The sequence below is a fragment of the Nansenia antarctica genome (genome assembly GCF_963989245.1).
Source record: "Nansenia antarctica genome assembly, chromosome: 7".
NCBI classification, from domain to species: Eukaryota; Metazoa; Chordata; class Actinopteri; order Argentiniformes; family Microstomatidae; genus Nansenia; species Nansenia antarctica.
Genome location: NC_137677.1, coordinates 64572484 through 64644572, shown reverse-complemented (window position 1 = coordinate 64644572; position 72089 = coordinate 64572484).

The following is a 72089-nucleotide window of genomic DNA, read 5'->3' as shown; positions in this document are numbered from 1 at the left end:
ACTCGCTTATTCTCCAAACAGACATTAAAAACAGTTGTTAATGTCTGACAAGACTGTGTGGATTTCAGTGCCTCGTATGTCACCCCATCTGAGCCACTGGCCTTGTTGTTGGGAAGGCTGTGCAAAACACACTCCACCTCCTGGGCAAAACACACACACACACACACACACACACAGGTACACACACAGGTACACACAATGAATGCTTTCTTGGTTTGGACCATGGATCTTGATGTCCTGATGTCTTTGTGTTCTCCAGAACCTCCTCCCTGGTGCTGTTGGAGGAACCTCCTGATCCCTCAGAGTGGTTGTGACCGGACCATGGCCCGTTCTGGCCGGTTCTGGCCGGTTCTGGCCGGTTCCTGACCACACACTCCCTGTCCAACATGATCTTATCCAACTGTTATTTCACTTCTTCTTTTTTTCCTATATTTTTTTTCTCTTCATTGCTTCCCCTGTACACAACTTCCAATCGACCTTTGTAATGTACTGTATATCTGTGTTGACAGTTGATTTTAGTAAAGATGTTTGTCTGTGTTAATTTTTGTGTGTTTTATATAGAGGGGGGGGCATGCCAGACATCACCAATGAGTGCTGAATAAAATAAGCGCAATAAAAAATAAAATTTCTATATTTGACCAGCTCAGTGGCCTTGTGGTTAGAGTGTCCACCCTGAGATTGGGAGGTCGTGAGTTCGATCCCCAGCCGAGTCATACCAAAGACGTGTGTCTTGAGGTGACCTAAGCGTTGTCCGCCAGCTAATCACTACATCAGGTTCACTCTGCCCAAAACCGGATCCTGTGGGTTCCATTCAATTTCCACCACTGGTACACAGACACAACTCAGTGAATATCCACATCCAACCCGTTCATTCAGCTTTGTCACCCATGGTAACAAGTCAACATCATAGCATCCATACTGAATAAGATTACATAGAGACAGTAGAGACAGCAGAGACAGTAGAGACAATAGAGACGCTAACCAGCCTGATCAAGTGAATTTGGTTGCAGCCAGGTATTAAAAACATAATCAATCCATCATAAATAAAACATGAAAGACAACAGGACTTCTATATATTCTACCTGAAGGTAGAAGCTCAAACTCCCTCTCCAGGGGGGTATTCCATCAACGTCGCTAAAGGACAATACAGGCTTATTTTGATAAATGCTGCAAAATTCATTTTTAATGAATGATTAAAAATCCAGCCTTTTTCCGTGAGATTTACCAAAATAAGCCTGGATTTTCCTTTAGCGATTTTGATGGATTACCCCCCAGGGGTTGGTCAGTAGAGTTCAACATGGCATGGGCCTTCCTTACAACCTGCCCATCGCAAAGGTCAGAAAGCTTGACTGGCCAATAACTGTCCTGGCCACTCTGACAAGCCGACCAAGCCTATTCTTATTGGCCGATACAACAACAGTCATCATTTTGGTGCACACATAAAAATAATTCTGAATTCAACAGCTCAATAAGTAAAGACGTTGTCTTACCTTCTTAGAAATGGCATCTGCATTAGCCTGAAAACACAACATATTATCAGACACAGTACCCAAATCAATCTCAGTTCCCTCAATTGATGGTCATGTGACTAGAAATTATTGTATATAAGGAGCAGCTGAGTAGAGAGGGGTATTGTCTTGCCTCTTGAAGGAGTCTGTTTGCTGTATGTTGAGAAGAGCAACACTGGAGAACCAGGAGCTTGTAAGTAAGTAAAGCTTTATTTATATAGCGCCTTTCGTACATGAAATGCAACTCAAAGCACTTTACAATAGAACATATACAACCAAAAATTACAAGAAGGGGGGGGGGGAACGAGAGTAATGTATTGTCAAATTGACATTTATCCAATGGTTTTAGCAAATGTGTGTTTGAAGTGCATGGAAGGCAGCACTGTTGAACTGATCTCATTTTTACAGAGGAGATTGAAAACAGGTGATTCAATGATGCCACAACAAGTCATGCAATGGGGTCTATTTCTCTACGCTTTAGCAGGTGAGTGTCTCTAGTAACTGCACCACTGTGCATTTGAGGCTAATGCTTCGCATCAGCTAATGGGGATCCTAATAAAATAAAATGTTGCTGTACCTCATGTCTTTCATCTATCGCCCCTCCACCGCCACGACTGCTGCACCAGTCAGTCCCCCACCACCTTGCTTATGTTCTATATGCTTTCATTGCCTCTGGAAAATCTACTACTGTCAGATTGTACTGAATATAATGATCTAGTAGGACCAAATAATTCTAACTAATCTCCTGAATGTATGTTTCTTGCCTTAAATATGTAATTTGATCACTAATTTTGTACTTATATTTTGATATTATATTCTGTCTTGTATGCACCCTAAATGGAGACCCACTGCCCCCCCCCCCCCCCTTTGTGGCAGTATCTCTCAGTTGTACTTGTATAACCGGGCTGAAACATCTTGTAATGCATCATAATGTTATGGACATTTCCACAGGAGTTGTGCTACCACAAGCCATTGCCCCACAGCCACCGGGTAAGAATAAAACATTGAAGACTGTTACTGTCATGTTCAGTTAGATTTTACATTACATAAAGCATGTCTTGACTAACCTTCTTGTTAATGTCTTGTAACCTTCTGAGGTCCTTTTTTTGAGTTGTCAACTGACTCAAGAACATTGTGAATGATATCATGCTAGAGCCCCTCTAGGACTTAACGTGGACTCTCAGTGCACATAGGATCACAATTCATGATTTCTCTTCTGTGTTTCACTCCAGTAAACGTGGCTTTGAGAGGATTTGCTGTTCAGTCATCAGCTCATTATTATGGTCCTGCTCACAATGCCATTGATGGGAACACAAACTCAGACTTTCACAAAGGATCCTGCGCCCACACTCTGGAGGAGACCAACCCCTGGTGGAGAGTGGACCTGATGCATGTGTATAGTGTCGATACTGTGTCCATCATCAATAGAGCAGACTGCTGTGCTGAGAGGCTTGACGGTGCTGAGATTCGTATTGGTGGTTCACTGGAGAACAACGGCACCAACAATCCCAAGTGTGTCATGCAGCATTTCCTCCTGCTAAGTGCAGAAGACTTCACCTATTTGAATACATATTTTGTTCTTATCCATGCCAGTGCGTTTTTATGGTTACGTTGTTGAACTGAAACAGATTTTTCTCTCAGATGTGCCGTCATTGACATCACAGCAGGAAACACCTCCACCTACACCTTCAACTGTGGCAACATGGTTGGTCGCTATGTCAGTGTGATCATCCCTGGCAGGAAAGAAGTCCTTGCTCTGTGTGAAGTGGAGGTATTTGGGACTTTGGAAATTCTTCCTCCAGGTAACATTAACTAGATGTTAAGCCATACTCTACTTACAAAAGAAAGCGCAGCAATTATTTCTTAAAGAAATGTAATTCCTAAACCCTTCCTTCAATTTGGATGTGAATACCCTTACCCTAAAGCTGAGAGTCTGCACTTTAAACCCATATTCATTATATAACTGTAACTGGAAGATGTTTTGGTAAACAGCTAAAATAAAAAAAAATCTGTCTGTGTCCAAATATATATGGACCTAACTGTACACATATGTTTAACTCGGTTACACCAGTACATACATTCTGTGGCCCCCACCACCATCCAAGTTGCCCATCCGTATGTGTGTGTGTGTGTGTGTGTGTGTGTGTGTGTGTGTGTGTGTGTGTGTGTGTGTGTGTGTGTGTGTGTGTGAGCACCCGCCGTGGTGATGTTTTGCTAGTTGTATTCTCGACAGCTTTTTCAACTGGAGAGATGAGCTGTTTGCACGGTTATGCTATATTTAATGTGCTTTGTGTATAACGTGTTCAATGATGAGGATCTGGCTGATCCTATTTGCTGTAGATGGGTGGGTTTAATGTGATGATCACACGATCGGTCGGTCATACTGTATCCCTTTTGGAAGTGCACTGATTGCGTGCCAGTCTCCTAATTTTAGTTATGTAGGCTATCCCTGGCATTTATTTAATTCTTGTTCTTGTAAGTGTGCCGGGTTGGTGCCAATTATTGACCTGTGCGCAACTTGTAATGCACAACTTGGCCTCTCCACGCTATAAAGTAACTTGCATTCAAATAATTTTAGCTTAGGCCTACTCGGGTCGACAAGGCCTTGTAATAAACCAGCTTCGCCTGTGTTTATTGTTATGTTATTTGCTGCATTCTGATAATTGTAGGTCTAGTCTTCATCGGTAGGCTACGTGTCCAATTTAGCCTCTGCAACCTACTATGCATGTCAGTGTTGCATGACGAATACCATAGCATATCGGATTATAAAAATAGTTAATAATAATTGTGCCCCCCCACGCAGTTCATTGGCCCACCCTAAGGCTGGGCCCTGGTGACGGGTCTGTGTTAGACCATAGACCGTTACCGTGGTAACCGGGTGTCAAGCTTGTTAGCTAGCCAACAAACAAACGTCAAACGGCCAGAACAGAAAAAAAAACTATTAATGTTATGGCTTAGATATTCAGATGTGGAGTGACAGTGTGAAGAGATGAACATGTTGATGTAAGATATCTGTGTATTGTTAAATCTGTAGAAACAGGCAAACATGTCTTGTGTTTTTCACGTTTTCCACGTGGTCTCGTCTTGTCCGAGAAAGGGCTGCCAGTTCCCGTGTCTCAGTGGTGCTCTTAGACCTGTCGGACACGTGTATATAGTCCTGGTTGACTTTGCCTACAGCAAGCACACTAATTACTGACTTTTGTAATGAAATCTCACATAAAATTGGAAATGAAGTCTCACATACATTTTTTTTGCACGTTTTTTATTGAAAATTTAGAAATTCTGGCAAGTGTGTGTGTGTCATTCAAACACTTTTAGTTTTTTTCAAACACCATATATGCCAAGTAACCCAAAAATATGGTAACGAATTAAACGTGCTAACCCAAACCCTAAGCCTAAACATTTAAAGAAGGGAACTTTGGACCTCTTCTTCTTCTCCTCTCTCTTTTCTTTTCTTTCTCTAACCCTAACCCAATAAACGTTTTAACCCAAAGCCTAACACTAACCCAAAGCCTAACCCTACCCCTACACATTTAAGAGAGGGAACTTTGGACTTCTTCTCCTCCTCTCTCTTTTTTTCCCACACGGCGTCCAACTCGTCGCCAACCAACGTCAGGTCGTCCAGCTCCTCCTTCCTCTTTGTTAGAGCCTGGTCCTCTACCTGCTGCAGCTTGGCCTGGTCCTCTACCTGCTGCAGCTTGGTCTGGGAAAGCGAGAGCTGCTGACGAGAGGTGACCAGGTCCGTCTTCAGCGCGTCCACCTCCGCCCTGCTCCTCTCCTCAGCCTCAGCGGTGAGCAGGTTGGCGGCTATGAGGGAGGCCTTCTCCTTCTCCCACTGGCCTCTGTCCTCCTTGAGCTTCGTGCAGGCCTCATCCCTGCTCTTCTCCAGGTCCAGCAGGGCAGCCTCAGCTAGCTCACTGTCTTTGGCCCTGGCGTCTCCGGTCTCGGCCCTGATCTTGACCAGCCTCCTATCCATTTCTCGCTCTGCAGCGAGGGCCTGGCTCCTCTTCTCCTCCTCCATAACGTGGAGCTTTTGGTGGAGGTCTCTCTCCCTCTGTTTGCCTTCCTCCACCTCCCTGTCATGCACCATCTTGTCCACCCGGCTCCTCTCAGTCTCTCGCTGGGCAGCGAGGGCCTGACACCTCTCCTTCTCCAGCTCCATATCGTGGAGCTTTTGTTGGAGGTCGCTCTCTCTAAGTCTGCCTTCTTTCACCTTCAGGAGGGCCTGACGCCTCTCCTTCTCCTCAGCCTCAGCGGTGAGCAGGTTGGCGGCTATGAGGGAGGCCTTCTCCTTCTCCCACTGGCCTCTGTCCTCCTGGAGCTTCGTGCAGGCCTCATCCCTGCTCTTCTCCAGGTCCAGCAGGGCAGCCTCAGCTAGCTCACTGTCTTTGGCCCTGGCGTCTCCGGTCTCGGCCCTGATCTTGACCAGCCTCCTATCCATTTCTCGCTCTGCAGCGAGGGCCTGGCTCCTCTTCTCCTCCTCCATAACGTGGAGCTTTTGGTGGAGGTCTCTCTCCCTCTGTTTGCCTTCCTCCACCTCCCTGTCATGCACCATCTTGTCCACCCGGCTCCTCTCAGTCTCTCGCTGGGCAGCGAGGGCCTGACACCTCTCCTTCTCCAGCTCCATATCGTGGAGCTTTTGTTGGAGGTCGCTCTCTCTAAGTCTGCCTTCTTTCACCTTCAGGAGGGCCTGACGCCTCTCCTTCTCCTCAGCCTCAGCGGTGAGCAGGTTGGCGGCTATGAGGGAGGCCTTCTCCTTCTCCCACTGGCCTCTGTCCTCCTGGAGCTTCGTGCAGGCCTCATCCCTGCTCTTCTCCAGGTCCAGCAGGGCAGCCTCAGCTAGCTCACTGTCTTTGGCCCTGGCGTCTCCGGTCTCGGCCCTGATCTTGACCAGCCTCCTATCCATTTCTCGCTCTGCAGCGAGGGCCTGGCTCCTCTTCTCCTCCTCCATAACGTGGAGCTTTTGGTGGAGGTCTCTCTCCCTCTGTTTGCCTTCCTCCACCTCCCTGTCATGCACCATCTTGTCCACCCGGCTCCTCTCAGTCTCTCGCTGGGCAGCGAGGGCCTGACACCTCTCCTTCTCCAGCTCCATATCGTGGAGCTTTTGTTGGAGGTCGCTCTCTCTAAGTCTGCCTTCTTTCACCTTCAGGAGGGCCTGACGCCTCTCCTTCTCCAGGTCATTGATGATATCGTGGAGGTTTTGGTAGAGGTCTTTCTCTCTCTGTCGGCCCTCCTCCCTCGCCCTCTCCAACTCCGCCTTTGCCAGAGCGCTGCTGGCCTTCTCCGCCTCCAGCAGGGCCCTCCACTTCTCCTTCTCCTCCGCCTTCACACGCTCACACGCCTGGGCCACACAAGACATTTCGGGGGTCTGATCTCCCTCAGGCTCCTCACCCTGGTGGGCTGCTTTGACCAGCTGGGGAGCTGCTTTGACCTCCTGGACGCCTGCCATTTCTTTCTGAGGTGCTGCCTTCTCAGAACAGAACAGAGGAGGTGTGGCATCATTCATGGCTGCATGGTTACACAACACTGGTATAACTGCAGGGACGTGTGTGCTAATAGTGATTGTTACACTTACAGTAACAGGTCTGTCCTCCGTCAGCCCAGCAGCCACCTCTCTCCGCTTAGCAGCCTGCCGAAGCTTCCTCTGATTCTTCTTATTGCTGATGACTACAATATAAAAAACGTAAGGAAGAGAATGTGAAATTAGGCGTCTGGTAATTTACACACAAGACCCACGTTGATCTCTACTCAGCACACACACACACACACACACACAAACACACCTCCGGGTTGGTCCTCGGGCTGGTTGTCCCTGGGGGCGGCCATGATGGGGGTAACCGTGGACACAGAGGCACTGGTGGCCTTGGGTCCAGCCTGGACCTCCAGGGGGGCTTCTTCCTGAAATACAGCAAGAGAACTTACCTGCGGTGGGTCTCCCAAGTTGGCCTTGGTTCCAGCCACCGATGGTCCAGCTGGTTCTTTCTGGGGCGCTGCCTTCTCCTTCTGAGGAGCTGCCTTGACCTCCTGAGGGGCTGCCTTCTCCTCCTGAGTCTTGGTCTTGTCACCCAAACAGACCTGCACGTAGGCCTGTACATGAAAGAATTGTAGGCCAAAGTAATGTAAGTCAACTTCCAAGGACGTCTGGGCGACGCTCACCTACCCGCTCGGCCCACAGCCCACAGGAATTCTCCCGGTAGGCCAGCAATTTAATGTCAAATATTCCCCCTTATTTAAACCTGAAGTAAAGCAAGAAAACTTACCGGCATTGGGTCCGACACCGATGGTCCAGCCTGGACCTCCGGGCTGGCTGCTCTCTGGGCCTGGTTGTCCCTGGGGGCGGCCATGATGGGGGCGGCCAAGATGGGGGCAACCGTGGCCACAGAGGCATTGGTGGCCTCGTCACCCGAACAGACCTGCAGGAGCAGAACAGAGGAGGTGTGGCATCATTCATGGCTGCATGGTTACACAACACTGGTATAACTGCAGGGACGTGTGTGCTAATAGTGATGGTTACACTTACAGTAACAGGTCTGTCCTCCGTCAGCCCAGCAGCCTGCTGAAGGAGTCTCTCCTGCCTCCTCCGAGCCTTGCTGTTCATTGCTACAATATAAAAAACATTTATATATTATTATTATTATTATAGAATGACTTGTCCCCTATGAGTTCATGGATGACTGTGAGGCTGTTTGAACTTCAAAAGTGACTGACGTTGATATTGCGCGACATTGTGATTGAAGCATCAGTTCATGAAATCAATCATGTAACCTATAAAGTTAATCCTGTAACCTATACAGTTTATCCTATAACCTATAAAGTTAATCATGTAACCTATAAATCAATCATGTAACCTATAAAGTTAATCATGTAACCTATAAATCAATCATGTAAAGCCCATAGACTTTTACTTGTCAAGGCAAATATTTAAAGCGCAAATCTGTAATTCAAGACTCTCTGGTAATTTACACACAAGGCCCACGTTGATCTCTACTCAGCACACACACACACACACACACACACACACACACACCTCTGGGTTGGTCCTCCAGGCTGGCTGCTCCCTGGGCCTGGGGGGCTGCTCCCTGGGGGGCTCCGCCATGGGCCTGAGGGGCTGCCTTCTCTCCCTGAGGGGCAGCTATGACCTCCAGAGGGGCTGGTCTCTGCGCTCCTCGCTCGGCCTGGGGCGCTCCTCGCTGGTTCTGGGGAGCTCCTCCCTGGGCCAGGGGCGCTCCACTCTGGTTCTGGGGTCCTGCCGTCTTGGCTTGGGCGCCTGGCCATTTGAACTGCAGGAGCAGAACGGAGGAGGTGGCATGCATGGTTACACAACACTGGCATAACAGGGACGTGTGTGCTAATAGTGATGGTTACTCCTGAGACATCTACTGCCCCCCAGCACTGCGTCTCATGTTCCTGAAGACACCCGCTTTTCCCCTCTACTGTGTCCCCTAAAAACTTCTATTGACCTCCTTGTACCGTTTCTCTGTCTCTCCAGCATATATATATATATATATATATATATATATTTTAAAAAAACACAACAACCTAACCCTAACGAATTACTAAACAGAGGGAACAGATTACTAAACCAAGGGAACGGATTCACACATCAAATATTTTTTTCTACCATGTGACCCCAGGGGGGCTCCGTACTGTCTCTCCAGTATATATATATATATATATATATTTTTTTTTTTTTAAATACCCACACCAACCTAGAAGAAGGTTTTTCCTTCTATCAATGGCCCCCCGGGCCTGAGCTGGATTACTCTTCCTGCTACGACTGCTGGATTGATGACTCACTTGCTTAGTCAAATGTACTGATTGTAAGTCGCTTTGGAATAAGGCATCTGCTAAATGCCAAAATTATAAAAATGTAAAGTGGTTACACTCACAGGAACAGGGTTGTCCTCCGCCGTGGCCTCCCAGTCTTCCTTCTCTTGCTTCCCCCAGGTCTGCCTCTGGTCGTAGCTCCAGTCGGCGATTGTGTCGCTGGGGGCAGCCGGGATGGGGGGGGCCGTGCCCACAGAGGAGACCTGCAGGACAAAACAGAGGAGGTGTGGCATCATTCATGGCTGCATGGTGACACAACACTGGTATAACTGCAGGGACGTGTGTGCTAATAGTGATGGTTACACTTACAGTAGGGCTGTCCTCCGTCAGCTGCTTAGCAGCCTGTAACCGGTCAGATGTCTGCATAAGGCCGGCCATCTTCTTATGTTTACTCCGAGTAGATTTTCCACAGCGATTATAAACGTGATCATCCATGTCTACAATATGAAACACAAGGAAGAGAATGTGAAATTATTTATTATATATTTATATATTATTATTATATAATTACTATGAGTTCACGGATGACTGTGAGGCTGTTTCGGCTGCACAAGTGACTGGTGTTGACATCACATTGTGATTGAAGCATCAGTTATCATGACGACAGGTGCAACGTGCCAAAAAGCTGTATCCTATTAATACAGGCGGGCCCGTCAAGCCCATAGACTTTCACAGGGGTCAAGCCCATAGACTTTCACAGGGGTCAAGGCAAATTTCTAATGCACAAATCTCTAACTCAAGAGTCTCCGGTAATTTACACACAAGACCCACGTTGATCCCTACTCAGTGTACTGTACACACACACACACACACACACACACACACACACACACACACACACACACACACACACGCTGTATACAATACACACACAAACACACACACACACACACACACACTATATAAAATACATAAATACACACACACACACACACACACACACACACTGTATACAATACATAAATGGGTCAATGACGGATAAGGTTTTCAGAAATGCAAAAAGTTAAAAAGTTAAATGATGCATAACACATTTTCCATTAATATTATATTTTGCACCCAAAGATGTGTTAAATAGGACATATTTAGCATAGATTGTTATCATTAATAAAAAAAATATATATTTCACGCCTATGCCATCAGGATAAACCGTCGACTTGGTACTTGGGACATGCTAGCAGTTAGCATGTACCATAACATATATATCATATATTAATTGTTAATTTTAGAAAATATTACATTCGGACACACAATTTACACTTCACGTCATTGACCCAAAATACACACAAACACACACATGCTACATCTCCAACGGTAACGAGCTTCAGTTCGGCCACGAGCGCTTACCTCGTCGTAGCTCTGAAGTCATCCGAGTGGCCAGACTGAAGCCGCGCGCTCTTTTTATAGCTGCGCTGTGTCAAGTGTCACTTGTGACGTCATCCGTCTGATTGACTGCCTCTTGTCCAATCAAATGACTTGGTTCCTTCCATTATGACGTTGAACCCAGTGTGCGCTCAGGCGAATTTACGAACGCGGAGTAACCTACTGTTTCATATCTCCTGGATAACTTTATTATGTCTCTTATTATATCAATACACCAGCTCAACCCCTCTGTCATTTCATTGCTATAATACACTTAGTCCAAAAACATTCATGATGAAGTTGATTTCAAGTAGGCCTTCATATACATACCTGTCAACGCTCCCGTTTATAGTAGCCGACAGATATAGAAACACATTGGCCACTGATGTATGGAGCCACTACACGTGGTTAACGAGATGATGCATCTCCAGGGGTTATTATCCTAATAAAGACATTTACAACACGTCTGACTGTCTGTCGCAGGGGTCGGCAGTTTAAAGCACACAGAACGACACAGACGCCATTAAAAAGGTTTATTTTGAAAGTCACTATTTCACTATTCTCGTTTGCGGGAGGCTACTGCTGAGGGAGACATTTACTTGTAAACATACCTTCGTTTTGGGACGTGTTCAAAAGCAAAGGACCGTTTGATCGTCTAATTATGTGTAGTTATGTTGTAATCGAACGGTTTCCATGTATTAACCCTACAAGAAAACTATAGTTTTTTTACAGCATCAATATTCTTGCAGCATCCTTAGTTATCGTTTAGTTTCTAACAGTTTGAGTGGCAATATCTGTAAGTTAAATGATTATCCATCATTGTTATAATGTTTATCTTTAAGTGTTTCGGCATATTTACTACCGTTTGCACAGTTTGGTGGCATGCACGATAGCACATTGTAATTATATAGCATTCAGGCTATTCTTTTTGATACAGGATGCACTGATTAGCATTCGGGCTCTAATTGTTTAATACGAGATGCACTGATTAGCATAAATGCGATGTTCTATGTAATACCTATCTGATTAGTTACGGGGTTACTGTGATACATGTTGGTGCTGGAGGCTGGCTGTAAACATTTACAATATAAAATCCTCTTGTTTAAGCAGTTTACGTTTGAGTCACTAGAGGGCGCCAGTACACCAGATTATCAGTCTTCCCTGTATGGAAGAGAGAGCGGGCCGTTGTTGAAAAATGCGCAGATCCTAATTCACATGAATGTAATTACCCCAGTAGCTGTGCGGGGAGTCTTTATGGTTGGGCTGATATTGGTAGTGTTATTATCCCCGCGGTGCCTGAATATTGTGTTTTATCCTTTACATAAATAATGACATTTCCACCATGAATTGATGCAGAAAAGGCACAAATTGGTGCATATAAATTCACCAGAAAGCAAGAAATGAAGTGTTTGATGCTCATTAAGGACCCCCAGACAGCCTGGCTTCATGGGTCCCCCCCGATGTCAAACGCCTCTGGCACCACCTCCGCCGCCTCATTTTGAGCCAGGAAAACCTTTTTCCATATAAATGTAACTTTCCAAAACCCATAGTAAAGAAAACATTTTATTTTGTTAACGTACACACAGAGCAAGAGAAATCTTTTTTTTAAAACTTAGAATACAAAGTACATTAGCTCTGGTCTCAACAGATAAGCGCTAAGCCACTGAACTCCTATCTCAGAGGTCACACACTATACACAATATATTATACTATACACATTATATTAATGAGCCGTCAGGGTTGAACCTATCCAATCCTTTAGTCAACATGCCATTTCTTTTACATGTACAGATGTCATGTCCATCGTTAACTATGTATGGGTAGCTGTTAGGGTTATCAAAGTCTTAACTTCATTCATGACCTTCACCAGCACAGGTGGACCAGTCTACGAGACGTCTCTTAGACGTGTCACAGGAGACCAGGTGGACAGGGACTTCAGAGCGGACTTCCCTGTGTGAATCGTGGCGGCTCTGGGTCTTTGTCTATCCTCTCTACTCCATTCTGAGGGGGGGAGATGATAGACTGTGCTGTTTGGGTGGGTGAGAGGGGCTGCGGCGTCCCTGTTCTGTCACTAGCTGCACCCTCCTCTGCCTCCTCCTCTCTCTGCTGTACAGAGGAGAGGTATTGCTCCAGCAGACTGCAGTCCTGACTGTCCACCCCGCCACCGCCACCACTGGCCGTAGCCACAGCGCCCTCTATGGTCAGCGCCCGCACCGTCTCCAGAGAGTCGCTCGTCCCACAGCTCAGGAAAGTGTCCTCTTGCACAGTTCCCTGTTGTTGTTCGCTTGTGGACTGGAAGCCTGAATCGGGGAAGGAGAGATCTGTGCAGGTCGGGTCTGCAGTGCTGGAGGCTACAGGCAGGGGGAGCCGGAGAACAGGGTCAAAAAGAGGCCCAGAGGCCACGGCTTGAGGATGCTGCAGCCCAGCCTGAGTAACCTTGGCCAGATGCACCTCGACTGACTGCTGCCACTGCTGCATGGACTGGAGCTGCAGAGAGAGGGGAAATACAGTGAGAAAGTGTGTGTGTGTATTGTGTGTGTATTGTGTGAGAGTGTGTGTGTGTGTGTGTGTGTGTGTGTGTGTGTGTGTGTGTGTGTGTGTGTGTGTGCGCGCGCGCGCTGAGACTAATTCTAGGCCTGAATGAGGCATACAGTTAGGTCCATATATATTTGGACACAGACAGAATTTTTGTTATTTTAGCTGTTTACCAAAACATCTTCAAGTTACAGTTATATAATGAATATGGGCTTAAATGCAGAATCTCAGCTTTGGGGTAAGGGTATTCACATCCAAATTGAAGGAAGGGTTTAGGAATTACAGCTCTTTAATACGTAGCTCCCTCTTTTTCAAGGGACCAAAAGTAATTGGACAATGGACCTATCGCTAAGCCACGCCCCCTTTGAAAACTCGGACAAACAAACAACGCTTCACTGACAGTGACTGAATGACATTCAATGACTTACAATGGCGGGAGCTGGGAAATTTCAGATTTCTGATTTACCACAGCAAGTAATAGCTTTTTTTTTTTTTTAAAGATTACAATAATATTTAGTCTAGAAGCTTTTCACCATCAGATATTAGCGAGTGTGTCCGAGTGTTTGTCTGAGTTTTCTGCCAGTAGTGACTTTTGCTGTGATATGATTGGACAATTTCTATTTCGGGGCGTGGCTTAGCGATAGGTCCATTGACTCAAAAGCTGCTTCATGGGCCAGTGTGGGCTATTCCTTCATTATTTCTTTATCAATTAAGCAGGTAAAAGGTCTGAGTTGATTCCAAGTGTGGCATTTGCATTTGGAAGCTGTTGCTGTGCACGCACAACCATTGTGAATTCCCTGCTCTCTCCTCCCAGCTCAATCTGTAAGTATCACACACTCGACAACAACAGACATTAAATGTAACCTTTGACCTGTGTTTCAATACAGGCTGCTAGAAACTGAGAGTGTGTGTCCCATGTGCTCTGAGAATCTGAGTGTGAGCCAGGTGAAGAAAATCTCAGACTGTTCTAGCTACCTGCAGCCCAACGAGCTGGAGCAGTAACACAGGTACACACACACACACACACACACACACACACACACACGGGTACACACACACACACACACACACACACACATTTTAATCATTTATTTCTGTCCACATAGAAACAAGTATACAGGGACACAAATACTGAAGGCACAGATGGGATGCATTCACAAACAGACATGGACAATGTCTTTCACATACAACAGGACAAGACTCACGGGTACAAGTAACACCGTCTCCGCCATATTTGGCGGCTGCCAATAATCGCAGAGACAGAGCAATACTTGCTGAGCCTTTTTGCTTGTCCCTTGGACATTCCCAGTAGACGTAGTCCTCTGACAACCAATCTGTGCACATGTCCTAGACTGCCAAATATAAAGACTAATAGCGTACACCTATAGCCTAGCTCTGAGATGGTGTCTACAAGCTGCTGGTATTTCATGACCTTAGTCATGAAGGCTTCCTCTAGGCTTATATCAAAGGTGCATGCTACCTCTAATACAGACACCTCTCTGGACTCTTCATTAACAACAACAACATCTGGTGTGTTAGCAGACAACTGTGAAAAGTGACATTGGTCATTACAGAAATTGAACATGGATGCATTGACACAAGCATGTGTATACATTTTCACTGTAACTGGGAAGTGGAGTGATATGTCCTTTACTATTAGGCTCACAATTCTGTCATGACGTGCTATATACATTCCTTTGTAAACATAACAGCCATTCAAGATATGCGATAGTGTTTCTGTAACCTGTTCTGTGGTGTGGTGCAAGCAATGAGGAACCTGAGTGGAGGGAAACCAAATAGAGAGGTTGAGTCTGGTAGGAAGGACTTGTAATCTGGCCTTGGTTGTGAATATGACAATGTCCTCATCGAGTGCAGTGTTTTTTAGAAAAGAATGGGAAACAGAGTGATCAGCTGTGGGAAGACATGCCAGTTTTCCCTGGAGTTTCAGACCAGTCCAGTGTTGTTGTTGTTGTTGATGTTGATGAAGGTCTATGAGAGTCCGTCTGGCCCCTCTAGATGTTAGCTGGTGGCTCTGTCCAGCAAAGGAGGCTGTTGCCCTGACCTGTGTGAGAGGGTCAGATATACAGTTCTCTGAGACCCGAACAGTCTCAGAGTCAGACCGCACCCACTCCAGGGACACCCCGGCTCGGACACAGAGGTCATTCAGGTCTGGCCAATCAGACCAGACTCCAAAACCAGCGGAATGAGTGTCCAATTTTCCGCTGGGTTTCCTCTTGAACCCAAGGAAGTGGGGCTCCGCCCCCCTGGCAACTGGGACCTTCCTTCTCCTCAGGTCCAGGAACATGGAGGAGCGGGCCAGCTCCCTGACGTCCTTGTCGTCGTTGTTAAGCATCCTGAGAAGATGGGAAATTCTCATGCTGGTGTAGATCCATTCTACATTGGGGACCCCTAGCCCTCCCTCCCATTGGGGATGAAAGATGATGTCACGGGTGCTGTGTGAATTGAGTCCAAGCCACCTGCGCACTACGCTCACAGTCTTGTTGTTCATTTCACACAGCACTTTCTGGGGGATGTGGACATTGGAGAAGAGGTGCTGAACTTTGGACAGGGCCACCTGCCTGATGGCTTCTAACTTCATAGTTAGTGGCAGAGGACAACTGTCTATCAAGTCCAGCCTGGAAGTGAACTCAGTCAGGATGTTATTGACTTGCTCCTTCCACTCTCCTGCGATGTTAATTTTATGTCCAAGATATGGGTATGTCTCATGAAGAGAATTTACACGAATGGGCTGTGTTGCTAAAGAGAACACAGGGGGTGTGTCTGTTTTTGAGTGGTACCACCTGTTCCCCCCACTCCGCCTCTCATACAGGACAGCACATTTGCTGGCTTTGACCTCCAGGCCAGACCATTCCAGAAAACGATCCGTCCTGCAGAGCATGTTCTTGATGACGCTCTCTTCCCTGGAGGCCAGGACAACATCATCTGCGTAGCCCTGCACTGGGTTGGGGGAGATGACACCCTCAGGGGCACACTGACACAGCCACTTAATCCACTGGTTGATGGCAATTATGAAATTAACCGCGCTCCATGGACAGCCAGTTTTAATGCCTGTCTGAAGTGGTGTTGGGCGAGTGAGCTGCTTCCCACAGATTACTTGGATGGTGGAGCTTCGGTACACATCTCTCACAATGTCAATGAATAGCTGGGGTAGCTGTATCTCTTCCAGTGATCTAATCATTATATTGTGAGGTAATGTCCCAAAAGCATCTCTAAAATCAAGAAAGACTGTAAAGAGTTTACATGACTGATGTTTAAAGTCATCTATCCCTGTCTTAAGGCAGAACACATGCTCATCCATACCCATCCTGCTGATGTAAGCCTTCTGTTTGGTGGACAAGATGTTAGCATCCTCCAACCAGGGCAGGACTCGGGCCAGTATGCACTTCATGAACACCTTATAGATGGTAGGGAGAAGAGAGATGTCCCTCCATGTTGTTGGACCTTCAGGGATATTGCCTTTCTTTGGGATGCGATGTATCAATGCTCCTTTCCATGAATCTGGAACTCGCTTATTCTCCAAACAGACATTAAAAACAGTTGTTAATGTCTGACAAGACTGTGTGGATTTCAGTGCCTCGTATGTCACCCCATCTGAGCCACTGGCCTTGTTGTTGGGAAGGCTGTGCAAAACACACTCCACCTCCTGGGCAAAACACACACACACACACACACACAGGTACACACACAGGTACACACAATGAATGCTTTCTTGGTTTGGACCATGGATCTTGATGTCCTGATGTCTTTGTGTTCTCCAGAACCTCCTCCCTGGTGCTGTTGGAGGAACCTCCTGATCCCTCAGAGTGGTTGTGACCGGACCATGGCCCGTTCTGGCCGGTTCTGGCCGGTTCTGGCCGGTTCCTGGCCACACACTCCCTGTCCAACATGATCTTATCCAACTGTTATTTCACTTCTTCTTTTTTTCCTATCTTTTTTTTCTCTTCATTGCTTCCCCTGTACACAACTTCCAATCGACCTTTGTAATGTACTGTATATCTGTGTTGACAGTTGATTTTAGTAAAGATGTTTGTCTGTGTTAATTTTTGTGTGTTTTATATAGAGGGGGGGGCATGCCAGACATCACCAATGAGTGCTGAATAAAATAAGCGCAATAAAAAATAAAATGTCTATATTTGACCAGCTCAGTGGCCTTGTGGTTAGAGTGTCCACCCTGAGATTGGGAGGTCGTGAGTTCGATCCCCAGCCGAGTCATACCAAAGACGTGTGTCTTGAGGTGACCTAAGCGATGTCCGCCAGCTAATCACTACATCAGGTTCACTCTGCCCAAAACCGGATCCTGTGGGTTCCATTCAATTTCCACCACTGGTACACTGACACAACTCAGTGAATATCCACATCCAACCCGTTCATTCAGCTTTGTCACCCATGGTAACAAGTCAACATCATAGCATCCATACTGAATAAGATACGCTAACCAGCCTGATCAAGTGAATTTGGTTGCAGCCAGGTATTAAAAACATAATCAATCCATCATAAATAAAACATGAAAGACAACAGGACTTCTATATATTCTACCTGAAGGTAGAAGCTCAAACTCCCTCTCCAGGGGGGTATTCCATCAACGTCGCTAAAGGACAATACAGGCTTATTTTGATAAATGCTGCAAAATTCATTTTTAATGAATGATTAAAAATCCAGCCTTTTTCCGTGAGATTTACCAAAATAAGCCTGGATTTTCCTTTAGCGATTTTGATGGATTACCCCCCAGGGGTTGGTCAGTAGAGTTCAACATGGCATGGGCCTTCCTTACAACCTGCCGATCGCAAAGGTCAGAAAGCTTTACTGGCCAATAACTGTCCTGGCCACTCTGACAAGCCGACCAAGCCTATTCTTATTGGCCGATACAACAACAGTCATCATTTTGGTGCACACATAAAAATAATTCTGAATTCAACAGCTCAATAAGTAACGACGTTGTCTTACCTTCTTAGAAATGGCATCTGCATTAGCCTGAAAACACAACCTATTATCAGACACATACCCAAATCAATCTCAGTTCCCTCAATTGATGGTCATGTGACTAGAAATGATTGTATATAAGGAGCAGCAGGGGTATTGTCTTGCCTCTTGAAGGAGTCTGTTTGCTGTATGTTGAGAAGAGCAACACTGGAGAACCAGGAGCTTGTAAGTAAGTAAAGCTTTATTTATATAGCGCCTTTCGTACATGAAATGCAACTCAAAGCACTTTACAATAGAACATATACAACCAAAAATTACAAGAAGGGGGGGGGGGGGGGGAGTGGGGAAACGAGAGTAATGTATTGTCAAATTGACATTTATCCAATGGTTTTAGCAAATGTGTGTTTGAAGTGCATGGAAGGCAGCACTGTTGAACTGATCTCATTTTTACAGAGGAGATTGAAAACAGGTGATTCAATGATGCCACAACAAGTCATGCAATGGGGTCTATTTCTCTACGCTTTAGCAGGTGAGAGTCTCTAGTAACTGCACCACTGTGCATTTGAGGCTAATGCTTCGCATCAGCTAATGGGGATCCTAATAAAATAAAATGTTGCTGTACCTCATGTCTTTCATCTATCGCCCCTCCACCGCCACGACTGCTGCACCAGTCAGTCCCCCACCACCTTGCTTATGTTCTATATGCTTTCATTGCCTCTGCAAAATCTACTACTGTCAGATTGTACTGAATATAATGATCTAGTAGGACCAAAGAATTCTAACTAATCTCCTGAATGTATGTTTCTTGCCTTAAATATGTAATTTGATCACTAATTTTTTACTTATATTTTGATATTATATTCTGTCTTGTATGCACCCTAAATGGAGACCCACCGTCCCCCCCTTTGTGGCAGTATCTCTCAGTTGTACTTGTATAACCGGGCTGAAACATCTTGTAATGCATCATAATGTTATGGACATTTCCACAGGAGTTGTGCTACCACAAGCCATTGCCCCACAGCCACCGGGTAAGAATAAAACATTGAAGACTGTTACTGTCATGTTCAGTTAGATTTTACATTACATAAAGCATGTCTTGACTAACCTTCTTGTTAATGTCTTGTAACCTTCTGAGGTCCTTTTTTTGAGTTGTCAACTGACTCAAGAACATTGTGAATGATATCATGCTAGAGCCCCTCTAGGACTTAACGTGGACTCTCAGTGCACATAGGATCACAATTCATGACTTCTCTTCTGTGTTTCACTCCAGTAAACGTGGCTTTGAGAGGATTTGCTGTTCAGTCATCAGCTCATTATTATGGTCCTGCTCACAATGCCGTTGATGGGAACACAAACTCAGACTTTCACAAAGGATCCTGCGCCCACACTCTGGAGGAGGCCAACCCCTGGTGGAGAGTGGACCTGATGCATGTGTATAGTGTCGATACTGTGTCCATCACCAATAGAGCAGACTGCTGTGCTGAGAGGCTTGACGGTGCTGAGATTCATATTGGTGGTTCACTGGAGAACAACGGCACCAACAATCCCAAGTGTGTCATGCAGCATTTCCTCCTGCTAAGTGCAGAAGACTTTTGTTCTTATCCATGCCAGTGCATTTTTATGGGTTTGTTACGTTGTTGAACTGAAACTGATTTTTCTCTCTCAGATGTGCTGTCATTGACATCACAGCAGGAAACACCTCCACCTACACCTTCAACTGTGGCAACATGGTTGGTCGCTATGTCAGTGTGATCATCCCTGACAGGAAAAAAGTCCTTACTCTGTGTGAAGTGGAGGTATTTGGGACTTTGGAAATTCTTCCAGGTAACATTAACTAGATGTTAAGCCATACTCTACTTACAAAAGAAAGCGCAGCAATTATTTCTATAAGGTCTTCATACAAAACACTTTTTAAAACCAAATATTTTCAGAACAATGGGAATATATTTCTCTTATCTGACAATTGACTCAAGCATGTTATGAATTATATCATGCTAGAGCCCCTCTAGGACTTAACGTGGACTCTCAGTGCACATAGGATCACAAATCATGATTTCTCTTCTGTGTTTCACTCCAGTAAACGTGGCTTTGAGAGGATTTGCTAATCAGTCATCAACTAATGGAACTGGTCCTGCTCACAATGCCATTGATGGGAACTCAGACTTTCACAAAGGATCCTGCGCCCACACTCTGGAGGAGGCCAACCCCTGGTGGAGAGTGGACCTGATGCATGTGTACAGAGTCGATACTGTGTCCATCACCAATGGAGCAGACTGCTGTGCTGAGAGGCTTGACGGTGCTGAGATTCATATTGGTGGTTCACTGGAGAACAACGGCACCAACAATCCCATGTGTGTCATGCAGCATTTCCTCCTGCTAAGTGCAGAAGACTTCACCTATTTGAATACATCTTTTGTTCTTATCCATGCCAGTGCGTTTTTATGGGTTTGTTACGTTGTTGAACTGAAACAGATTTTTCTCTCAGATGTGCCGTCATTGACATCACAGCAGGAAACACCTCCACCTACACCTTCAACTGTGGCAACATGGTTGGTCGCTATGTCAGTGTGATCATCCCTGGCAGGAAAGAAGTCCTTGCTCTGTGTGAAGTGGAGGTATTTGGGACTTTGGAAATTCTTCCTCCAGGTAACATTAACTAGATGTTAAGCCATACTCTACTTACAAAAGAAAGCGCAGTAATTCCTAAACCCTTCCTTCAATTTGGATGTGAATACCCTTACCCTAAAGCTGAGAGTCTGCACTTTAAACCCATATTCATTATATAACTGTAACTGGAAGATGTTTTGGTAAACAGCTAAAATAAAAAAAAATCTGTCTGTGTCCAAATATATATGGACCTAACTGTACACATATGTTTAACTCGGTTACACCAGTACATACATTCTGTGGCCCCCACCACCATCCAAGTTGCCCATCCGTATGTGTGTGTGTGTGTGTGTGTGTGTGTGTGTGTGTGTGTGTGTGTGTGAGCACCCGCCGTGGTGATGTTTTGCTAGTTGTATTCTCGACAGCTTTTTCAACTGGAGAGATGAGCTGTTTGCACGGTTATGCTATATTTAATGTGCTTTGTGTATAACGTGTTCAATGATGAGGATCTGGCTGATCCTATTTGCTGTAGATGGGTGGGTTTAATGTGATGATCACACGATCGGTCGGTCATACTGTATCCCTTTTGGAAGTGCACTGATTGCGTGCCAGTCTCCTAATTTTAGTTATGTAGGCTATCCCTGGCATTTATTTAATTCTTGTTCTTGTAAGTGTGCCGGGTTGGTGCCAATTATTGACCTGTGCGCAACTTGTAATGCACAACTTGGCCTCTCCACGCTATAAAGTAACTTGCATTCAAATAATTTTAGCTTAGGCCTACTCGGGTCGACAAGGCCTTGTAATAAACCAGCTTCGCCTGTGTTTATTGTTATGTTATTTGCTGCATTCTGATAATTGTAGGTCTAGTCTTCATCGGTAGGCTACGTGTCCAATTTAGCCTCTGCAACCTACTATGCATGTCAGTGTTGCATGACGAATACCATAGCATATCGGATTATAAAAATAGTTAATAATAATTGTGCCCCCCCACGCAGTTCATTGGCCCACCCTAAGACTGGGCCCTGGTGACGGGTCTGTGTTAGACCATAGACCGTTACCGTGGTAACCGGGTGTCAAGCTTGTTAGCTAGCCAACAAACAAACGTCAAACGGCCAGAACAGAAAAAAAAACTATTAATGTTATGGCTTAGATATTCAGATGTGGAGTGACAGTGTGAAGAGATGAACATGTTGATGTAAGATATCTGTGTATTGTTAAATCTGTAGAAACAGGCAAACATGTCTTGTGTTTTTCACGTTTTCCACGTGGTCTCGTCTTGTCCGAGAAAGGGCTGCCAGTTCCCGTGTCTCAGTGGTGCTCTTAGACCTGTCGGACACGTGTATATAGTCCTGGTTGACTTTGCCTACAGCAAGCACACTAATTACTGACTTTTGTAATGAAATCTCACATAAAATTGGAAATGAAGTCTCACATACATTTTTTTTGCACGTTTTTTATTGAAAATGTAGAAATTCTGGCAAGTGTGTGTGTGTCATTCAAACACTTTTAGTTTTTTTCAAACACCATATATGCCAAGTAACCCAAAAATATGGTAACGAATTAAACGTGCTAACCCAAACCCTAAGCCTAAACATTTAAAGAAGGGAACTTTGGACCTCTTCTTCTTCTCCTCTCTCTTTTCTTTTCTTTCTCTAACCCTAACCCAATAAACGTTTTAATCCAAAGCCTAACACTAACCCAAAGCCTAACCCTACCCCTACACATTTAAGAGAGGGAACTTTGGACTTCTTCTCCTCCTCTCTCTTTTTTTCCCACACGGCGTCCAACTCGTCGCCAACCAACGTCAGGTCGTCCAGCTCCTCCTTCCTCTTTGTTAGAGCCTGGTCCTCTACCTGCTGCAGCTTGGCCTGGTCCTCTACCTGCTGCAGCTTGGTCTGGGAAAGCGAGAGCTGCTGACGAGAGGTGACCAGGTCCGTCTTCAGCGCGTCCACCTCCGCCCTGCTCCTCTCCTCAGCCTCAGCGGTGAGCAGGTTGGCGGCTATGAGGGAGGCCTTCTCCTTCTCCCACTGGCCTCTGTCCTCCTGGAGCTTCGTGCAGGCCTCATCCCTGCTCTTCTCCAGGTCCAGCAGGGCAGCCTCAGCTAGCTCACTGTCTTTGGCCCTGGCGTCTCCGGTCTCGGCCCTGATCTTGACCAGCCTCCTATCCATTTCTCGCTCTGCAGCGAGGGCCTGGCTCCTCTTCTCCTCCTCCATAACGTGGAGCTTTTGGTGGAGGTCTCTCTCCCTCTGTTTGCCTTCCTCCACCTCCCTGTCATGCACCATCTTGTCCACCCGGCTCCTCTCAGTCTCTCGCTGGGCAGCGAGGGCCTGACACCTCTCCTTCTCCAGCTCCATATCGTGGAGCTTTTGTTGGAGGTCGCTCTCTCTAAGTCTGCCTTCTTTCACCTTCAGGAGGGCCTGACGCCTCTCCTTCTCCTCAGCCTCAGCGGTGAGCAGGTTGGCGGCTATGAGGGAGGCCTTCTCCTTCTCCCACTGGCCTCTGTCCTCCTGGAGCTTCGTGCAGGCCTCATCCCTGCTCTTCTCCAGGTCCAGCAGGGCAGCCTCAGCTAGCTCACTGTCTTTGGCCCTGGCGTCTCCGGTCTCGGCCCTGATCTTGACCAGCCTCCTATCCATTTCTCGCTCTGCAGCGAGGGCCTGGCTCCTCTTCTCCTCCTCCATAACGTGGAGCTTTTGGTGGAGGTCTCTCTCCCTCTGTTTGCCTTCCTCCACCTCCCTGTCATGCACCATCTTGTCCACCCGGCTCCTCTCAGTCTCTCGCTGGGCAGCGAGGGCCTGACACCTCTCCTTCTCCAGCTCCATATCGTGGAGCTTTTGTTGGAGGTCGCTCTCTCTAAGTCTGCCTTCTTTCACCTTCAGGAGGGCCTGACACCTCTCCTTCTCCAGGTCAGTGATGATATCGTGGAGGTTTTGGTAGAGGTCTTTCTCTCTCTGTCGGCCCTCCTCCCTCGCCCTCTCCAACTCCGCCTTTGCCAGAGCGCTGCTGGCCTTCTCCGCCTCCAGCAGGGCCCTCCACTTCTCCTTCTCCTCCGCCTTCACACGCTCACACGCCTGGGCCACACAAGACATTTCGGGGGTCTGATCTCCCTCAGGCTCCTCACCCTGGTGGGCTGCTTTGACCAGCTGGGGAGCTGCTTTGACCTCCTGGACGCCTGCCATTTCTTTCTGAGGTGCTGCCTTCTCAGAACAGAACAGAGGAGGTGTGGCATCATTCATGGCTGCATGGTTACACAACACTGGTATAACTGCAGGGACGTGTGTGCTAATAGTGATTGTTACACTTACAGTAACAGGTCTGTCCTCCGTCAGCCCAGCAGCCACCTCTCTCCGCTTAGCAGCCTGCCGAAGCTTCCTCTGATTCTTCTTATTGCTGATGACTACAATATAAAAAACGTAAGGAAGAGAATGTGAAATTAGGCGTCTGGTAATTTACACACAAGACCCACGTTGATCTCTACTCAGCACACACACACACACACACACAAACACACCTCCGGGTTGGTCCTGGGGCTGGTTGTCCCTGGGGGCGGCCATGATGGGGGTAACCGTGGACACAGAGGCACTGGTGGCCTTGGGTCCAGCCTGGACCTCCAGGGGGGCTTCTTCCTGAAATACAGCAAGAGAACTTACCTGCGGTGGGTCTCCCAAGTTGGCCTTGGTTCCAGCCACCGATGGTCCAGCTGGTTCTTTCTGGGGCGCTGCCTTCTCCTTCTGAGGAGCTGCCTTGACCTCCTGAGGGGCTGCCTTCTCCTCCTGAGTCTTGGTCTTGTCACCCAAACAGACCTGCACGTAGGCCTGTACATGAAAGAATTGTAGGCCAAAGTAATGTAAGTCAACTTCCAAGGATGTCTGGGCGACGCTCACCTACCCGCTCGGCCCACAGCCCACAGGAATTCTCCCGGTAGGCCAGCAATTTAATGTCAAATATTCCCCCTTATTTAAACCTGAAGTAAAGCAAGAAAACTTACCGGCATTGGGTCCCACACCGATGGTCCAGCCTGGACCTCCGGGCTGGCTGCTCTCTGGGCCTGGTTGTCCCTGGGGGCGGCCATGATGGGGGCGGCCAAGATGGGGGCAACCGTGGCCACAGAGGCATTGGTGGCCTCGTCACCCGAACAGACCTGCAGGAGCAGAACAGAGGAGGTGTGGCATCATTCATGGCTGCATGGTTACACAACACTGGTATAACTGCAGGGACGTGTGTGCTAATAGTGATGGTTACACTTACAGTAACAGGTCTGTCCTCCGTCAGCCCAGCAGCCTGCTGAAGGAGTCTCTCCTGCCTCCTCCGAGCCTTGCTGTTCATTGCTACAATATAAAAAACATTTATATATTATTATTATTATAGAATGACTTGTCCCCTATGAGTTCATGGATGACTGTGAGGCTGTTTGAACTTCAAAAGTGACTGACGTTGATATTGCGCGACATTGTGATTGAAGCATCAGTTCATGAAATCAATCATGTAACCTATAAAGTTAATCCTGTAACCTATACAGTTTATCCTATAACCTATAAAGTTAATCATGTAACCTATAAATCAATCATGTAACCTATAAAGTTAATCATGTAACCTATAAATCAATCATGTAAAGCCCATAGACTTTTACTTGTCAAGGCAAATATTTAAAGCGCAAATCTGTAATTCAAGACTCTCTGGTAATTTACACACAAGGCCCACGTTGATCTCTACTCAGCACACACACACACACACACACACACACACCTCTGGGTTGGTCCTCCAGGCTGGCTGCTCCCTGGGCCTGGGGGGCTGCTCCCTGGGGGGCTCCGCCATGGGCCTGAGGGGCTGCCTTCTCTCCCTGAGGGGCAGCTATGACCTCCAGAGGGGCTGGTCTCTGCGCTCCTCGCTCGGCCTGGGGCGCTCCTCGCTGGTTCTGGGGAGCTCCTCCCTGGGCCAGGGGCGCTCCACTCTGGTTCTGGGGTCCTGCCGTCTTGGCTTGGGCGCCTGGCCATTTGAACTGCAGGAGCAGAACGGAGGAGGTGGCATGCATGGTTACACAACACTGGCATAACAGGGACGTGTGTGCTAATAGTGATGGTTACTCCTGAGACATCTACTGCCCCCCAGCACTGCGTCTCATGTTCCTGAAGACACCCGCTTTTCCCCTCTACTGTGTCCCCTAAAAACTTCTATTGACCTCCTTGTACCGTTTCTCTGTCTCTCCAGTATATATATATATATATATATATATATATATATATTTTAAAAAAACACAACAACCTAACCCTAACGAATTACTAAACAGAGGGAACAGATTACTAAACCAAGGGAACGGATTCACACATCAAATATTTTTTTCTACCATGTGACCCCAGGGGGGCTCCGTACTGTCTCTCCAGTATATATATATATATATATATATATATATATTTTTTTTTTAAATACCCACACCAACCTAGAAGAAGGTTTTTCCTTCTATCAATGGCCCCCCGGGCCTGAGCTGGATTACTCTTCCTGCTACGACTGCTGGATTGATGACTCACTTGCTTAGTCAAATGTACTGATTGTAAGTCGCTTTGGAATAAGGCATCTGCTAAATGCCAAAATTATAAAAATGTAAAGTGGTTACACTCACAGGAACAGGGTTGTCCTCCGCCGTGGCCTCCCAGTCTTCCTTCTCTTGCTTCCCCCAGGTCTGCCTCTGGTCGTAGCTCCAGTCGGCGATTGTGTCGCTGGGGGCAGCCGGGATGGGGGGGGCCGTGCCCACAGAGGAGACCTGCAGGACAAAACAGAGGAGGTGTGGCATCATTCATGGCTGCATGGTGACACAACACTGGTATAACTGCAGGGACGTGTGTGCTAATAGTGATGGTTACACTTACAGTAGGGCTGTCCTCCGTCAGCTGCTTAGCAGCCTGTAACCGGTCAGATGTCTGCATAAGGCCGGCCATCTTCTTATGTTTACTCCGAGTAGATTTTCCACAGCGATTATAAACGTGATCATCCATGTCTACAATATGAAACACAAGGAAGAGAATGTGAAATTATTTATTATATATTTATATATTATTATTATATAATTACTATGAGTTCACGGATGACTGTGAGGCTGTTTCGGCTGCACAAGTGACTGGTGTTGACATCACATTGTGATTGAAGCATCAGTTATCATGACGACAGGTGCAACGTGCCAAAAAGCTGTATCCTATTAATACAGGCGGGCCCGTCAAGCCCATAGACTTTCACAGGGGTCAAGCCCATAGACTTTCACAGGGGTCAAGGCAAATTTCTAATGCACAAATCTCTAACTCAAGAGTCTCCGGTAATTTACACACAAGACCCACGTTGATCCCTACTCAGTGTACTGTACACACACACACACACACACACACACACACACACACACACACACACACACACACACACGCTGTATACAATATACACACAAACACACACACACACACACACACACTATATAAAATACATAAATACACACACACACACACACACACTGTATACAATACATAAATGGGTCAATGACGGATAAGGTTTTCAGAAATGCAAAAAGTTAAAAAGTTAAATGATGCATAACACATTTTCCATTAATATTATATTTTGCACCCAAAGATGTGTTAAATAGGACATATTTAGCATAGATTGTTATCATTAATAAAAAAAAATATATATTTCACGCCTATGCCATCAGGATAAACCGTCGACTTGGTACTTGGGACATGCTAGCAGTTAGCATGTACCATAACATATATATCATATATTAATTGTTAATTTTAGAAAATATTACATTCGGACACACAATTTACACTTCACGTCATTGACCCAAAATACACACAAACACACACATGCTACATCTCCAACGGTAACGAGCTTCAGTTCGGCCACGAGCGCTTACCTCGTCGTAGCTCTGAAGTCATCCGAGTGGCCAGACTGAAGCCGCGCGCTCTTTTTATAGCTGCGCTGTGTCAAGTGTCCCTTGTGACGTCATCCGTCTGATTGACTGCCTCTTGTCCAATCAAATGACTTGGTTCCTTCCATTATTACGTTGAACCCAGTGTGCGCTCAGGCGAATTTACGAACGCGGAGTAACCTACTGTTTCATATCTCCTGGATAACTTTATTATGTCTCTTATTATATCAATACACCAGATCAACCCCTCTGTCATTTCATTGCTATAATACACTTAGTCCAAAAACATTCATGATGAAGTTGATTTCAAGTAGGCCTTCATATACATACCTGTCAACGCTCCCGTTTATAGTAGCCGACAGATATAGAAACACATTGGCCACTGATGTATGGAGCCACTACACGTGGTTAACGAGATGATGCATCTCCAGGGGTTATTATCCTAATAAAGACATTTACAACACGTCTGACTGTCTGTCGCAGGGGTCGGCAGTTTAAAGCACACAGAACGACACAGACGCCATTAAAAAGGTTTATTTTGAAAGTCACTATTTCACTATTCTCGTTTGCCGGAGGCTACTGCTGAGGGAGACATTTACTTGTAAACATACCTTCGTTTTGGGACGTGTTCAAAAGCAAAGGACCGTTTGATCGTCTAATTATGTGTAGTTATGTTGTAATCGAACGGTTTCCATGTATTAACCCTACAAGAAAACTATAGTTTTTTTTACAGCATCAATATTCTTGCAGCATCCTTAGTTATCGTTTAGTTTCTAACAGTTTGAGTGGCAATATCTGTAAGTTAAATGATTATCCATCATTGTTATAATGTTTATCTTTAAGTGTTTCGGCATATTTACTACCGTTTGCACAGTTTGGTGGCATGCACGATAGCACATTGTAATTATATAGCATTCAGGCTATTCTTTTTGATACAGGATGCACTGATTAGCATTCGGGCTCTAATTGTTTAATACGAGATGCACTGATTAGCATAAATGCGATGTTCTATGTAATACCTATCTGATTAGTTACGGGGTTACTGTGATACATGTTGGTGCTGGAGGCTGGCTGTAAACATTTACAATATAAAATCCTCTTGTTTAAGCAGTTTACGTTTGAGTCACTAGAGGGCGCCAGTACACCAGATTATCAGTCTTCCCTGTATGGAAGAGAGAGCGGGCCGTTGTTGAAAAATGCGCAGATCCTAATTCACATGAATGTAATTACCCCAGTAGCTGTGCGGGGAGTCTTTATGGTTGGGCTGATATTGGTAGTGTTATTATCCCCGCGGTGCCTGAATATTGTGTTTTATCCTTTACATAAATAATGACATTTCCACCATGAATTGATGCAGAAAAGGCACAAATTGGTGCATATAAATTCACCAGAAAGCAAGAAATGAAGTGTTTGATGCTCGTTAAGGACCCCCAGACAGCCTGGCTTCATGGGTCCCCCCGATGTCAAACGCCTCTGGCACCACCTCCGCCGCCTCATTTTGAGCCAGGAAAACCTTTTTCCATATAAATGTAACTTTCCAAAACCCATAGTAAAGAATTTTTTTTATTTTGTTAACGTACACACAGAGCAAGAGAAATCATTTTTTTTTACTTAGAATACAAAGTACATTAGCTCTGGTCTCAACAGATAAGCGCTAAGCCACTGAACTCCTATCTCAGAGGTCACACACTATACACAATATATTATACTATACACATTATATTAATGAGCCGTCAGGGTTGAACCTATTCAATCCTTTAGTCAACATGCCATTTCTTTTACATGTACAGATGTCATGTCCATCGTTAACTATGTATGGGTAGCTGTTAGGGTTATCAAAGTCTTAACTTCATTCATGACCTTCACCAGCACAGGTGGACCAGTCTACGAGACGTCTCTTAGACGTGTCACAGGAGACCAGGTGGACAGGGACTTCAGAGCGGACTTCCCTGTGTGAATCGTGGCGGCTCTGGGTCTTTGTCTATCCTCTCTACTCCATTCTGAGGGGGGGAGATAGACTGTGCTGTTTGGGTGGGTGAGAGGGGCTGCGGCGTCCCTGTTCTGTCACTAGCTGCACCCTCCTCTGCCTCCTCCTCTCTCTGCTGTACAGAGGAGAGGTATTGCTCCAGCAGACTGCAGTCCTGACTGTCCACCCCGCCACCGCCACCACTGGCCGTAGCCACAGCGCCCTCTATGGTCAGCGCCCGCACCGTCTCCAGAGAGTCGCTCGTCCCACAGCTCAGGAAAGTGTCCTCTTGCACTCCCTGTTGTTGTTCGCTTGTGGACTGGAAGCCTGAATCGGGGAAGGAGAGATCTGTGCAGGTCGGGTCTGCAGTGCTGGAGGCTACAGGCAGGGGGAGCCGGAGAACAGGGTCAAAAAGAGGCCCAGAGGCCACGGCTTGAGGATGCTGCAGCCCAGCCTGAGTAACCTTGGCCAGATGCACCTCGACTGACTGCTGCCACTGCTGCATGGACTGGAGCTGCAGAGAGAGGGGAAATACAGTGAGAAAGTGTGTGTGTGTATTGTGTGAGAGTGTGTGTGTGTGTGTGTGTGTGTGTGTGTGCGCGCGCTGAGACTAATTCTAGGCCTGAATGAGGCATACAGTTAGGTCCATATATATTTGGACACAGACAGAATTTGTGTTATTTTAGCTGTTTACCAAAACATCTTCAAGTTACAGTTATATAATGAATATGGGCTTAAATGCAGAATCTCAGCTTTGGGGTAAGGGTATTCACATCCAAATTGAAGGAAGGGTTTAGGAATTACAGCTCTTTAATACGTAGCTCCCTCTTTTTCAAGGGACCAAAAGTAATTGGACAATGGACCTATCGCTAAGCCACGCCCCCTTTGAAAACTCGGACAAACAAACAACGCTTCACTGACAGTGACTGAATGACATTCAATGACTTACAATGGCGGGAGCTGGGAAATTTCAGATTTCTGATTTACCACAGCAAGTAATAGTTTTTTTTTTTTTAAAGATTACAATAATATTTAGTCTAGAAGCTTTTCACCATCAGATATTAGCGAGTGTGTCCGAGTGTTTGTCTGAGTTTTCTGCCAGTAGTGACTTTTGCTGTGATATGATTGGACAATTTATATTTCGGGGCGTGGCTTAGCGATAGGTCCATTGACTCAAAAGCTGCTTCATGGGCCAGTGTGGGCTATTCCTTCATTATTTCTTTATCAATTAAGCAGGTAAAAGGTCTGAGTTGATTCCAAGTGTGGCATTTGCATTTGGAAGCTGTTGCTGTGCACTCACAACCATTGTGAATTCCCTGCTCTCTCCTCCCAGCTCAATCTGTAAGTATCACACACTCGACAACAACAGACATTAAATGTAACCTTTGACCTGTGTTTCAATACAGGCTGCTAGAAACTGAGAGTGTGTGTCCCATGTGCTCTGAGAATCTGAGTGTGAGCCAGGTGAAGAAAATCTCAGACTGTTCTAGCTACCTGCAGCCCAACGAGCTGGAGCAGTAACACAGGTACACACACACACACACACACACACACACACACACACACACACACACACAGGTACACACACAGGTACACACAATGAATGCTTTCTTGGTTTGGACCATGGATCTTGATGTCCTGATGTCTTTGTGTTCTCCAGAACCTCCTCCCTGGTGCTGTTGGAGGAACCTCCTGATCCCTCAGAGTGGTTGTGACCGGACCATGGCCCGTTCTGGCCGGTTCTGGCCGGTTCCTGACCACACACTCCCTGTCCAACATGATCTTATCCAACTGTTATTTCACTTCTTCTTTTTTTCCTATCTTTTTTTTCTCTTCATTGCTTCCCCTGTACACAACTTCCAATCGACCTTTGTAATGTACTGTATATCTGTGTTGACAGTTGATTTTAGTAAAGATGTTTGTCTGTGTTAATTTTTGTGTGTTTTATATAGAGGGGGGGGGGGCATGCCAGACATCACCAATGAGTGCTGAATAAAATAAGCGCAATAAAAAATAAAATGTCTATATTTGACCAGCTCAGTGGCCTTGTGGTTAGAGTGTCCACCCTGAGATTGGGAGGTCGTGAGTTCGATCCCCAGCCGAGTCATACCAAAGACGTGTGTCTTGAGGTGACCTAAGCGTTGTCCGCCAGCTAATCACTACATCAGGTTCACTCTGCCCAAAACCGGATCCTGTGGGTTCCATTCAATTTCCACCACTGGTACACTGACACAACTCAGTGAATATCCACATCCAACCCGTTCATTCAGCTTTGTCACCCATGGTAACAAGTCAACATCATAGCATCCATACTGAATAAGATTACATAGAGACAGTAGAGACAATAGAGACGCTAACCAGCCTGATCAAGTGAATTTGGTTGCAGCCAGGTATTAAAAACATAATCAATCCATCATAAATAAAACATGAAAGACAACAGGACTTCTATATATTCTACCTGAAGGTAGAAGCTCAAACTCCCTCTCCAGGGGGGTATTCCATCAACGTCGCTAAAGGACAATACAGGCTTATTTTGATAAATGCTGCAAAATTCATTTTTAATGAATGATTAAAAATCCAGCCTTTTTCCGTGAGATTTACCAAAATAAGCCTGGATTTTCCTTTAGCGATTTTGATGGATTACCCCCCAGGGGTTGGTCAGTAGAGTTCAACATGGCATGGGCCTTCCTTACAACCTGCCGATCGCAAAGGTCAGAAAGCTTTACTGGCCAATAACTGTCCTGGCCACTCTGACAAGCCGACCAAGCCTATTCTTATTGGCCGATACAACAACAGTCATCATTTTGGTGCACACATAAAAATAATTCTGAATTCAACAGCTCAATAAGTAACGACGTTGTCTTACCTTCTTAGAAATGGCATCTGCATTAGCCTGAAAACACAACCTATTATCAGACACATACCCAAATCAATCTCAGTTCCCTCAATTGATGGTCATGTGACTAGAAATGATTGTATATAAGGAGCAGCAGGGGTATTGTCTTGCCACTTGAAGGAGTCTGTTTGCTGTATGTTGAGAAGAGCAACACTGGAGAACCAGGAGCTTGTAAGTAAGTAAAGCTTTATTTTTATAGCGCCTTTCGTACATGAAATGCAACTCAAAGCACTTTACAATAGAACATATACAACCAAAAATTACAAGAAGGGGGGGGGGGGGGAGTGGGGAAACGAGAGTAATGTATTGTCAAATTGACATTTATCCAATGGTTTTAGCAAATGTGTGTTTGAAGTGCATGGAAGGCAGCACTGTTGAACTGATCTCATTTTTACAGAGGAGATTGAAAACAGGTGATTCAATGATGCCACAACAAGTCATGCAATGGGGTCTATTTCTCTACGCTTTAGCAGGTGAGAGTCTCTAGTAACTGCACCACTGTGCATTTGAGGCTAATGCTTCGCATCAGCTAATGGGGATCCTAATAAAATAAAATGTTGCTGTACCTCATGTCTTTCATCTATCGCCCCTCCACCGCCACGACTGCTGCACCAGTCAGTCCCCCACCACCTTGCTTATGTTCTATATGCTTTCATTGCCTCTGCAAAATCTACTACTGTCAGATTGTACTGAATATAATGATCTAGTAGGACCAAAGAATTCTAACTAATCTCCTGAATGTATGTTTCTTGCCTTAAATATGTAATTTGATCACTAATTTTTTACTTATATTTTGATATTATATTCTGTCTTGTATGCACCCTAAATGGAGACCCACCGTCCCCCCCTTTGTGGCAGTATCTCTCAGTTGTACTTGTATAACCGGGCTGAAACATCTTGTAATGCATCATAATGTTATGGACATTTCCACAGGAGTTGTGCTACCACAAGCCATTGCCCCACAGCCACCGGGTAAGAATAAAACATTGAAGACTGTTACTGTCATGTTCAGTTAGATTTTACATTACATAAAGCATGTCTTGACTAACCTTCTTGTTAATGTCTTGTAACCTTCTGAGGTCCTTTTTTTGAGTTGTCAACTGACTCAAGAACATTGTGAATGATATCATGCTAGAGCCCCTCTAGGACTTAACGTGGACTCTCAGTGCACATAGGATCACAATTCATGACTTCTCTTCTGTGTTTCACTCCAGTAAACGTGGCTTTGAGAGGATTTGCTGTTCAGTCATCAGCTCATTATTATGGTCCTGCTCACAATGCCATTGATGGGAACACAAACTCAGACTTTCACAAAGGATCCTGCGCCCACACTCTGGAGGAGACCAACCCCTGGTGGAGAGTGGACCTGATGCATGTGTATAGTGTCGATACTGTGTCCATCACCAATAGAGCAGACTGCTGTGCTGAGAGGCTTGACGGTGCTGAGATTCATATTGGTGGTTCACTGGAGAACAACGGCACCAACAATCCCAAGTGTGTCATGCAGCATTTCCTCCTGCTAAGTGCAGAAGACTTTTGTTCTTATCCATGCCAGTGCATTTTTATGGGTTTGTTACGTTGTTGAACTGAAACTGATTTTTCTCTCTCAGATGTGCTGTCATTGACATCACAGCAGGAAACACCTCCACCTACACCTTCAACTGTGGCAACATGGTTGGTCGCTATGTCAGTGTGATCATCCCTGACAGGAAAAAAGTCCTTACTCTGTGTGAAGTGGAGGTATTTGGGACTTTGGAAATTCTTCCTCCAGGTAACATTAACTAGATGTTAAGCCATACTCTACTTACAAAAGAAAGCGCAGCAATTATTTCTTAAAGAAATGTAATTCCTAAACCCTTCCTTCAATTTGGATGTGAATACCCTTACCCTAAAGCTGAGCGTCTGCACTTTAAACCCATATTCATTATATAACTGTAACTGGAAGATGTTTTGGTAAACAGCTAAAATAAAAAAAAATCTGTCTGTGTCCAAATATATATGGACCTAACTGTACACATATGTTTAACTCGGTTACACCAGTACATACATTCTGTGGCCCCCACCACCATCCAAGTTGCCCATCCGTATGTGTGTGTGTGTGTGTGTGTGTGTGTGTGTGTGTGTGTGTGTGTGTGAGCACCCGCCGTGGTGATGTTTTGCTAGTTGTATTCTCGACAGCTTTTTCAACTGGAGAGATGAGCTGTTTGCATGGTTATGCTATATTGAATGTGCTTTGTGTATAATGTGTTCAATGATGAGGATCTGGCTGATCCTATTTGCTGTAGATGGGTGGGTTTAATGTGATGATCACACGATCGGTCGGTCATACTGTATCCCTTTTGGAAGTGCACTGATTGCGTGCCAGTCTCCTAATTTTAGTTATGTAGGCTATCCCTGGCATTTATTTAATTCTTGTTCTTGTAAGTGTGCCGGGTTGGTGCCAATTATTGACCTGTGCGCAACTTGTAATGCACAACTTGGCCTCTCCACGCTATAAAGTAACTTGCATTCAAATAATTTTAGCTTAGGCCTACTCGGGTCGACAAGGCCTTGTAATAAACCAGCTTCGCCTGTGTTTATTGTTATGTTATTTGCTGCATTCTGATAATTTTAGGTCTAGTCTTCATCGGTAGGCTACGTGTCCAATTTAGCCTCTGCAACCTACTATGCATGTCAGTGTTGCATGACGAATACCATAGCATATCGGATTATAAAAATAGTTAATAATAATTGTGCCCCCCCACGCAGTTCATTGGCCCACCCTAAGACTGGGCCCTGGTGACGGGTCTGTGTTAGACCATAGACCGTTACCGTGGTAACCGGGTGTCAAGCTTGTTAGCTAGCCAACAAACAAACGGCAAACGGCCAGAACAGAAAAAAAAACTATTAATGTTATGGCTTAGATATTCAGATGTGGAGTGACAGTGTGAAGAGATGAACATGTTGATGTAAGATATCTGTGTATTGTTAAATCTGTAGAAACAGGCAAACATGTCTTGTGTTTTTCACGTTTTCCACGTGGTCTCGTCTTGTCCGAGAAAGGGCTGCCAGTTCCCGTGTCTCAGTGGTGCTCTTAGACCTGTCGGACACGTGTATATAGTCCTGGTTGACTTTGCCTACAGCAAGCACACTAATTACTGACTTTTGTAATGAAATCTCACATAAAATTGGAAATGAAGTCTCACATACTTTTTTTTTGCACGTTTTTTATTGAAAATTTAGAAATTCTGGCAAGTGTGTGTGTGTCATTCAAACACTTTTAGTTTTTTTCAAACACCATATATGCCAAGTAACCCAAAAATATGGTAACGAATTAAACGTGCTAACCCAAACCCTAAGCCTAAACATTTAAAGAAGGGAACTTTGGACCTCTTCTTCTTCTCCTCTCTCTTTTCTTTTCTTTCTCTAACCCTAACCCAATAAACGTTTTAACCCAAAGCCTAACACTAACCCAAAGCCTAACCCTACCCCTACACATTTAAGAGAGGGAACTTTGGACTTCTTCTCCTCCTCTCTCTTTTTTTCCCACACGGCGTCCAACTCGTCGCCAACCAACGTCAGGTCGTCCAGCTCCTCCTTCCTCTTTGTTAGAGCCTGGTCCTCTACCTGCTGCAGCTTGGCCTGGTCCTCTACCTGCTGCAGCTTGGTCTGGGAAAGCGAGAGCTGCTGACGAGAGGTGACCAGGTCCGTCTTCAGCGCGTCCACCTCCGCCCTGCTCCTCTCCTCAGCCTCAGCGGTGAGCAGGTTGGCGGCTATGAGGGAGGCCTTCTCCTTCTCCCACTGGCCTCTGTCCTCCTGGAGCTTCATGCAGGCCTCATCCCTGCTCTTCTCCAGGTCCAGCAGGGCAGCCTCAGCTAGCTCACTGTCTTTGGCCCTGGCGTCTCCGGTCTCGGCCCTGATCTTGACCAGCCTCCTATCCATTTCTCGCTCTGCAGCGAGGGCCTGGCTCCTCTTCTCCTCCTCCATAACGTGGAGCTTTTGGTGGAGGTCTCTCTCCCTCTGTTTGCCTTCCTCCACCTCCCTGTCATGCACCATCTTGTCCACCCGGCTCCTCTCAGTCTCTCGCTGGGCAGCGAGGGCCTGACACCTCTCCTTCTCCAGCTCCATATCGTGGAGCTTTTGTTGGAGGTCGCTCTCTCTAAGTCTGCCTTCTTTCACCTTCAGGAGGGCCTGACGCCTCTCCTTCTCCTCAGCCTCAGCGGTGAGCAGGTTGGCGGCTATGAGGGAGGCCTTCTCCTTCTCCCACTGGCCTCTGTCCTCCTGGAGCTTCGTGCAGGCCTCATCCCTGCTCTTCTCCAGGTCCAGCAGGGCAGCCTCAGCTAGCTCACTGTCTTTGGCCCTGGCGTCTCCGGTCTCGGCCCTGATCTTGACCAGCCTCCTATCCATTTCTCGCTCTGCAGCGAGGGCCTGGCTCCTCTTCTCCTCCTCCATAACGTGGAGCTTTTGGTGGAGGTCTCTCTCCCTCTGTTTGCCTTCCTCCACCTCCCTGTCATGCACCATCTTGTCCACCCGGCTCCTCTCAGTCTCTCGCTGGGCAGCGAGGGCCTGACACCTCTCCTTCTCCAGCTCCATATCGTGGAGCTTTTGTTGGAGGTCACTCTCTCTAAGTCTGCCTTCTTTCACCTTCAGGAGGGCCTGACGCCTCTCCTTCTCCAGGTCATTGATGATATCGTGGAGGTTTTGGTAGAGGTCTTTCTCTCTCTGTCGGCCCTCCTCCCTCGCCCTCTCCAACTCCGCCTTTGCCAGAGCGCTGCTGGCCTTCTCCGCCTCCAGCAGGGCCCTCCACTTCTCCTTCTCCTCCGCCTTCACACGCTCACACGCCTGGGCCACACAAGACATTTCGGGGGTCTGATCTCCCTCAGGCTCCTCACCCTGGTGGGCTGCTTTGACCAGCTGGGGAGCTGCTTTGACCTCCTGGACGCGTGCCATTTCTTTCTGAGGTGCTGCCTTCTCAGAACAGAACAGAGGAGGTGTGGCATCATTCATGGCTGCATGGTTACACAACACTGGTATAACTGCAGGGACGTGTGTGCTAATAGTGATTGTTACACTTACAGTAACAGGTCTGTCCTCCGTCAGCCCAGCAGCCACCTCTCTCCGCTTAGCAGCCTGCCGAAGCTTCCTCTGATTCTTCTTATTGCTGATGACTACAATATAAAAAACGGAAGGAAGAGAATGTGAAATTAGGCGTCTGGTAATTTACACACAAGACCCACGTTGATCTCTACTCAGCACACACACACACACACACACACACAAACACACCTCCGGGTTGGTCCTGGGGCTGGTTGTCCCTGGGAGCGGCCATGATGGGGGTAACCGTGGACACAGAGGCACTGGTGGCCTTGGGTCCAGCCTGGACCTCCAGGGGGGCTTCTTCCTGAAATACAGCAAGAGAACTTACCTGCGGTGGGTCTCCCAAGTTGGCCTTGGTTCCAGCCACCGATGGTCCAGCTGGTTCTTTCTGGGGCGCCTTCTCCTTCTGAGGAGCTGCCTTGACCTCCTGAGGGGCTGCCTTCTCCTCCTGAGTCTTGGTCTTGTCACCCAAACAGACCTGCACGTAGGCCTGTACATGAAAGAATTGTAACCCTAACACTGGTATAACTGCAGGGACGTGTGTGCTAATAGTGATGGTTACACTTACAGTAACAGGTCTGTCCTCCGTCAGCCCAGCAGCCTGCTGAAGGAGTCTCTCCTGCCTCCTCCGAGCCTTGCTGTTCATTGCTACAATATAAAAAACATTTATATATTATTATTATTATAGAATGACTTGTCCCCTATGAGTTCATGGATGACTGTGAGGCTGTTTGAACTTCAAAAGTGACTGACGTTGATATTGCGCGACATTGTGATTGAAGCATCAGTTCATGAAATCAATCATGTAACCTATAAAGTTAATCCTGTAACCTATACAGTTTATCCTATAACCTATAAAGTTAATCATGTAACCTATAAATCAATCATGTAACCTATAAAGTTAATCATGTAACCTATAAATCAATCATGTAAAGCCCATAGACTTTTACTTGTCAAGGCAAATATTTAAAGCGCAAATCTGTAATTCAAGACTCTCTGGTAATTTACACACAAGGCCCACGTTGATCTCTACTCAGCACACACACACACACACACACACACACACACACACCTCTGGGTTGGTCCTCCAGGCTGGCTGCTCCCTGGGCCTGGGGGGCTGCTCCCTGGGGGGCTCCGCCATGGGCCTGAGGGGCTGCCTTCTCTCCCTGAGGGGCAGCTATGACCTCCAGAGGGGCTGGTCTCTGCGCTCCTCGCTCGGCCTGGGGCGCTCCTCGCTGGTTCTGGGGAGCTCCTCCCTGGGCCAGGGGCGCTCCACTCTGGTTCTGGGGTCCTGCCGTCTTGGCTTGGGCGCCTGGCCATTTGAACTGCAGGAGCAGAACGGAGGAGGTGGCATGCATGGTTACACAACACTGGCATAACAGGGACGTGTGTGCTAATAGTGATGGTTACTCCTGAGACATCTACTGCCCCCCAGCACTGCGTCTCATGTTCCTGAAGACACCCGCTTTTCCCCTCTACTGTGTCCCCTAAAAACTTCTATTGACCTCCTTGTACCGTTTCTCTGTCTCTCCAGTATATATATATATATATATATATATATATATATATATATATTTTTTTTTTTTTAAAAAACACAACAACCTAACCCTAACGAATTACTAAACAGAGGGAACAGATTACTAAACCAAGGGAACGGATTCACACATCAAATATTTTTTTCTACCATGTGACCCCAGGGGGGCTCCGTACTGTCTCTCCAGTATATATATATATATATATATATATATATTTTTTTTTTTTAAATACCCACACCAACCTAGAAGAAGGTTTTTCCTTCTATCAATGGCCCCCCGGGCCTGAGCTGGATTACTCTTCCTGCTACGACTGCTGGATTGATGACTCACTTGCTTAGTCAAATGTACTGATTGTAAGTCGCTTTGGAATAAGGCATCTGCTAAATGCCAAAATTATAAAAATGTAAAGTGGTTACACTCACAGGAACAGGGTTGTCCTCCGCCGTGGCCTCCCAGTCTTCCTTCTCTTGCTTCCCCCAGGTCTGCCTCTGGTCGTAGCTCCAGTCGGCGATTGTGTCGCTGGGGGCAGCCGGGATGGGGGGGGCCGTGCCCACAGAGGAGACCTGCAGGACAAAACAGAGGAGGTGTGGCATCATTCATGGCTGCATGGTGACACAACACTGGTATAACTGCAGGGACGTGTGTGCTAATAGTGATGGTTACACTTACAGTAGGGCTGTCCTCCGTCAGCTGCTTAGCAGCCTGTAACCGGTCAGATGTCTGCATAAGGCCGGCCATCTTCTTATGTTTACTCCGAGTAGATTTTCCACAGCGATTATAAACGTGATCATCCATGTCTACAATATGAAACACAAGGAAGAGAATGTGAAATTATTTATTATATATTTATATATTATTATTATATAATTACTATGAGTTCACGGATGACTGTGAGGCTGTTTCGGCTGCACAAGTGACTGGTGTTGACATCACATTGTGATTGAAGCATCAGTTATCATGACGACAGGTGCAACGTGCCAAAAAGCTGTATCCTATTAATACAGGCGGGCCCGTCAAGCCCATAGACTTTCACAGGGGTCAAGCCCATAGACTTTCACAGGGGTCAAGGCAAATTTCTAATGCACAAATCTCTAACTCAAGAGTCTCCGGTAATTTACACACAAGACCCACGTTGATCCCTACTCAGTGTACTGTACACACACACACACACAAACACACACACACACACACACACACACACACACACGCTGTATACAATACACACACAAACACACACACACACACACACTATATAAAATACATAAATACACACACACACACACACACACACACTGTATACAATACATAAATGGGTCAATGACGGATAAGGTTTTCAGAAATGCAAAAAGTTAAAAAGTTAAATGATGCATAACACATTTTCCATTAATATTATATTTTGCACCCAAAGATGTGTTAAATAGGACATATTTAGCATAGATTGTTATCATTAATAAAAAATATATATATTTCACGCCTATGCCATCAGGATAAACCGTCGACTTGGTACTTGGGACATGCTAGCAGTTAGCATGTACCATAACATATATATCATATATTAATTGTTAATTTTAGAAAATATTACATTCGGACACACAATTTACACTTCACGTCATTGACCCAAAATACACACAAACACACACATGCTACATCTCCAACGGTAACGAGCTTCAGTTCGGCCACGAGCGCTTACCTCGTCGTAGCTCTGAAGTCATCCGAGTGGCCAGACTGAAGCCGCGCGCTCTTTTTATAGCTGCGCTGTGTCAAGTGTCACTTGTGACGTCATCCGTCTGATTGACTGCCTCTTGTCCAATCAAATGACTTGGTTCCTTCCATTATGACGTTGAACCCAGTGTGCGCTCAGGCGAATTTACGAACGCGGAGTAACCTACTGTTTCATATCTCCTGTCCTGGATAACTTTATTATGTCTCTTATTATATCAATACACCAGCTCAACCCCTCTGTCATTTCATTGCTATAATACACTTAGTCCAAAAACATTCATGATGAAGTTGATTTCAAGTAGGCCTTCATATACATACCTGTCAACGCTCCCGTTTATAGTAGCCGACAGATATAGAAACACATTGGCCACTGATGTATGGAGCCACTACACGTGGTTAACGAGATGATGCATCTCCAGGGGTTATTATCCTAATAAAGACATTTACAACACGTCTGACTGTCTGTCGCAGGGGTCGGCAGTTTAAAGCACACAGAACGACACAGACGCCATTAAAAAGGTTTATTTTGAAAGTCACTATTTCACTATTCTCGTTTGCCGGAGGCTACTGCTGAGGGAGACATTTACTTGTAAACATACCTTCGTTTTGGGACGTGTTCAAAAGCAAAGGACCGTTTGATCGTCTAATTATGTGTAGTTATGTTGTAATCGAACGGTTTCCATGTATTAACCCTACAAGAAAACTATAGTTTTTTTACAGCATCAATATTCTTGCAGCATCCTTAGTTATCGTTTAGCTACAAAATCAGAGCCAGTTTGTCCGGCAAGGGGGAGAAAGTCAGGGCAGCAGCACGAAGCAGTGGTCCCTCCTGTCTCCTGGAGGAGAGTGGAACATGAGAGCTGACCTCGATCGACAGCTGAAGTTCCCACACGAGATCACATCAACCTCCCTTCGGCCAGATGTCGTACTCTGGTCTACCCCGATGAGGACAGTCATCATGGTGGAGCTGACCGTTCCATGGGAAGAGGGGATGGAGGCTGCCTTCGAGAGAAAGAAGGAAAAGTACACAGACTTGGCAGCTGCGTGCTCGCAAGCAGGGTGGAGGGCAGTCACCTATCCTGTGGAAGTTGGGTGCAGAGGCTATACAGGAACATCTACACAGCGGCTCCTGAGGTCGCTGGGGATCACAGGATCCAAGCTGAGAAAGGCGCTCAAAGACCTGGCGGAGGAGGCTGAACAAGGGAGCTTCTGGCTCTGGCTCAGAAGAAAGGACAAGGCGTGGGGGAAAGGAGGATCCTAGGGCTGGCTGCAGGGAGTGGCAGGGAGACGTCCCTGTCACTGCTCCACCACCTTGAGATGTTCCGGGATTAAAGGAGCGAAACATCAGTGAAGGGTGGCTCCCGGCTGACGACCCTGCAGTCAGCCCACTGGCACCGTCGGAGGTGCGACAGGCAGCAATGCCCAGCAGGTATACCCACCTGTGCTTTCATCTATTTAATCTGGCTTGCCAGTGACTACTGAGAAAAGAGCAGTTGGCATCCAGGAAAGACTGGTGGGCTGCCAGGGAAGTCTGGCTGGCGGCAGGAAAGACTGCACCGGGGGTGGCGGGGCTAGTTACCCTTTAAACACGTCCTTGTAGCCTTGCTACAGGGACTCCCCAAACTAACTACAAGCAAAATAAGGAAAAAACAACCCGGCGGTCCACCGAGAGGCGGGATGGAAGATGGACCAATCAGGACAGATAACACGGTAACGACTGGAACGGCAACGACTAACGATCAAAGGATCCTGAGAGAATGCAGCTGTGGGTGGTCCAAAGTAACAACCTACTTGGGCCTGCGGATCCACCAGGGGAGGACAAAATGCGGCGGCAGCTATCAGATGCAAACTTGCACTGCGCCAGCAGGTCAGACAAGGAGGAATCAGAGCCAGGTTGAGCACCACAGTGCTACTGATCCCACCATTGCATCCGGTGAGAGAGAGCAAGAACAGCCTCCCCAGCAGGATTTGCAACCACATCTGCACGACCCACAACAGGAGCATCAGAGCAGAACGCCAGGTAGAGAATCCACCAAGGAAACCCCAGAGAAGCCAGACCGGAAACCCAAGATCAAGTGGCCAAAGGCCAGCGACAAGGATTCATGGAGAAACTTCGACGAAAGCTTACATACCACCCTCCAGAACAGTCTAAGAGGCAGCACAACGTCCAAGCTGAACATCTTCGGCCATATCATCTATGAGGAAGGCAAGGGAAGATTTGGAGAGATGCCTCAGAGGAGGACCGTTCCTAGGCAGAGCGGGAGACGGGAGAGAGAAATCCTCCAGCTGGTAAAGGAGCGGCGACGTTTGCGGAAGGCATGGAGGAGAGCTGAGGAAGAGGAGAAGGAGGGCTTGCAGAACCTCTGGAGTCAGATCAGAACCAGACTCACCCACCTGAGGCGAGCTGAAAGGATCAGGAAACGTAGAAGCAACAAGGAAAAGGCAAGGACGAACTTCTTCCGGGACCCGTTCAAGTACGCCCGGGGTTTGCTTGAGGAGACGAAATCGGGGAAGCTGCAGACCACCGAGCAGGAGCTGGAGGAACACATCAAGGACCAGCTCAGTGACAGCCAAAAGGAGAGTCCCCTTGGTTCCCCAGGGCACGTACCGCTCCCACCCGAGCCCTCTTCTCAGTTTGACACCACTCCCCCCAGATGGTCTGAAGTTAAGCAGGCGGTGGAGCATGCGAGAGCTGCATCTGCACCCGGACCAAATGGCGTCTCCTATAGGGTATACAAGAACTGCCCAATGACCCTGAAGCTTTTGTGGAGACTAATGGGCATTGCCTGGAAAACAGAATCCATCCCTTCAGCATGGAGCAGAGCAGTCACTACCTTCATCCCGAAAGAGAAAGACTCCCATAACATCAGCCAATTCAGAGGCATAGCCTTATTGAATGTGGAGGGGAAGATCTTCTTCTCAGTGATGGCAAAGCGCATGACCAGCTACCTCCTGGCAAACAATTACATCGACACCAGCTGTCAGAAGGCAGGCGTCCCAGGATTTCCTGGCTGCGTGGAGCACTCGGCTATGATCTGGGAACAGATCCAGACAGCGAAGCGGAGCAAATCAGATCTGCACGTCGTTTGGCTGGACCTTGCAAATGCATATGGGTCTGTTCCCCACCAGCTCATCCATTTTGCCCTCAAATTCTTCCACATACCACCGTGCATCCAGAGCCTACTAGCAACCTACTTTAACAACTTCCATGTATGCTACACAACCCAGGAGTTCTCAACGTGTTGGCACCGGCTGGAGAAAGGGATAGCGATGGGTTGTTCGATCTCCCCCATCCTTTTCACAGCAGCGTTTGAGATCATCCTAATCGGCGGAAGACAGATGGTCCGAGGAATCAGATCCCAGTCAGGTCTGCGACTCCCAGCCCTACGGAGCTATATGGATGATGTCACCACACTCCTTCAGACAGCAGCGTGCACAGCGAGACTTCTGAAGAGGTTTGAGGAGCTCCTAAAATGGGCCCGGATGAGGATAAAACCAACTAAGTCCCGCAGTCTCTCAATCAGGAAAGGAGTCCGGAATGACAACATCTCTTTCTCAGTGGATGGCGAGAAGATCCCGCTGCTAGTGGACCATCCTGTGCGAAGCCTCGGAAGGCTTTACACGGCTGACCTTTCTGACAAGCACATGGCTTCTTCTGTCACTTCCCAGCTCTTGGACGGCCTGAAGAAGATCGACCAAAGCCTCCTGCCAGGGAAATTCAAGGTGTGGTGTTACCAGTTCACCTTATACCAACGTCTCATGTGGCCCCTGAAGTTGTGTGACATCACTTTAACAACAGTGCTGAAGTTGGACGCAAAAGCCAACAACTACATCCGCAAGTGGCTGGGCCTTCCCCGCTGCCTCACTAATACAGCGCTGTTTGGAAGAACCACACTGAAGCTCCCACTGAAATCCATCAGCCTGGGCTATAAACAGGAGAAAGTGAGACTTGTGTTCGAGCTGAGAGACTCACCCGACCCGTTTGTCCAACACAGCAAGGCCCAGGTTCGCACAGGACGCAAGTGGGATGCCACGCAGGCAGTTGACCAGGCCATCAATCGCTTGAAACACCAGGAGATCGTCGGGGTGCTGCAGCCAGGCAGGATTGGTTTTGGATGGGGATCAGCACCCAAGATGTGGTCCAAGGCAACGAGGAAGGAAAGGAAAGATCTAGTGATCTCTGAAGTCGTAAAGATCGAAGAGGAGTGCTACAAAATCAGAGCCGTGGGCCAACAACAGCAAGGAAGGTGGACAACGTGGGAGGCTGTGATCAACAGAGCCATCACATGGAAGGATATGTGGAGGCTGCCCCAAGCAAGGCTGAGCTTCTCGATCAGGGCCACCTACGACACCCTTCCCAGTTCCCGGAACCTGCACCTCTGGTACGGCACAGAGGAGACCTGCCAACTCTGCAACGCCAACAACCCAAACTTGCGACACATCCTCTCTGGATGCAAGGCGGGACTGACGCAGGGTCGGTACAGATGGCGGCACGACCGGGTGCTGCGCAAACTAGCAGAAATTCTGGAAGCACGCAGACTGGAATCAAACAAGAGCAGCCCAGTCACATCACAGCAGCGGATCCAGTTTGTCCGGCAAGGGGGAGAAAGTCAGGGCAGCAGCACGAAGCAGTGGTCCCTCCTGTCTCCTGGAGGAGAGTGGAACATGAGAGCTGACCTCGATCGACAGCTGAAGTTCCCACACGAGATCACATCAACCTCCCTTCGGCCAGATGTCGTACTCTGGTCTACCCCGATGAGGACAGTCATCATGGTGGAGCTGACCGTTCCATGGGAAGAGGGGATGGAGGCTGCCTTCGAGAGAAAGAAGGAAAAGTACACAGACTTGGCAGCTGCGTGCTCGCAAGCAGGGTGGAGGGCAGTCACCTATCCTGTGGAAGTTGGGTGCAGAGGCTATACAGGAACATCTACACAGCGGCTCCTGAGGTCGCTGGGGATCACAGGATCCAAGCTGAGAAAGGCGCTCAAAGACCTGGCGGAGGAGGCTGAACAAGGGAGCTTCTGGCTCTGGCTCAGAAGAAAGGACAAGGCGTGGGGGAAAGGAGGATCCTAGGGCTGGCTGCAGGGAGTGGCAGGGAGACGTCCCTGTCACTGCTCCACCACCTTGAGATGTTCCGGGATTAAAGGAGCGAAACATCAGTGAAGGGTGGCTCCCGGCTGACGACCCTGCAGTCAGCCCACTGGCACCGTCGGAGGTGCGACAGGCAGCAATGCCCAGCAGGTATACCCACCTGTGCTTTCATCTAACAGTTTGAGTGGCAATATCTGTAAGTTAAATGATTATCCATCATTGTTATAATGTTTATCTTTAAGTGTTTCGGCATATTTACTACCGTTTGCACAGTTTGGTGGCATGCACGATAGCACATTGTAATTATATAGCATTCAGGCTATTCTTTTTGATACAGGATGCACTGATTAGCATTCGGGCTCTAATTGTTTAATACGAGATGCACTGATTAGCATAAATGCGATGTTCTATGTAATACGTATCTGATTAGTTACGGGGTTACTGTGATACATGTTGGTGCTGGAGGCTGGCTGTAAACATTTACAATATAAAATCCTCTTGTTTAAGCAGTTTACGTTTGAGTCACTAGAGGGCGCCAGTACACCAGATTATCAGTCTTCCCTGTATGGAAGAGAGAGCGGGCCGTTGTTGAAAAATGCGCAGATCCTAATTCACATGAATGTAATTACCCCAGTAGCTGTGCGGGGAGTCTTTATGGTTGGGCTGATATTGGTAGTGTTATTATCCCCGCGGTGCCTGAATATTGTGTTTTATCCTTTACATAAATAATGAAATTTCCACCATGAATTGATGCAGAAAAGGCACAAATTGGTGCATATAAATTCACCAGAAAGCAAGAAATGAAGTGTTTGATGCTCATTAAGGACCCCCAGACAGCCTGGCTTCATGGGTCCCCCCGATGTCAAACGCCTCTGGCACCACCTCCGCCGCCTCATTTTGAGCCAGGAAAACCTTTTTCCATATAAATGTAACTTTCCAAAACCCATAGTAAAGAAAACATTTTATTTTGTTAACGTACACACAGAGCAAGAGAAATCTTTTTTTATTACTTAGAATACAAAGTACATTAGCTCTGGTCTCAACAGATAAGCGCTAAGCCACTGAACTCCTATCTCAGAGGTCACACACTATACACAATATATTATACTATACACATTATATTAATGAGCCGTCAGGGTTGAACCTATCCAATCCTTTAGTCAACATGCCATTTCTTTTACATGTACAGATGTCATGTCCATCGTTAACTATGTATGGGTAGCTGTTAGGGTTATCAAAGTCTTAACTTCATTCATGACCTTCACCAGCACAGGTGGACCAGTCTACGAGACGTCTCTTAGACGTGTCACAGGAGACCAGGTGGACAGGGACTTCAGAGCGGACTTCCCTGTGTGAATCGTGGCGGCTCTGGGTCTTTGTCTATCCTCTCTACTCCATTCTGAGGGGGGGAGATGATAGACTGTGCTGTTTGGGTGGGTGAGAGGGGCTGCGGCGTCCCTGTTCTGTCACTAGCTGCACCCTCCTCTGCCTCCTCCTCTCTCTGCTGTACAGAGGAGAGGTATTGCTCCAGCAGACTGCAGTCCTGACTGTCCACCCTGCCACCGCCACCACTGGCCGTAGCCACAGCGCCCTCTATGGTCAGCGCCCGCACCGTCTCCAGAGAGTCGCTCGTCCCACAGCTCAGGAAAGTGTCCTCTTGCACAGTTCCCTGTTGTTGTTCGCTTGTGGACTGGAAGCCTGAATCGGGGAAGGAGAGATCTGTGCAGGTCGGGTCTGCAGTGCTGGAGGCTACAGGCAGGGGGAGCCGGAGAACAGGGTCAAAAAGAGGCCCAGAGGCCACGGCTTGAGGATGCTGCAGCCCAGCCTGAGTAACCTTGGCCAGATGCACCTCGACTGACTGCTGCCACTGCTGCATGGACTGGAGCTGCAGAGAGAGGGGAAATACAGTGAGAAAGTGTGTGTGTGTGTGTATTGTGTGTGTATTGTGTGAGAGTGTGTGTGTGTGTGTGTGTGTGTGTGTGTGTGTGTGTGTGTGTGTGTGTGTGTGTGTGTGCGCGCGCGCTGAGACTAATTCTAGGCCTGAATGAGGCATACAGTTAGGTCCATATATATTTGGACACAGACAGAATTTTTGTTATTTTAGCTGTTTACCAAAACATCTTCAAGTTACAGTTATATAATGAATATGGGCTTAAATGCAGAATCTCAGCTTTGGGGTAAGGGTATTCACATCCAAATTGAAGGAAGGGTTTAGGAATTACAGCTCTTTAATACGTAGCTCCCTCTTTTTCAAGGGACCAAAAGTAATTGGACAATGGACCTATCGCTAAGCCACGCCCCCTTTGAAAACTCGGACAAACAAACAACGCTTCACTGACAGTGACTGAATGACATTCAATGACTTACAATGGCGGGAGCTGGGACATTTCTGATTTCTGATTTACCACAGCAAGTAATAGATTTTTTTTTTTTTAAGATTACAATAATATTTAGTCTAGAAGCTTTTCACCATCAGATATTAGCGAGTGTGTCCGAGTGTTTGTCTGAGTTTTCTGCCAGTAGTGACTTTTGCTGTGATATGATTGGACAATTTCTATTTCGGGGCGTGGCTTAGCGATAGGTCCATTGACTCAAAAGCTGCTTCATGGGCCAGTGTGGGCTATTCCTTCATTATTTCTTTATCAATTAAGCAGGTAAAAGGTCTGAGTTGATTCCAAGTGTGGCATTTGCATTTGGAAGCTGTTGCTGTGCACGCACAACCATTGTGAATTCCCTGCTCTCTCCTCCCAGCTCAATCTGTAAGTATCACACACTCGACAACAACAGACATTAAATGTAACCTTTGACCTGTGTTTCAATACAGGCTGCTAGAAACTGAGAGTGTGTGTCCCATGTGCTCTGAGAATCTGAGTGTGAGCCAGGTGAAGAAAATCTCAGACTGTTCTAGCTACCTGCAGCCCAACGAGCTGGAGCAGTAACACAGGTACACACACACACACACACACACACACACACACACACACACACACACACACACACACACGGGTACACACACACACACACACACACACATTTTAATCATTTATTTCTGTCCACATAGAAACAAGTATACAGGGACACAAATACTGAAGGCACAGATGGGATGCATTCACAAACAGACATGGACAATGTCTTTCACATACAACAGGACAAGACTCACGGGTACAAGTAACACCGTCTCCGCCATATTTGGCGGCTGCCAATAATCGCAGAGACAGAGCAATACTTGCTGAGCCTTTTTGCTTCTCCCTTGGACATTCCCAGTAGACGTAGTCCTCTGACAACCAATCTGTGCACATGTCCTAGACTGCCAAATATAAAGACTAATAGCGTACACCTATAGCCTAGCTCTGAGATGGTGTCTACAAGCTGCTGGTATTTCATGACCTTAGTCATGAAGGCTTCCTCTAGGCTTATATCAAAGGTGCATGCTACCTCTAATACAGACACCTCTCTGGACTCTTCATTAACAACAACAACATCTGGTGTGTTAGCAGACAACTGTGAAAAGTGACATTGGTCATTACAGAAATTGAACATGGATGCATTGACACAAGCATGTGTATACATTTTCACTGTAACTGGGAAGTGGAGTGATATGTCCTTTACTATTAGGCTCACAATTCTGTCATGACGTGCTATATACATTCCTTTGTAAACATAACAGCCATTCAAGATATGCGATAGTGTTTCTGTAACCTGTTCTGTGGTGTGGTGCAAGCAATGAGGAACCTGAGTGGAGGGAAACCAAATAGAGAGGTTGAGTCTGGTAGGAAGGACTTGTAATCTGGCCTTGGTTGTGAATATGACAATGTCCTCATCGAGTGCAGTGTTTTTTAGAAAAGAATGGGAAACAGAGTGATCAGCTGTGGGAAGACATGCCAGTTTTCCCTGGAGTTTCAGACCAGTCCAGTGTTGTTGTTGTTGTTGATGTTGATGAAGGTCTATGAGAGTCCGTCTGGCCCCTCTAGATGTTAGCTGGTGGCTCTGTCCAGCAAAGGAGGCTGTTGCCCTGACCTGTGTGAGAGGGTCAGATATACAGTTCTCTGAGACCCGAACAGTCTCAGAGTCAGACCGCACCCACTCCAGGGACACCCCGGCTCGGACACAGAGGTCATTCAGGTCTGGCCAATCAGACCAGACTCCAAAACCAGCGGAATGAGTGTCCAATTTTCCGCTGGGTTTCCTCTTGAACCCAAGGAAGTGGGGCTCCGCCCCCCTGGCAACTGGGACCTTCCTTCTCCTCAGGTCCAGGAACATGGAGGAGCGGGCCAGCTCCCTGACGTCCTTGTCGTCGTTGTTAAGCATCCTGAGAAGATGGGAAATTCTCATGCTGGTGTAGATCCATTCTACATTGGGGACCCCTAGCCCTCCCTCCCATTGGGGATGAAAGATGATGTCACGGGTGCTGTGTGAATTGAGTCCAAGCCACCTGCGCACTACGCTCACAGTCTTGTTGTTCATTTCACACAGCACTTTCTGGGGGATGTGGACATTGGAGAAGAGGTGCTGAACTTTGGACAGGGCCACCTGCCTGATGGCTTCTAACTTCATAGTTAGTGGCAGAGGACAACTGTCTATCAAGTCCAGCCTGGAAGTGAACTCAGTCAGGATGTTATTGACTTGCTCCTTCCACTCTCCTGCGATGTTAATTTTATGTCCAAGATATGGGTATGTCTCATGAAGAGAATTTACACGAATGGGCTGTGTTGCTAAAGAGAACACAGGGGGTGTGTCTGTTTTTGAGTGGTACCACCTGTTCCCCCCACTCCGCCTCTCATACAGGACAGCACATTTGCTGGCTTTGACCTCCAGGCCAGACCATTCCAGAAAACGATCCGTCCTGCAGAGCATGTTCTTGATGACGCTCTCTTCCCTGGAGGCCAGGACAACATCATCTGCGTAGCCCTGCACTGGGTTGGGGGAGATGACACCCTCAGGGGCACACTGACACAGCCACTTAATCCACTGGTTGATGGCAATTATGAAATTAACCGCGCTCCATGGACAGCCAGTTTTAATGCCTGTCTGAAGTGGTGTTGGGCGAGTGAGCTGCTTCCCACAGATTACTTGGATGGTGGAGCTTCGGTACACATCTCTCACAATGTCAATGAATAGCTGGGGTAGCTGTATCTCTTCCAGTGATCTAATCATTATATTGTGAGGTAATGTCCCAAAAGCATCTCTAAAATCAAGAAAGACTGTAAAGAGTTTACATGACTGATGTTTAAAGTCATCTATCCCTGTCTTAAGGCAGAACACATGCTCATCCATACCCATCCTGCTGATGTAAGCCTTCTGTTTGGTGGACAAGATGTTAGCATCCTCCAACCAGGGCAGGACTCGGGCCAGTATGCACTTCATGAACACCTTATAGATGGTAGGGAGAAGAGAGATGTCCCTCCATGTTGTTGGATCTTCAGGGATATTGCCTTTCTTTGGGATGCGATGTATCAATGCTCCTTTCCATGAATCTGGAACTCGCTTATTCTCCAAACAGACATTAAAAACAGTTGTTAATGTCTGACAAGACTGTGTGGATTTCAGTGCCTCGTATGTCACCCCATCTGAGCCACTGGCCTTGTTGTTGGGAAGGCTGTGCAAAACACACTCCACCTCCTGGGCAAAACACACACACACACACACACACAGGTACACACACAGGTACACACAATGAATGCTTTCTTGGTTTGGACCATGGATCTTGATGTCCTGATGTCTTTGTGTTCTCCAGAACCTCCTCCCTGGTGCTGTTGGAGGAACCTCCTGATCCCTCAGAGTGGTTGTGACCGGACCATGGCCCGTTCTGGCCGGTTCTGGCCGGTTCTGGCCGGTTCCTGACCACACACTCCCTGTCCAACATGATCTTATCCAACTGTTATTTCACTTCTTCTTTTTTTCCTATCTTTTTTTTCTCTTCATTGCTTCCCCTGTACACAACTTCCAATCGACCTTTGTAATGTACTGTATATCTGTGTTGACAGTTGATTTTAGTAAAGATGTTTGTCTGTGTTAATTTTTGTGTGTTTTATATAGAGGGGGGGGCATGCCAGACATCACCAATGAGTGCTGAATAAAATAAGCGCAATAAAAAATAAAATGTCTATATTTGACCAGCTCAGTGGCCTTGTGGTTAGAGTGTCCACCCTGAGATTGGGAGGTCGTGAGTTCGATCCCCAGCCGAGTCATACCAAAGACGTGTGTCTTGAGGTGACCTAAGCGTTGTCCGCCAGCTAATCACTACATCAGGTTCACTCTGCCCAAAACCGGATCCTGTGGGTTCCATTCAATTTCCACCACTGGTACACTGACACAACTCAGTGAATATCCACATCCAACCCGTTCATTCAGCTTTGTCACCCATGGTAACAAGTCAACATCATAGCATCCATACTGAATAAGATTACATAGAGACAGTAGAGACAGCAGAGACAGTAGAGACAATAGAGACGCTAACCAGCCTGATCAAGTGAATTTGGTTGCAGCCAGGTATTAAAAACATAATCAATCCATCATAAATAAAACATGAAAGACAACAGGACTTCTATATATTCTACCTGAAGGTAGAAGCTCAAACTCCCTCTCCAGGGGGGTATTCCATCAACGTCGCTAAAGGACAATACAGGCTTATTTTGATAAATGCTGCAAAATTCATTTTTAATGAATGATTAAAAATCCAGCCTTTTTCCGTGAGATTTACCAAAATAAGCCTGGATTTTCCTTTAGCGATTTTGATGGATTACCCCCCAGGGGTTGGTCAGTAGAGTTCAACATGGCATGGGCCTTCCTTACAACCTGCCGATCGCAAAGGTCAGAAAGCTTTACTGGCCAATAACTGTCCTGGCCACTCTGACAAGCCGACCAAGCCTATTCTTATTGGCCGATACAACAACAGTCATCATTTTGGTGCACACATAAAAATAATTCTGAATTCAACAGCTCAATAAGTAAAGACGTTGTCTTACCTTCTTAGAAATGGCATCTGCATTAGCCTGAAAACACAACATATTATCAGACACAGTACCAGAATCAATCTCAGTTCCCTCAATTGATGGTCATGTGACTAGAAATGATTGTATATAAGGAGCAGCTGAGTAGAGAGGGGTATTGTCTTGCCTCTTGAAGGATTCTGTTTGCTGTATGTTGAGAAGAGCAACACTGGAGAACCAGGAGCTTGTAAGTAAGTAAAGCTTTATTTTTATAGCGCCTTTCGTACATGAAATGCAACTCAAAGCACTTTACAATAGAACATATACAACCAAAAATTACAAGAAGGGGGGGGGGGGGGGAGTGGGGAAACGAGAGTAATGTATTGTCAAATTGACATTTATCCAATGGTTTTAGCAAATGTGTGTTTGAAGTGCATGGAAGGCAGCACTGTTGAACTGATCTCATTTTTACAGAGGAGATTGAAAACAGGTGATTCAATGATGCCACAACAAGTCATGCAATGGGGTCTATTTCTCTACGCTTTAGCAGGTGAGTGTCTCTAGTAACTGCACCACTGTGCATTTGAGGCTAATGCTTCGCATCAGCTAATGGGGATCCTAATAAAATAAAATGTTGCTGTACCTCATGTCTTTCATCTATCGCCCCTCCACCGCCACGACTGCTGCACCAGTCAGTCCCCCACCACCTTGCTTATGTTCTATATGCTTTCATTGCCTCTGCAAAATCTACTACTGTCAGATTGTACTGAATATAATGATCTAGTAGGACCAAAGAATTCGAACTAATCTCCTGAATGTATGTTTCTTGCCTTAAATATGTAATTTGATCACAAATTTTTTACTTATATTTTGATATTATATTCTGTCTTGTATGCACCCTAAATGGAGACCCACCGCCCCCCCCCCCCCCCCCCTTTGTGGCAGTATCTCTCAGTTGTACTTGTATAACCGGGCTGAAACATCTTGTAATGCATCATAATGTTATGGACATTTCCACAGGAGTTGTGCTACCACAAGCCATTGCCCCACAGCCACCGGGTAAGAATAAAACATTGAAGACTGTTACTGTCATGTTCAGTTAGATTTTACATTACATAAAGCATGTCTTGACTAACCTTCTTGTTAATGTCTTGTAACCTTCTGAGGTCCTTTTTTTGAGTTGTCAACTGACTCAAGAACATTGTGAATGATATCATGCTAGAGCCCCTCTAGGACTTAACGTGGACTCTCAGTGCACATAGGATCACAATTCATGATTTCTCTTCTGTGTTTCACTCCAGTAAACGTGGCTTTGAGAGGATTTGCTGTTCAGTCATCAGCTCATTATTATGGTCCTGCTCACAATGCCATTGATGGGAACACAAACTCAGACTTTCACAAAGGATCCTGCGCCCACACTCTGGAGGAGACCAACCCCTGGTGGAGAGTGGACCTGATGCATGTGTATAGTGTCGATACTGTGTCCATCACCAATAGAGCAGACTGCTGTGCTGAGAGGCTTGACGGTGCTGAGATTCATATTGGTGGTTCACTGGAGAACAACGGCACCAACAATCCCAAGTGTGTCATGCAGCATTTCCTCCTGCTAAGTGCAGAAGACTTCACCTATTTGAATACATATTTTGTTCTTATCCATGCCAGTGCGTTTTTATGGGTTTGTTACGTTGTTGAACTGAAACAGATTTTTCTCTCAGATGTGCCGTCATTGACATCACAGCAGGAAACACCTCCACCTACACCTTCAACTGTGGCAACATGGTTGGTCGCTATGTCAGTGTGATCCTTTTTTTATTTATTTTTTTTATTTGTTTTTCAGATTTTATCCCTTTTTTCACCCAATTTGGTAGCCAATTTAACCCAACGTAGCATCCAATTATCCCCTGCCTATTGCATAGGATCCACCGCACGACCCCGTGGCCGGCAGTCCCAGAGGAGGCCGCCAGGCAGACTAGGCTGACTGGCTCCTCGAGCCCAGTACCGTTATTCCGGCGCCCAGGGGGCGGTGTTGCGCGACGGATCCTAGTCCAGAAATACTCCTATACCACCCTCGGAAGCGGCCGGCCAATATGCCGCTTCCCGTGTGCCTCGGCCATATCTGGATCTGGCGAGCCGGGATACGAACCCCGGCCCCGGTGGGCAGCATGCACTAGCGGCCAGTGCTTAGACCGCTACACCACCGCGGGGCTAGGAAAGAAGTCCTTGCTCTGTGTGAAGTGGAGGTATTTGGGACTTTGGAAATTCTTCCTCCAGGTAACATTAACTAGATGTTAAGCCATACTCTACTTACAAAAGAAAGCGCAGCAATTATTTCTTAAAGAAATGTAATTCCTAAACCCTTCCTTCAATTTGGATGTGAATACCCTTACCCTAAAGCTGAGAGTCTGCACTTTAAACCCATATTCATTATATAACTGTAACTGGAAGATGTTTTTGGTAAACAGCTAAAATAAAAAAAAATCTGTCTGTCCAAATATATATGGACCTAACTGTACACATATGTTTAACTCGGTTACACCAGTACATACATTCTGTGGCCCCCACCACCATCCAAGTTGCCCATCCGTATGTGTGTGTGTGTGTGTGTGTGTGTGTGTGTGTGTGTGAGCACCCGCCGTGGTGATGTTTTGCTAGTTGTATTCTCGACAGCTTTTTCAACTGGAGAGATGAGCTGTTTGCACGGTTATGCTATATTTAATGTGCTTTGTGTATAACATGTTCAATGATGAGGATCTGGCTGATCCTATTTGCTGTAGATGGGTGGGTTTAATGTGATGATCACACGATCGGTCGGTCATACTGTATCCCTTTTGGAAGTGCACTGATTGCGTGCCAGTCTTAGGTCTTAGGCCAGTCTTAGGCCTACTCGGGTCGACAAGGCCTTGTAATAAACCAGCTTCGCCTGTGTTTATTGTTATGTTATTTGCTGCATTCTGATAATTGTAGGTCTAGTCTTCATCGGTAGGCTACGTGTCCAATTTAGCCTCTGCAACCTACTATGCATGTCAGTGTTGCATGACGAATACCATAGCATATCGGATTATAAAAATAGTTAATAATAATTGTGCCCCCCCACGCAGTTCATTGGCCCACCCTAAGACTGGGCCCTGGTGACGGGTCTGTGTTAGACCATAGACCGTTACCGTGGTAACCGGGTGTCAAGCTTGTTAGCTAGCCAACAAACAAACGTCAAACGGCCAGAACAGAAAAAAAAACTATTAATGTTATGGCTTAGATATTCAGATGTGGAGTGACAGTGTGAAGAGATGAACATGTTGATGTAAGATATCTGTGTATTGTTAAATCTGTAGAAACAGGCAAACATGTCTTGTGTTTTTCACGTTTTCCACGTGGTCTCGTCTTGTCCGAGAAAGGGCTGCCAGTTCCCGTGTCTCAGTGGTGCTCTTAGACCTGTCGGACACGTGTATATAGTCCTGGTTGACTTTGCCTACAGCAAGCACACTAATTACTGACTTTTGTAATGAAATCTCACATAAAATTGGAAATGAAGTCTCACATACATTTTTTTTGCACGTTTTTTATTGAAAATTTAGAAATTCTGGCAAGTGTGTGTGTGTCATTCAAACACTTTTAGTTTTTTTCAAACACCATATATGCCAAGTAACCCAAAAATATGGTAACGAATTAAACGTGCTAACCCAAACCCTAAGCCTAAACATTTAAAGAAGGGAACTTTGGACCTCTTCTTCTTCTCCTCTCTCTTTTCTTTTCTTTCTCTAACCCTAACCCAATAAACGTTTTAACCCAAAGCCTAACACTAACCCAAAGCCTAACCCTACCCCTACACATTTAAGAGAGGGAACTTTGGACTTCTTCTCCTCCTCTCTCTTTTTTTCCCACACGGCGTCCAACTCGTCGCCAACCAACGTCAGGTCGTCCAGCTCCTCCTTCCTCTTTGTTAGAGCCTGGTCCTCTACCTGCTGCAGCTTGGCCTGGTCCTCTACCTGCTGCAGCTTGGTCTGGGAAAGCGAGAGCTGCTGACGAGAGGTGACCAGGTCCGTCTTCAGCGCGTCCACCTCCGCCCTGCTCCTCTCCTCAGCCTCAGCGGTGAGCAGGTTGGCGGCTATGAGGGAGGCCTTCTCCTTCTCCCACTGGCCTCTGTCCTCCTGGAGCTTCGTGCAGGCCTCATCCCTGCTCTTCTCCAGGTCCAGCAGGGCAGCCTCAGCTAGCTCACTGTCTTTGGCCCTGGCGTCTCCGGTCTCGGCCCTGATCTTGACCAGCCTCCTATCCATTTCTCGCTCTGCAGCGAGGGCCTGGCTCCTCTTCTCCTCCTCCATAACGTGGAGCTTTTGGTGGAGGTCTCTCTCCCTCTGTTTGCCTTCCTCCACCTCCCTGTCATGCACCATCTTGTCCACCCGGCTCCTCTCAGTCTCTCGCTGGGCAGCGAGGGCCTGACACCTCTCCTTCTCCAGCTCCATATCGTGGAGCTTTTGTTGGAGGTCGCTCTCTCTAAGTCTGCCTTCTTTCACCTTCAGGAGGGCCTGACGCCTCTCCTTCTCCTCAGCCTCAGCGGTGAGCAGGTTGGCGGCTATGAGGGAGGCCTTCTCCTTCTCCCACTGGCCTCTGTCCTCCTGGAGCTTCGTGCAGGCCTCATCCCTGCTCTTCTCCAGGTCCAGCAGGGCAGCCTCAGCTAGCTCACTGTCTTTGGCCCTGGCGTCTCCGGTCTCGGCCCTGATCTTGACCAGCCTCCTATCCATTTCTCGCTCTGCAGCGAGGGCCTGGCTCCTCTTCTCCTCCTCCATAACGTGGAGCTTTTGGTGGAGGTCTCTCTCCCTCTGTTTGCCTTCCTCCACCTCCCTGTCATGCACCATCTTGTCCACCCGGCTCCTCTCAGTCTCTCGCTGGGCAGCGAGGGCCTGACACCTCTCCTTCTCCAGCTCCATATCGTGGAGCTTTTGTTGGAGGTCGCTCTCTCTAAGTCTGCCTTCTTTCACCTTCAGGAGGGCCTGACGCCTCTCCTTCTCCAGGTCATTGATGATATCGTGGAGGTTTTGGTAGAGGTCTTTCTCTCTCTGTCGGCCCTCCTCCCTCGCCCTCTCCAACTCCGCCTTTGCCAGAGCGCTGCTGGCCTTCTCCGCCTCCAGCAGGGCCCTCCACTTCTCCTTCTCCTCCGCCTTCACACGCTCACACGCCTGGGCCACACAAGACATTTCGGGGGTCTGATCTCCCTCAGGCTCCTCACCCTGGTGGGCTGCTTTGACCAGCTGGGCAGCTGCTTTGACCTCCTGGACGCGTGCCATTTCTTTCTGAGGTGCTGCCTTCTCAGAACAGAACAGAGGAGGTGTGGCATCATTCATGGCTGCATGGTTACACAACACTGGTATAACTGCAGGGACGTGTGTGCTAATAGTGATTGTTACACTTACAGTAACAGGTCTGTCCTCCGTCAGCCCAGCAGCCACCTCTCTCCGCTTAGCAGCCTGCCGAAGCTTCCTCTGATTCTTCTTATTGCTGATGACTACAATATAAAAAACGGAAGGAAGAGAATGTGAAATTAGGCGTCTGGTAATTTACACACAAGACCCACGTTGATCTCTACTCAGCACACACACACACACACACACAAACACACCTCCGGGTTGGTCCTCCAGGCTGGCTGCTTCCTGGGGCTGGTTGTCCCTGGGGGCGGCCATGATGGGGGTAATCGTGGACACAGAGGCACTGGTGGCCTTGGGTCCAGCCTGGACCTCCAGGGGGGCTTCTTCCTGAAATACAGCAAGAGAACTTACCTGCGGTGGGTCTCCCAAGTTGGCCTTGGTTCCAGCCACCGATGGTCCAGCTGGTTCTTGATGGGGCCGGCCAATGATGGGGGCGGCCAAGATGGGGGCAACCGTGGCCACAGAGGCATTGGTGGCCTCGTCACCCGAACAGACCTGCAGGAGCAGAACAGAGGAGGTGTGGCATCATTCATGGCTGCATGGTTACACAACACTGGTATAACTGCAGGGACGTGTGTGCTAATAGTGATGGTTACACTTACAGTAACAGGTCTGTCCTCCGTCAGCCCAGCAGCCTGCTGAAGGAGTCTCTCCTGCCTCCTCCGAGCCTTGCTGTTCATTGCTACAATATAAAAAACATTTATATATTATTATTATTATAGAATGACTTGTCCCCTATGAGTTCATGGATGACTGTGAGGCTGTTTGAACTTCAAAAGTGACTGACGTTGATATTGCGCGACATTGTGATTGAAGCATCAGTTCATGAAATCAATCATGTAACCTATAAAGTTAATCCTGTAACCTATACAGTTTATCCTATAACCTATAAAGTTAATCATGTAACCTATAAATCAATCATGTAACCTATAAAGTTAATCATGTAACCTATAAATCAATCATGTAAAGCCCATAGACTTTTACTTGTCAAGGCAAATATTTAAAGCGCAAATCTGTAATTCAAGACTCTCTGGTAATTTACACACAAGGCCCACGTTGATCTCTACTCAGCACACACACACACACACACACACACACACACACACACACCTCTGGGTTGGTCCTCCAGGCTGGCTGCTCCCTGGGCCTGGGGGGCTGCTCCCTGGGGGGCTCCGCCCTGGGCCTGAGGGGCTGCCTTCTCTCCCTGAGGGGCAGCTATGACCTCCAGAGGGGCTGGTCTCTGCGCTCCTCGCTCGGCCTGGGGCGCTCCTCGCTGGTTCTGGGGAGCTCCTCCCTGGGCCAGGGGCGCTCCACTCTGGTTCTGGGGTCCTGCCGTCTTGGCTTGGGCGCCTGGCCATTTGAACTGCAGGAGCAGAACGGAGGAGGTGGCATGCATGGTTACACAACACTGGCATAACAGGGACGTGTGTGCTAATAGTGATGTTACTCCTGAGACATCTACTGCCCCCCAGCACTGCATCTCATGTTCCTGAAGACACCCGCTTTTCCCCTACTACTGTAACTAACCCTACCCTAACCCTAACCCTAACCCTTATTTATTTTAAACACAACAACCTAACCCTAACGAATTACTAAACAGAGGGAACGGATTACTAAACCAAGGGAACGGATTCACACATCAAATATTTTTTTCTACCATGTGACCCCAGGGGGGCTCCGTACTGTCTCTCCAGTATATATATATATATTAAAAAATACCCACAACAACCTAGGTTTAGAAGAAGGTTTTTCCTTCTATCAATGGCCCCCCGGGCCTGAGCTGGATTACTCTTCCTGCTACGACTGCTGGATTGATGACTCACTTGCTTAGTCAAATGTACTGATTGTAAGTCGCTTTGGAATAAGGCATCTGCTAAATGCCAAAATTATAAAAATGTAAAGTGGTTACACTCACAGGAACAGGGTTGTCCTCCGCCGTGGCCTCCCAGTCGTCCTTCTCTTGCTTCCCCCAGGTCTGCATCTGGTCGTAGCTCCAGTCGGCGATTGTGTCGCTGGGGGCAGCCGGGATGGGGGCGGCCGTGCCCACAGAGGAGACCTGCAGGACAGAACAGAGGAGGTGTGGCATCATTCATGGCTGCATGGTGACACAACACTGGTATAACTGCAGGGACGTGTGTGCTAATAGTGATGGTTACACTTACAGTAGGGCTGTCCTCCGTCAGCTGCTTAGCAGCCTGTAACCGGTCAGATGTCTGTATAAGGCCGGCCATCTTCTTATGTTTACTCCGAGTAGATTTTCCACAGCGATTATAAACGTGATCATCCATGTCTACAATATGAAACACAAGGAAGAGAATGTGAAATTATTTATTATATATTTATATATTATTATTATATAATTACTATGAGTTCACTGATGACTGTGAGGCTGTTTCGGCTGCACAAGTGACTGGTGTTGACATCACATTGTGATTGAAGCATCAGTTATCATGACGACAGGTGCAACGTGCCAAAAAGCTGTATCCTATTAATACAGGCGGGCCCGTCAAGCCCATAGACTTTCACAGGGGTCAAGCCCATAGACTTTCACAGGGGTCAAGGCAAATTTCTAATGCACAAATCTCTAACTCAAGAGTCTCCGGTAATTTACACACAAGACCCACGTTGATCCCTACTCAGTGTACTGTACACACACACACACACACACACACACACACACACACACACACACACACGCTGTATACAATACACACACAAACACACACACACACACACACACACTATATAAAATACATAAATACACACACACACACACACACTGTATACAATACATAAATGGGTCAATGACGGATAAGGTTTTCAGAAATGCAAAAAGTTAAAAAGTTAAATGATGCATAACACATTTTCCATTAATATTATATTTTGCACCCAAAGATGTGTTAAATAGGACATATTTAGCATAGATTGTTATCATTATTTTTTTATTTTTATATTTCACGCCTATGCCATCAGGATAAACCGTCGACTTGGTACTTGGGACATGCTAGCAGTTAGCATGTACCATAACATATATATCATATATTAATTGTTAATTTTAGAAAATATTACATTCGGACACACAATTTACACTTCACGTCATTGACCCAAAATACACACAAACACACACATGCTACATCTCCAACGGTAACGAGCTTCAGTTCGGCCACGAGCGCTTACCTCGTCGTAGCTCTGAAGTCATCCGAGTGGCCAGACTGAAGCCGCGCGCTCTTTTTATAGCTGCGCTGTGTCAAGTGTCACTTGTGACGTCATCCGTCTGATTGACTGCCTCTTGTCCAATCAAATGACTTGGTTCCTTCCATTATTACGTTGAACCCAGTGTGCGCTCAGGCGAATTTACGAACGCGGAGTAACCTACTGTTTCATATCTCCTGGATAACTTTATTATGTCTCTTATTATATCAATACACCAGATCAACCCCTCTGGCATTTCATTGCTATAATACACTTAGTCCAAAAACATTCATGATGAAGTTGATTTCAAGTAGGCCTTCATATACATACCTGTCAACGCTCCCGTTTATAGTAGCCGACAGATATAGAAACACATTGGCCACTGATGTATGGAGCCACTACACGTGGTTAACGAGATGATGCATCTCCAGGGGTTATTATCCTAATAAAGACATTTACAACACGTCTGACTGTCTGTCGCAGGGGTCGGCAGTTTAAAGCACACAGAACGACACAGACGCCATTAAAAAGGTTTATTTTGAAAGTCACTATTTCACTATTCTCGTTTGCCGGAGGCTACTGCTGAGGGAGACATTTACTTGTAAACATACCTTCGTTTTGGGACGTGTTCAAAAGCAAAGGACCGTTTGATCGTCTAATTATGTGTAGTTATGTTGTAATCGAACGGTTTCCATGTATTAACCCTACAAGAAAACTATAGTTTTTTTTACAGCATCAATATTCTTGCAGCATCCTTAGTTATCGTTTAGTTTCTAACAGTTTGAGTGGCAATATCTGTAAGTTAAATGATTATCCATCATTGTTATAATGTTTATCTTTAAGTGTTTCGGCATATTTACTACCGTTTGCACAGTTTGGTGGCATGCACGATAGCACATTGTAATTATATAGCATTCAGGCTATTCTTTTTGATACAGGATGCACTGATTAGCATTCGGGCTCTAATTGTTTAATACGAGATGCACTGATTAGCATAAATGCGATGTTCTATGTAATACCTATCTGATTAGTTACGGGGTTACTGTGATACATGTTGGTGCTGGAGGCTGGCTGTAAACATTTACAATATAAAATCCTCTTGTTTAAGCAGTTTACGTTTGAGTCACTAGAGGGCGCCAGTACACCAGATTATCAGTCTTCCCTGTATGGAAGAGAGAGCGGGCCGTTGTTGAAAAATGCGCAGATCCTAATTCACATGAATGTAATTACCCCAGTAGCTGTGCGGGGAGTCTTTATGGTTGGGCTGATATTGGTAGTGTTATTATCCCCGCGGTGCCTGAATATTGTGTTTTATCCTTTACATAAATAATGACATTTCCACCATGAATTGATGCAGAAAAGGCACAAATTGGTGCATATAAATTCACCAGAAAGCAAGAAATGAAGTGTTTGATGCTCGTTAAGGACCCCCAGACAGCCTGGCTTCATGGGTCCCCCCGATGTCAAACGCCTCTGGCACCACCTCCGCCGCCTCATTTTGAGCCAGGAAAACCTTTTTCCATATAAATGTAACTTTCCAAAACCCATAGTAAAGAAAACATTTTATTTTGTTAACGTACACACAGAGCAAGAGAAATCTTTTTTTATTACTTAGAATACAAAGTACATTAGCTCTGGTCTCAACAGATAAGCGCTAAGCCACTGAACTCCTATCTCAGAGGTCACACACTATACACAATATATTATACTATACACATTATATTAATGAGCCGTCAGGGTTGAACCTATCCAATCCTTTAGTCAACATGCCATTTCTTTTACATGTACAGATGTCATGTCCATCGTTAACTATGTATGGGTAGCTGTTAGGGTTATCAAAGTCTTAACTTCATTCATGACCTTCACCAGCACAGGTGGACCAGTCTACGAGACGTCTCTTAGACGTGTCACAGGAGACCAGGTGGACAGGGACTTCAGAGCGGACTTCCCTGTGTGAATCGTGGCGGCTCTGGGTCTTTGTCTATCCTCTCTACTCCATTCTGAGGGGGGGAGATGATAGACTGTGCTGTTTGGGTGGGTGAGAGGGGCTGCGGCGTCCCTGTTCTGTCACTAGCTGCACCCTCCTCTGCCTCCTCCTCTCTCTGCTGTACAGAGGAGAGGTATTGCTCCAGCAGACTGCAGTCCTGACTGTCCACCCCGCCACCGCCACCACTGGCCGTAGTCACAGCGCCCTCTATGGTCAGCGCCCGCACCGTCTCCAGAGAGTCGCTCGTCCCACAGCTCAGGAAAGTGTCCTCTTGCACAGTTCCCTGTTGTTGTTCGCTTGTGGACTGGAAGCCTGAATCGGGGAAGGAGAGATCTGTGCAGGTCGGGTCTGCAGTGCTGGAGGCTACAGGCAGGGGGAGCCGGAGAACAGGGTCAAAAAGAGGCCCAGAGGCCACGGCTTGAGGATGCTGCAGCCCAGCCTGAGTAACCTTGGCCAGATGCACCTCGACTGACTGCTGCCACTGCTGCATGGACTGGAGCTGCAGAGAGAGGGGAAATACAGTGAGAAAGTGTGTGTGTGTATTGTGTGTGTATTGTGTGAGAGTGTGTGTGTGTGTGTGTGTGTGTGTGTGTGTGTGTGTGTGTGTGTGTGCGCGCGCTGAGACTAATTCTAGGCCTGAATGAGGCATACAGTTAGGTCCATATATATTTGGACACAGACAGAATTTTTGTTATTTTAGCTGTTTACCAAAACATCTTCAAGTTACAGTTATATAATGAATATGGGCTTAAATGCAGAATCTCAGCTTTGGGGTAAGGGTATTCACATCCAAATTGAAGGAAGGGTTTAGGAATTACAGCTCTTTAATACGTAGCTCCCTCTTTTTCAAGGGACCAAAAGTAATTGGACAATGGACCTATCGCTAAGCCACGCCCCCTTTGAAAACTCGGACAAACAAACAACGCTTCACTGACAGTGACTGAATGACATTCAATGACTTACAATGGCGGGAGCTGGGACATTTCTGATTTCTGATTTACCACAGCAAGTAATAGATTTTTTTTTTTTTAAGATTACAATAACATTTAGTCTAGAAGCTTTTCACCATCAGATATTAGCGAGTGTGTCCGAGTGTTTGTCTGAGTTTTCTGCCAGTAGTGACTTTTGCTGTGATATGATTGGACAATTTCTATTTCGGGGCGTGGCTTAGCGATAGGTCCATTGACTCAAAAGCTGCTTCATGGGCCAGTGTGGGCTATTCCTTCATTATTTCTTTATCAATTAAGCAGGTAAAAGGTCTGAGTTGATTCCAAGTGTGGCATTTGCATTTGGAAGCTGTTGCTGTGCACGCACAACCATTGTGAATTCCCTGCTCTCTCCTCCCAGCTCAATCTGTAAGTATCACACACTCGACAACAACAGACATTAAATGTAACCTTTGACCTGTGTTTCAATACAGGTTGCTAGAAACTGAGAGTGTGTGTCCCATGTGCTCTGAGAATCTGAGTGTGAGCCAGGTGAAGAAAATCTCAGACTGTTCTAGCTACCTGCAGCCCAACGAGCTGGAGCAGTAACACAGGTACACACACACACACACACACACACACACACACACACACACACACGGGTACACACACACACACACACACACATTTTAATCATTTATTTCTGTCCACATAGAAACAAGTATACAGGGACACAAATACTGAAGGCACAGATGGGATGCATTCACAAACAGACATGGACAATGTCTTTCACATACAACAGGACAAGACTCACGGGTACAAGTAACACCGTCTCCGCCATATTTGGCGGCTGCCAATAATCGCAGAGACAGAGCAATACTTGCTGAGCCTTTTTGCTTCTCCCTTGGACATTCCCAGTAGACGTAGTCCTCTGACAACCAATCTGTGCACATGTCCTAGACTGCCAAATATAAAGACTAATAGCGTACACCTATAGCCTAGCTCTGAGATGGTGTCTACAAGCTGCTGGTATTTCATGACCTTAGTCATGAAGGCTTCCTCTAGGCTTATATCAAAGGTGCATGCTACCTCTAATACAGACACCTCTCTGGACTCTTCATTAACAACAACAACATCTGGTGTGTTAGCAGACAACTGTGAAAAGTGACATTGGTCATTACAGAAATTGAACATGGATGCATTGACACAAGCATGTGTATACATTTTCACTGTAACTGGGAAGTGGAGTGATATGTCCTTTACTATTAGGCTCACAATTCTGTCATGACGTGCTATATACATTCCTTTGTAAACATAACAGCCATTCAAGATATGCGATAGTGTTTCTGTAACCTGTTCTGTGGTGTGGTGCAAGCAATGAGGAACCTGAGTGGAGGGAAACCAAATAGAGAGGTTGAGTCTGGTAGGAAGGACTTGTAATCTGGCCTTGGTTGTGAATATGACAATGTCCTCATCGAGTGCAGTGTTTTTTAGAAAAGAATGGGAAACAGAGTGATCAGCTGTGGGAAGACATGCCAGTTTTCCCTGGAGTTTCAGACCAGTCCAGTGTTGTTGTTGTTGATGTTGATGAAGGTCTATGAGAGTCCGTCTGTCCCCTCTAGATGTTAGCTGGTGGCTCTGTCCAGCAAAGGAGGCTGTTGCCCTGACCTGTGTGAGAGGGTCAGATATACAGTTCTCTGAGACCCGAACAGTCTCAGAGTCAGACCGCACCCACTCCAGGGACACCCCGGCTCGGACACAGAGGTCATTCAGGTCTGGCCAATCAGACCAGACTCCAAAACCAGCGGAATGAGTGTCCAATTTTCCGCTGGGTTTCCTCTTGAACCCAAGGAAGTGGGGCTCCGCCCCCCTGGCAACTGGGACCTTCCTTCTCCTCAGGTCCAGGAACATGGAGGAGCGGGCCAGCTCCCTGACGTCCTTGTCGTCGTTGTTAAGCATCCTGAGAAGATGGGAAATTCTCATGCTGGTGTAGATCCATTCTACATTGGGGACCCCTAGCCCTCCCTCCCATTGGGGATGAAAGATGATGTCACGGGTGCTGTGTGAATTGAGTCCAAGCCACCTGCGCACTACGCTCACAGTCTTGTTGTTCATTTCACACAGCACTTTCTGGGGGATGTGGACATTGGAGAAGAGGTGCTGAACTTTGGACAGGGCCACCTGCCTGATGGCTTCTAACTTCATAGTTAGTGGCAGAGGACAACTGTCTATCAAGTCCAGCCTGGAAGTGAACTCAGTCAGGATGTTATTGACTTGCTCCTTCCACTCTCCTGCGATGTTAATTTTATGTCCAAGATATGGGTCTCATGAAGAGAATTTACACGAATGGGCTGTGTTGCTAAAGAGAACACAGGGGGTGTGTCTGTTTTTGAGTGGTACCACCTGTTCCCCCCACTCCGCCTCTCATACAGGACAGCACATTTGCTGGCTTTGACCTCCAGGCCAGACCATTCCAGAAAACGATCCGTCCTGCAGAGCATGTTCTTGATGACGCTCTCTTCCCTGGAGGCCAGGACAACATCATCTGCGTAGCCCTGCACTGGGTTGGGGGAGATGACACCCTCAGGGGCACACTGACACAGCCACTTAATCCACTGGTTGATGGCAATTATAAAATTAACCGCGCTCCATGGACAGCCAGTTTTAATGCCTGTCTGAAGTGGTGTTGGGCGAGTGAGCTGCTTCCCACAGATTACTTGGATGGTGGAGCTTCGGTACACATCTCTCACAATGTCAATGAATAGCTGGGGTAGCTGTATCTCTTCCAGTGATCTAATCATTATATTGTGAGCTAATGTCCCAAAAGCATCTCTAAAATCAAGAAAGACTGTAAAGAGTTTACATGACTGATGTTTAAAGTCATCTATCCCTGTCTTAAGGCAGAACACATGCTCATCCATACCCATCCTGCTGATGTAAGCCTTCTGTTTGGTGGACAAGATGTTAGCATCCTCCAACCAGGGCAGGACTCGGGCCAGTATGCACTTCATGAACACCTTATAGATGGTAGGGAGAAGAGAGATGTCCCTCCATGTTGTTGGATCTTCAGGGATATTGCCTTTCTTTGGGATGCGATGTATCAATGCTCCTTTCCATGAATCTGGAACTCGCTTATTCTCCAAACAGACATTAAAAACAGTTGTTAATGTCTGACAAGACTGTGTGGATTTCAGTGCCTCGTATGTCACCCCATCTGAGCCACTGGCCTTGTTGTTGGGAAGGCTGTGCAAAACACACTCCACCTCCTGGGCAAAACACACACACACACACAGGTACACACACAGGTACACACAATGAATGCTTTCTTGGTTTGGACCATGGATCTTGATGTCCTGATGTCTTTGTGTTCTCCAGAACCTCCTCCCTGGTGCTGTTGGAGGAACCTCCTGATCCCTCAGAGTGGTTGTGACCGGACCATGGCCCGTTCTGGCCGGTTCTGGCCGGTTCTGGCCGGTTCCTGACCACACACTCCCTGTCCAACATGATCTTATCCAACTGTTATTTCACTTCTTCTTTTTTTCCTATATTTTTTTTCTCTTCATTGCTTCCCCTGTACACAACTTCCAATCGACCTTTGTAATGTACTGTATATCTGTGTTGACAGTTGATTTTAGTAAAGATGTTTGTCTGTGTTAATTTTTGTGTGTTTTATATAGAGGGGGGGGCATGCCAGACATCACCAATGAGTGCTGAATAAAATAAGCGCAATAAAAAATTAAATTTCTATATTTGACCAGCTCAGTGGCCTTGTGGTTAGAGTGTCCACCCTGAGATTGGGAGGTCGTGAGTTCGATCCCCAGCCGAGTCATACCAAAGACGTGTGTCTTGAGGTGACCTAAGCGTTGTCCGCCAGCTAATCACTACATCAGGTTCACTCTGCCCAAAACCGGATCCTGTGGGTTCCATTCAATTTCCACCACTGGTACACTGACACAACTCAGTGCATATCCACATCCAACCCGTTCATTCAGCTTTGTCACCCATGGTAACAAGTCAACATCATAGCATCCATACTGAATAAGATTACATAGAGACAGTAGAGACAGCAGAGACAGTAGAGACGCTAACCAGCCTGATCAAGTGAATTTGGTTGCAGCCAGGTATTAAAAACATAATCAATCCATCATAAATAAAACATGAAAGACAACAGGACTTCTATATATTCTACCTGAAGGTAGAAGCTCAAACTCCCTCTCCAGGGGGGTATTCCATCAACGTCGCTAAAGGACAATACAGGCTTATTTTGATAAATGCTGCAAAATTCATTTTTAATGAATGATTAAAAATCCAGCCTTTTTCCGTGAGATTGACCAAAATAAGCCTGGATTTTCCTTTAGCGATTTTGATGGATTACCCCCCAGGGGTTGGTCAGTAGAGTTCAACATGGCATGGGCCTTCCTTACAACCTGCCGATAGCAAAGGTCAGAAAGCTTTACTGGCCAATAACTGTCCTGGCCACTCTGACAAGCCGACCAAGCCTATTCTTATTGGCCGATACAACAACAGTCATCATTTTGGTGCACACATAAAAATAATTCTGAATTCAACAGCTCAATAAGTAAAGACGTTGTCTTACCTTCTTAGAAATGGCATCTGCATTAGCCTGAAAACACAACATATTATCAGACACAGTACCCAAATCAATCTCAGTTCCCTCAATTGATGGTCATGTGACTAGAAATGATTGTATATAAGGAGCAGCTGAGTAGAGAGGGGTATTGTCTTGCCACTTGAAGGAGTCTGTTTGCTGTATGTTGAGAAGAGCAACACTGGAGAACCAGGAGCTTGTAAGTAAGTAAAGCTTTATTTATATAGCGCCTTTTGTACATGAAATGCAACTCAAAGCACTTTACAATAGAACATATACAACCAAAAATTACAAGAAGGGGGGGGGGAAACGAGAGTAATGTATTGTCAAATTGACATTTATCCAATGGTTTTAGCAAATGTGTGTTTGAAGTGCATGGAAGGCAGCACTGTTGAACTGATCTCATTTTTACAGAGGAGATTGAAAACAGGTGATTCAATGATGCCACAACAAGTCATGGAATGGGGTCTATTTCTCTACGCTTTAGCAGGTAAGTGTCTCTAGTAACTGCACCACTGTGCATTTGAGGCTAATGCTTCGCATCAGCTAATGGGGATCCTAATAAAATAAAATGTTGCTGTACCTCATGTCTTTCATCTATCGCTCCTCCACCGCCACGACTGCTGCACCAGTCAGTCCCCCACCACCGTGCTTATGTTCTATATGCTTTCATTGCCTCTGCAAAATCTACTACTGTCAGATTGTACTGAATATAATGATCTAGTAGGACCAAAGAATTCGAACTAATCTCCTGAATGTATGTTTCTTGCCTTAAATATGTAATTTGATCACAAATTTTTTACTTATATTTTGATATTATATTCTGTCTTGTATGCACCCTAAATGGAGACCCACCCCCCCCCCCCCCCCCCCCCCCCCCTTTGTGGCAGTATCTCTCAGTTGTACTTGTATAACCGGGCTGAAACATCTTGTAATGCATCATAATGTTATGGACATTTCCACAGGAGTTGTGCTACCACAAGCCATTGCCCCACAGCCACCGGGTAAGAATAAAACATTGAAGACTGTTACTGTCATGTTCAGTTAGATTTTACATTACATAAAGCATGTCTTGACTAACCTTCTTGTTAATGTCTTGTAACCTTCTGAGGTCCTTTTTTTGAGTTGTCAACTGACTCAAGAACATTGTGAATGATATCATGCTAGAGCCCCTCTAGGACTTAACGTGGACTCTCAGTGCACATAGGATCACAATTCATGATTTCTCTTCTGTGTTTCACTCCAGTAAACGTGGCTTTGAGAGGATTTGCTGTTCAGCCATCAGCTCATTATTATGGTCCTGCTCACAATGCCATTGATGGGAACACAAACTCAGACTTTCACAAAGGATCCTGCGCCCACACTCTGGAGGAGACCAACCCCTGGTGGAGAGTGGACCTGATGCATGTGTATAGTGTCGATACTGTGTCCATCACCAATAGAGCAGACTGCTGTGCTGAGAGGCTTGACGGTGCTGAGATTCATATTGGTGGTTCACTGGAGAACAACGGCACCAACAATCCCAAGTGTGTCATGCAGCATTTCCTCCTGCTAAGTGCAGAAGACTTTTGTTCTTATCCATGCCAGTGCATTTTTATGGGTTTGTTACGTTGTTGAACTGAAACTGATTTTTCTCTCTCAGATGTGCTGTCATTGACATCACAGCAGGAAACACCTACACCTACACCTTCAACTGTGGCAACATGGTTGGTCGCTATGTGATCATCCCTGACAGGAAAAAAGTCCTTACTCTGTGTGAAGTGGAGGTATTTGGGACTTTGGAAATTCTTCCTCCAGGTAACATTAACTAGATGTTAAGCCATACTCTACTTACAAAAGAAAGCGCAGCAATTATTTCTTAAAGAAATGTAATTCCTAAACCCTTCCTTCAATTTGGATGTGAATACCCTTACCCTAAAGCTGAGAGTCTGCACTTTAAACGCATATTCATTATATAACTGTAACTGGAAGATGTTTTGGTAAACAGCTAAAATAAAAAAAAATCTGTCTGTGTCCAAATATATATGGACCTAACTGTACACATATGTTTAACTCGGTTACACCAGTACATACATTCTGTGGCCCCCACCACCATCCAAGTTGCCCATCCGTATGTGTGTGTGTGTGTGTGTGTGTGTGTGTGTGTGTGTGAGCACCCGCCGTGGTGATGTTTTGCTAGTTGTATTCTCGACAGCTTTTTCAACTGGAGAGATGAGCTGTTTGCACGGTTATGCTATATTTAATGTGCTTTGTGTATAACGTGTTCAATGATGAGGATCTGGCTGATCCTATTTGCTGTAGATGGGTGGGTTTAATGTGATGATCACACGATCGGTCGGTCATACTGTATCCCTTTTGGAAGTGCACTGATTGCGTGCCAGTCTCCTAATTTTAGTTATGTAGGCTATCCCTGGCATTTATTTAATTCTTGTTCTTGTAAGTGTGCCGGGTTGGTGCCAATTATTGACCTGTGCGCAACTTGTAATGCACAACTTGGCCTCTCCATGCTATAAAGTAACTTGCATTCAAATAATTTTAGCTTAGGCCTACTCGGGTCGACAAGGCCTTGTAATAAACCAGCTTCGCCTGTGTTTATTGTTATGTTATTTGCTGCATTCTGATAATTGTAGGTCTAGTCTTCATCGGTAGGCTACGTGTCCAATTTAGCCTCTGCAACCTACTATGCATGTCAGTGTTGCATGACGAATACCATAGCATATCGGATTATAAAAATAGTTAATAATAATTGTGCCCCCCCACGCAGTTCATTGGCCCACCCTAAGACTGGGCCCTGGTGACGGGTCTGTGTTAGACCATAGACCGTTACCGTGGTAACCGGGTGTCAAGCTTGTTAGCTAGCCAACAAACAAACGTCAAACGGCCAGAACAGAAAAAAAAACTATTAATGTTATGGCTTAGATATTCAGATGTGGAGTGACAGTGTGAAGAGATGAACATGTTGATGTAAGATATCTGTGTATTGTTAAATCTGTAGAAACAGGCAAACATGTCTTGTGTTTTTCACGTTTTCCACGTGGTCTCGTCTTGTCCGAGAAAGGGCT